Source organism: Caloenas nicobarica, chromosome 16 (genome assembly GCF_036013445.1).
Source record: "Caloenas nicobarica isolate bCalNic1 chromosome 16, bCalNic1.hap1, whole genome shotgun sequence".
Taxonomy (NCBI): Eukaryota; Metazoa; Chordata; class Aves; order Columbiformes; family Columbidae; genus Caloenas; species Caloenas nicobarica.
Genome location: NC_088260.1, coordinates 1,598,422 through 1,670,510, shown reverse-complemented (window position 1 = coordinate 1,670,510; position 72,089 = coordinate 1,598,422). Strand labels below are relative to the sequence as shown.

The 72,089-nt window shown below is 40.9% G+C and overlaps 1 protein-coding gene across 3 annotated transcripts; it reads left to right on the top strand.

Moving 5' to 3' along the window:
* The first annotated feature begins 26,084 nt into the window (after positions 1-26,084).
* SFSWAP (splicing factor SWAP) lies at positions 26,085-67,904 on the top strand. Of its 3 annotated transcripts, none has more exons than XM_065646536.1 (19): positions 26,085-26,458; positions 28,921-29,090; positions 29,614-29,751; positions 32,107-32,192; positions 35,653-35,878; positions 36,333-36,448; positions 37,323-37,458; positions 38,064-38,301; positions 38,638-38,769; positions 39,113-39,206; positions 41,499-41,673; positions 43,689-43,922; positions 45,375-45,562; positions 54,056-54,321; positions 59,753-59,908; positions 61,197-61,322; positions 64,872-65,042; positions 65,204-65,276; positions 67,515-67,904. In XM_065646536.1, the coding sequence occupies exons 1-19, from the start codon at positions 26,199-26,201 to the stop codon at positions 67,578-67,580; spliced, it is 3,051 nt and encodes a 1,016-aa protein (XP_065502608.1). In that variant the 5' UTR covers positions 26,085-26,198; the 3' UTR covers positions 67,581-67,904. The 3 variants fall into 3 exon arrangements, with proteins under 3 accessions (XP_065502608.1, XP_065502606.1, XP_065502607.1); XM_065646535.1 differs by lacking the exon at positions 59,753-59,908 and adding an exon at positions 28,401-28,537 and having other exon boundaries at positions 26,385-26,458; positions 28,921-29,043; XM_065646534.1 differs by lacking the exon at positions 59,753-59,908.
* Positions 67,905-72,089: the final 4,185 nt, after the last annotated feature.

Sequence of the window (72,089 nt, the reverse complement as noted above, 5' to 3'; positions counted from 1 at the left end):
ATTCTGCTGTCTTTTTAAAGCAAGGTAGGTTAAAGCGATTCACCTTAGTTCAGAAAGACAATGCCCTTGGTGTCCTGCAAAGACGCCTGTCCTCCTTCAGCAGCGTGCGATGTTTGATGTGATTTCTTGTTACATCAGATTGCACTTCACTGACCGAAGGACCAACTCCATTCTAATCAAGACTCTGACAACATCTTGAGGGCAATCGCTTATGCAAGCAGTATCTCTTTTGCTCATGATTTAAAGCAAGGGAGACACGGCACAACGGTTTAAGAACACTTTGTTCATCCCATTCTTTGCCACAGTGTACAACATCCTCATCGTTCGGATCTCTGCCCTTTCAGAGCCGCATCAGTATAAACACTTTTTCAATGAGTAGTAGGGAACAGGGGAGTTGAACTTCATGCATGACAGCATCAAATTAACAGAGACAGGTCATGAATTATACAAACAGTTTGTCATTCATTTCCTTTAGACTGTGCAGCTAATTAAGAGCTGCACTTTTCATATGACTTCTGTAACTACTCTGACATATGCTAACCAAGCATCCCATCCCTGGCTTGCACTATGCGCTATTACTGAGTAAAAGTTAATGGTGGTCTGTGATCCTGACATTAGTCTGAACCATAAAAACTAATAGCTGAAACTCCTCGTTATTGGTGATACTCTTTTGTGACCTCTTGCTCACATCTGTTAAAAACACACATCCTCCTTCATGAGAATGAATGAGTCCATTTGAAAGATAGTTCCATCTTAGGGTTAGTTGGGAAGGCCATTTCACAAAGAAAAAATAATCTTTTTGCTTATTAAAAGATTTAAAAAATTATGCAGGGAAACTGCAAGAAACAAACCTACTGATCCGAGACCTTCCACAGCGCACCTCCGCCCACAGCTGAGCCTCTCACAGCCTCGTACGTGGGTCCAGTCCACTATAGACAAGAGGCACAGGGTAGTTACAAACACATAAACCAAAATACTTACATGGTGGCCCATTGCACCCTACAGTCATCAGCTATGTCAACAATTATTAATTAACCTACTGTTGCACAAACAAAAACATGCCTTTCAGACAGAAGACCGAAGGGTTAAGGTACAGATACAGTGTAGGGGAAGCAGGATTTAGGCTGGAGCACTTTTTTCTGAATATATGCCTTGCTCAACAAGGTTTTACTGGAAAGGTGCTGAATGTGGGACTGAAGGAGGAAGAGACCTTTAGGATAAGCAGCCAACTTTTACTGTGTTCATGCAAAATTTTCTACAGTGTAATTCAAACTGATACTTAAATCTCCAGTCTTTGCTATAATGCAAGCAGCAGCCCATCATGATCACTAGCAGTGAGAGAAAGCACCTTGGCTGCGTGTTTACGACACCGACAATCGGCTCTCCTTGATGCTACGCAGAGCTGGTTCTCTTGCCCGCAAGGTGGTAGAGCAGAAATGAGCACTAACGAGTCATGAAGTTACATTAATTAAGGACCATGCCCAAACTCAGGAGACTCGTACTCCGTGTGACCTTAAACAAATCACCTCATGCTCTCACCTCTCTGTGCCTTAGTTCCCAAATACAACATGGAGATAAAACTCATTCCAGTTCATAGGAACGCTGTGCAAATTAACCTTTCCAAAACACAGCAAAAGCTTCTGATATACTGCTAGGTTTCTTTAGAAATACAGCCTCATAGCTATTGCTGTTCAGGAATTGGTGGGCTTTTTTGGCTATTTGCTTGCTAATAAGGAAAAAGCTGAGAGAAATCAGAAACACTTTGCTATCCACCCCACTTATTGTTTTCTATTGCTTTTTCTGTTGGCTGCTTCTCATTACTCAACTTCCATCAGTGAACGTGAGCACCTATCATTGCTCCTTTGCGCTGTGATGAGTCATCTCCCCCTTTAATCCGTTCTTGGAGACTGTCAGTTTTGATTTCCTGCCTCAAAATGTCATCTTCATCTTTGGTGTTCTGTCAATTCACAGTGAACTTAAATACATCGTTCTGGAAAGCATGCTTCAATTTTAAAATAAGCAACCATTACCGTATGTTAGACTCACTCCCACAGGACGACTGATTAATCCAGGCTCCCAGTTAAGAAATCTTCATGGTGAACATCTAACAGCTCATGACAACGACCAGAACCAACCCACAAGGCAGGCAGTATGATGTACGTAGGGCTGGAAACAAAGCTGGCATAACATGTTTATTGCCTGAGAACCCACAGGCTTCGCAGTTTCACAGGACCGTGCAAATTGCTCTCTTAGTTGATTTGACATACATCTAGAAGCCTGACTGCCAAAGTAGAAGAAAGGCGGTTTAATCGAAACACTGGTCATGAGCACATCCCAGGATTCTGCAGGAGAATTTCCTTCCCCAAAGCATTTCTTCTGCGAATCTAAGAATGAAGCAGATCAGACATATGGACGGAGAACCACTGAAGATGGAAAACCAGCTATTGTAACATCCAGCCCCATGTGAAGAGGAATCAGCAGCTTGGGGGACCAATATGGTCTCCTAATTGGCAAAAGCAGCTGCAAAAAGCTCGAGGAACTTGTGATGCAGCAGCAACGTGTTCGTGATTCATGTGGCTGCGATAAGACAGGCAAGGTGGCTGATGGCCTGACCTTCCTCCATGGAGAGCTGACAGACACTGTCTGCGTTTGAAACAATTCCCTGGAAAGGCAGAAGTTACGGCACATCTTTAACTAGAGATTGCTTCTTATCAAGGAGCTGCACCTTTCACTCTAACAGAGATTACAAACACAAAGGACATACTATTTCAGTAATGAGAACAGAAAACTCTTCAGGTGTCTACATTCCCTCTTTTCCCCATTAATAAAAGCTTTAGTTAATAACTCAGACTATCTGTTGTTTCAAGGGCAAAACAGCAGTCACATTTTCAGGTGTGTAGACAGTGATGAATATTGGAGAGTTCCTATGAATAAACTTCTTCAGCCTTTGCCATATTTTCCTTTTTAGATTTTCTTAGTATCCTTTCTAGACTGTCTTTTTAAGATAAAAGCCTTTGCTAGAAAACAGGAAAGTACAGTGACTTTTAGAGTCTGTCCAATTCTAGATACCAACTTATAGACAGCACAGAAAGACAATTCTTCGGAGATTAGAAGGCCTGTGCTTTCAAAGCATCTGAATTGAAGTACCCCAGAGTCAGCAGTCACACTTGAAAGCCTTGTCTGAAGTACCTTATCTCCTACTGCTTGGTCTCTTTAGGTCACCATTTAGTCCTCTGCAGATGACACTATGCATGACATGATATTGAAATATCCATAGCTTGGAATAGTCCAGCATGTCAGGGTACATAATTCAAAGTGTAACAGAGAAACTTGTGCATGAAATTAAGTAAAGGAGAAAGCAAAGCAGCGGAGGATGCCTGTTTCAGCACAGCCCTAATAACAGTTCCCAGGAGACAGATGCTTTCCTTGGAACGGAGCAGCTGTGCCGAGGCTTTACTTGGAATAATTGTTTTTCACACAAGATTCCTACAATATATTCCTCTTACCTACCGCATAGAACTGACATCACGGCTCAAAGATTAGCCTTCTTGCTCAAAGAAATGAACACAGAAAACCATTGCAGTTTTAACCTTCTTTTTCCTCCTTGCGCCCTTCAGAAGGGGAAGCCAAATAAGAGAGTACTGAGTACAAAAAGGATAAAACCTCAAAAATTGTGCCTTTGTTCTACTATAACACAGGAGTGTAGGGCGACAATTGCAAGGTTATTTTCTGAGCACGCAGTTAAGGAATAAAAAGTCCCGGATAAAAGAGCTGTGTCCTTTTGGCAGGTAACAGTTACTCTCCAACGTTTCAGAAGTGGCCACTGACATGAAAGGTACATTCTGTAAAACTACCGACAAACCAAAACAGAGTTTCCAAGAGAGCCTAGAAGTCATTACATGTTCTTGTTTCCACAAATGTCGGCAATCCATCATCAGGTTTTGTACCACAGGATATACAGGATGAAGACTAAACAAACAGCACTTCTCAGCCGGCAGTTAACGCTGCAGAGAGGTGACTATTGCATCAATAAGAAAGGTTTCAGCTGGTATATTCTAAATGATCTCTGTAGAAAACTTTCTTACAGGTTTTCGCAGACATACATCAACATTAATTTTCTCCTCCATAATCCATCCAGCCCTCAGTCACAGGTAAATTAACCTATTTGCAAGAAATCCTGTGTTCCCAACATATCCCCATCACATGTTGATGGCCAAATGAGAACCAGAACTCCTTCCTGCGGCAGACCTGTACGTTATTTATCATTCCTCTCACGGCAAGCTGATCTACAAACCTCAGGTTTAACAAGTTGATGAGGCTCGCTAGCCCCAGGGAGACCTGAGCTCCCATGGAAGAGCAGACGCATCTGGTAGCACTCCAGATGCACTCCACGGTTCCTTGGTGCATCTTTGGAGGATGACACACCGTTTGTCAGAGTCAGTTAGGAGGGTGTTACCAAAGACTAATTCTTTCACTGCATTTTGGAAACGTCGTCTTGTGATGTGAGCAAACTGTTGACATAGAAGAAGCCAGGTGGGATACTGAGTTATTCAATTCCTGAAATGTATGATCTGTGTAGTTAAAAAAAAAAAATTATACACAGCAGCTGTATATTTATGGCATGCAGTTTCTCAGATACTTTTATCCTATCAGTGCAGCATCAAACCATTTCCAAACTATGAAATTCAAAGGACTTGCTCACAGCTTCTGCTTCCAGTGTGTTGGGTATAAGAAAACAGGTGGGAGGAGACTTTTGCAGAGATTTTTGCATGACCGTTCCAGGGAAATTTTGGATTTGGAACTGGTTTATGGTCAAGTAGATATTTCACAGATGGTTAAATTAATTCCATTTTTCTCTCTTACTGATCACCTGGATTTAAAAGGTTTTGCCTGGTTAGATCATGTGATGGGCTATATCTAGACCTAGAGCTCTCAATGCGATGCCAACACAGCATAAATACATCCTTTTAAAGTGACAGCAGAAAGGGCCCCTTCCTGGAAGAGGGAAAAAAACTCTTTCGCAGGGCATGTGTTAACTTCAGGCAGAAGGGAAAACTCATACAGGGGAAATGAAAAAGAGAGATACAAACGCTAACCAAAATCAGACTGGTTTTACTGACCTTCAGCAGGGGAGGAACAAGTTGGTTCTTATACAGAAATACATGCAAAGGAGCTTGCAAGAGTGTTAGTAAAAGTAAAAAAGCCAAGCATTCATGCACTGGGAAATGCCAGAACCAATGCTATTTGTACAGCCTTAGTTACACCGTCTTGTACAAATGCATTATGCCAGTGCCTTTAGTTATGTGACCACGCACTGGCTTTGCACAGGACTTCAGCCTCCTTCAGCGCACAGAACGGGCAGCAGCGTTCAGTCTGGGTTTTATTGCCTAGCATTTGACCCTTCTTCCTGCACTATGGGTAAATCCTCGTTTGAAAAGAAAATTGTGTTTCCTTGCCAGCTTTTCAGTAGCAATTCTTACAGGACTTTTGTGAAGCTAAATCTACAGTGCTGACAGGAGGTAAGAGCTATTCCCATTGCACAGACGGGGAATACCAGCACAGAGGCAATGCTAAATTTAGGAAAATGTGAGTCACTTAAGACACAGGCCTTTTCTAGTATATGTATTATTCACACACCACTTAACTATGCATAAAGACTAAGGCATCACATTGAAGTTTCTGCAATTTACAGAAGTTTGCTTCGAATGACTTCCCATTAAATGTTTCAAAACTGCAAGTTTCTGATGGAAAACTGTGCCTGGTTTCCCACAGGAAATGAAACACACACAGTTGTGCCATCTGCCTATTCATGTGCTCTTAATACTCCTTCCACCTCATTTCTGAACCCATTGCCTGGTTTCGAACAAAATTGGCAGAGGAAAAGGTCTTTAAGTGAATGCCTCGAAGCCTAAGAAAAACTGGCAGCTAAGAGGGAGTAAGACCCGAATTACAGGCTGCACTGACGGAACGGAGGCTCCAGCAGGCAGAGGCAGAGCCCCCGCGCAGCACACGCGGCTTCCAGCCAGCTGCTTGTTGGGGACGGCGGGCGCAAACGCGGGGAGCTTACGTCCACGTTCCCCTCCGAGAGGCCGTGTTCTCGTCTGGTGATACAAAACAGCGAAGCAAAAGAGAGTAAAATCATTTCCGAGCTACGTGGTAATGAGCACATCTCTGCAACGATCGCTCACCGCAGGGCTGGGCTGCGCTGCCAGCCGATCGTCGCCCTCTCCTATCACTGCCAGCAGAGGCACTTGGATCCAGCACAGTTCGCACTTCCAGAGCTGCCAGCTCGTGTTCCAAAGGACGCTCCGGTGCTCATCTGACAGGACACGAGCATAAAGGTTCGGCATCACTTCGCCAAGAATAAAAATGGGCCTGTCTCGAAAGAGAAATCATATCCCAGTCCTTTCCAAAAGCCAACCAAATACACCGCAGCTCAGCAGAGGTGGAAGGAACAGTTTTGGGAAAGCAGCTGTGGAGCACGGCGCAGCTTTCAAACAAACAGAAGGCTATGCCGCTCCGTGCAGCCAACACTTACTTGAAAAGCTGGTACTCGCCATTATTCCCTTCCCAGCTGTTTTGTTTCCTGATGTTAGTGGAGTTCTTGAAATAAAAACATAAGTCATGTTAAATTCACAACACCAACAGTTAGTGAGAAATTCAAGAAGATCACAGAGCAGAATTTGGCCAGTGAACTGTCTGTCGCCGTTAGGTACCTGCAATAGGTAACTCAGAGTGACTGTCTAGTCCTAAGGTCAATGTTGGAAGACATGCAATCAGAAAAAAAAGGAGTAGTTCTAGCTGGTTCAATTGTAAGCTGATCCCTGGGCACAGCAGCATTTGAGACACCTGCTAGAAACAGCCAGCAAAATACTCTCCAGTCTCCTGTTCACACCTGCAAAAATATCCAATGACAAAAACAGTCTGTCACGTAACCAACCCGTACACGCAAATGCTAAAGGCTGGACATACTGCATTTTCCTTTACAGAGCAAGGCCTCCGCTGGTTAAAGTGGAGGGGGACAGAAATCTATTTTCTCCTACCCACAGTGATTAAAAATTATTTTCTACTACTTTAAATGCACAAAGTAGATCAAGGCAAGCAGCATGAATCAGTAAATGTAATTCTTCCTGCCCTTATCACAAGTGGCTTTCCTTAGAAACATTTCTGCTTCTCCCTAGGAAAGTCCTTTCATTATGCGCAAGGAGAAACATCTGCTTCTAACAGCAGATAAACAGGGACGTTTGTGTCTCTGATGGCTCAAGGCTAATAAGAGCAAACCTGATTTGGCTCAGAGCATTATCAGTGCCAGGAAAACTGATGTCTGTGCAAGCTGCTCTGGCCGGCGCACCCAGCGCCCGGCGGCCCGCGGGCGGGCAGACAGCGGCTCCCGCCGGTTGGCATCGCCGCGCTGGCGGGTTTGTGTTTTACAGCACACCCTGCGTGCAAAGCTTTCCACACGGAGTCAAAGAAACCGAATCTCGGCGAACACTACAAAAAGCAGGGTTTTGCTTTGAACACAAAGGAAAAGCATAATGAATGTTCACAGCAGTCTCCCTCACCATCGTTATTCGCCAACACGACAAAATGCAGACCTTGGTCAAGAATATTTGCCCATTGTTTTCTTTTTTCAGTCATACCATATATGTTTCGGGATCTTGGATAAACTCCATCTGGCTTTAACATTAAATATATTGCCTCATAAGGTCAACCTTCTCTCCTTCCCCGGGGTCTGGGGAGGGTTTGCTCTTTTGCTCTCGCTCAGACCTCTATTTCAGGGACATTTCCAGGTTTGCTGGAGGTGCTGGGGAAGAGGATGCAGGCGACACCAGCCACGTGGGCAAACTGCAGAGAGTTAGTATTGTTGCCCTTTGGGCCCGCAAGATGGTGTAAGAACAAAACTGGAAAAGCTCAATGGAGCAATATTCAGTGCTGCAATGCAACAAACACAGTTTGTTCCTTCTGTACTCAGCCTAAGGGGAGGAGTTGACCCTTGATGCTGTAGGAAGAAAGCACTAACTACTCTGAAAGTAGAAAGAACTTGTCCTTTAGGTTACATAACCTGCGTTAACTGCTGTCCTACATAACTACAGGAGACTAAACAACACGTAACTGAGTGAAAGCTGCAACATTGGGCTGGGAAAATTTGCTGAAGTAATTAATACCAGCAGACGATGGTCTTGATTTACACATTGAGTATTCCAGGCAGAGCTGGCCACTGTGGCTTGTTATTCACAGGAGTCAATGTATTCAACCGCCATGCAAAAACAAGGGGAAAAAGTCAAAGAATATAATTCGTAGCATTTGCAGATGAAAAAACAGGAGATACTGACTGCATAGTGTGCACTGCATAAGGAAAAGTCATGCTGAAAAATGAACAGAGAAAGAGAAGCAGACGGGAAGGATTGCTTAGCATACAGCCAAAAGTATAATGCAATACTAACTCCTTGAATAGGTTGTTACTTGCACAGTCCTTTCATTTTGCCTCTCTGGTAGCATTCAAAATCTGAAGGCAGAGTTTCAGCTGTGTATCACCGTGTAGATACATATAAAAACACACACGCGTGTACACACATAAAACAACTTTATGAGAATGACTATTGGGTCTCGGAGGACTTTAGAGTACGAAGCAATACGATTTCTACCTGTATGTAAAGTTATCATGGTTATGATATTGTCAGTTAAGGATAAAATAACAATTTGCATTATTATCCACTATAATGCAAATTGTGATTTTTGCCCGCAAATATATGGCTGGCTTTAGCCTCAGTGGCAAGATGAATGTTAAATCAGGGCTGATGAATAATTCATAGATCTTATATAATGCAATGGCTCATTCCGGGATCCGTGTTTGAAGAATGACTTCTCCTGGTTTAGATGCTGTTTAGATTCTGGGCCAGTGACACCCTGGCATGACCCGCCTGCAATGAGATAACGATCTGCTGATGAAAGGGTTGGCTTGTTTTCTGAGGGTTTTTTAAACCATTAAAATTTTATTGAGTTTGCATTACACAGACGTATCTACAGAAAACTGAAATAAGCAAATACACAAATCCAGCAAGCGCGTTCCACTTACTAAGTTGATTGCTGAGTTAACGACTGTGCAGAGCAGACTAAAGGCCCGTTCGCATCACGCACTGTGCAAAACGGCGAGAACGCTGCGGTTGGCCTTCGGAAATCCGGGAGCCTTCCCAGCTCTGCCAACTGCCCGGGACACGACGGGAGCACAGGGAAGGGATTTCCCTCAGTGCCCTGGGATGGAAAAGCCAGGAAAGGAGTAACGGCTGGAACCTTCAGAGGACAGGGACTGAGTCTGGGGGTGTTACAACTAGACCAGATACTTGCCTGAAATGTCCTCTCCAAGGCAGCTGAAATAAAGATAACCAGCATTTATCAAAGTTGGGGAGGATAAAGGGTCTGTGGCTCTTCACCTACACTGTTCCAGCATGATGAGAAAGTGTTATTCACAAATATAAAAGCAGCAGGAATCCCAAAGCTTTGGGAAATTTAGCATAACTGATTAGACATTTTTTGATATGTCATGGGAGGGGATTTTTTTAATGGGGGTGGTGGTAGTTTGTTTTGGTTTTTTACACTCCTGTCCCAAATGTTATAAATAACTATACTGACTAGAAAGGTCAAAAAAGAAAAAAAAAAAAAAGAAAAAAAAAAAAAAAAGAGGAAGAAAAGCTCAGCAGGATTGTAAAAGGCTGCTCTGGATGTTCTTGTAACTAAATGTATGCTCAGACAACATCACACATTACAAAACAGATAACAAAATTAAACCTCTCTCTTCTTCAAAGGCATTTTGGAGGGAGAATTAGTTCATATGCCTCAGGGTGAACAAAATCAAATCATAACAAATCATAATTGCTACAGCTGAAGGGCTGTATACTACTTGACCTCGCTCATTCCATGCTGAGCTGCTCCACTCAGTGCCTTGTACCTTTCTTCCAGACCGTCTGCTAACACACCCGGTATTGATCCAGAGCTCTACACAACACGACAGTTCCAGCAGCCTTATTTCTGTACGGGATGTGTCTATCCGTGGGCTGGACGGGCAGAAGGAACAGGGCCCGGCAGCCCGCAGCTCCGGTGCAGCTCCGAGCCCCGGCTCCAGCTTCGCACGGGCTCTGCCAGGGCCCCCGCAGCCCTTTGCTCCTGTCCACAAACCAGCGCGTTTCCCATCTCTGTTCCACACCGCATGGCTTAAGGGGCGAGTATTGAAACAACCGGGTTTCTCATTTGAAGAGATTACTCATAACAGGGGGAGAAGTAATTTCTTTCTAATCTTCTTGATGACCATGAAAATATATATAATTCCTCAGAGTTCCTGCATTTCTCCGACTCAAAAGTATTAGAAAAGAGATACACATGGCAGGGAGCTAATTTACACATACCTCACACCTTCGGGAACTGATTTATAACTGCCACCGACTTTAATAAATTTTGCCTCACTGGAGTTGTTAGTTTCCAAGAGAACTTGACAAAAGCCAAAGCGTCAAACACCTTACTGCCCATATCACTCCAGCTGCTCCTGGAAATGAGTTTACAGGAGCTGCTGCGCTCCTGCTCTGAGCGGGGTCCTCCAGCACCTCTGCAGCAGACCACGCACCCTTCAGACACGCGAGCACCAGGCTAGAAGGCTGAGCAAGGAGTGTTACAGGATCGTCACAGTCATCAGCTGGCTCAAACACCAGCACCACCACTCAGGTATTTCAGGTCGATGCCACAACAGGTGCAGACAGCACACACACCAGTGCAAGCTTGTGCCTGGAATTATTCCTACAATATCTTCACTTTATCTTGCCTAGGCTAGCTAAATTATACTCAGACCAGGTACATTACGTGAGTTGTTGCTGCAGTTTGATCAATGCTCTGTGAGATCAGAGCTGTGACAATTCAGACCAGAACGGGGACTAAGCATTTCTACTTTGGCTCCTAACTTATTCTATTTGATGAAAGTCCTTTAGATATTAAGTCTGTGCTTGGAAGCCTTGTAGATTTCCAAGGAATTACATTTATTTGATGGCATGTTTTTGTTCAGGTATGCCATGTAAGGATAAATAGGGCATGAATGCAAAATAACTACTCATAGAAAAAATAAATCCAGCCTAAACTTACTAGCGATGCTGTGCTGTCTCCAGCTACGCAAGGGCCTGCTGGGTACCTACAGCCCAAGGAAGCCTTTGCTTTGTAAGCAGCTAGTCATGATTCAAACACAAGTCAGATGCTTTACACTCTGCTCTCCACGCGCGAGCAAAGCAGCTGCTCTGCTGCTGCCGCGCCAGGGACAGGGCAGGGAAAGGAAGATCGCAGATGGGTATGGTTCTGAGATGAAAAGCACATTGTTTAGGTCCAGCAATACCGAAACACACACAGTGCTGTCATTTGTATACAGCACTCTTTTCAATTTAACCACAGCGACCAAATGATAATTGTCTAGCTATGAACATTTCCATTTAAAGAGGTTTATAAACTGACAACCAGGGAAAAAACCCCATATATATATATACACACATATCTATTCCTCTCTAAAAATCAGAGACCAATTTGTCTAGAGCATGCAGTCTGCTATGGAAGTCAGCAAATCACCCAGACCTCCCCACCAAGCAGATTTAGACAACACCACTGTGTAGGTAGGAGACCCCTACGATACACCTATGGCACTTTATGGAACTCACAACTCACCACAGCTGGTAAAATTACTTGACATCTAAGCCTGGTTATTCTGTACATTGTGCTGACGATGCTGTTTCCCATTGAACAGGGCACTTGTGATGCCCACTAAGGATCTCAAATTACTGTTACCAAGAGCAGATCCATCAAGGCAAGTACTCCATGAAGAGGTTTCTACAGATGCATGCAGCAGCTCAGGCGGTGACATTGAAGTTCATCATCATGTACAATTTCCTCCTAGCACAATCTTAAATTTCTAATTAAGAAATTGGCCTGCAACTCATCTGTCCACTTTGGTACGTAAGCAGCTGGGCCAGCTGCTGTATGGCACTTTTATAGCACTGCTAATAAGTAGCTGTCAAGCTTTGCTTGACAAGTGACAGCAGTTTGGTAGCAAAGTCATCACCTCTATATTCTCAAAGTGCAGAAAGTGTTTTGAGAACCCTTAAAAAGAAAGCAGGCTAGTATAAACTATGGAAAAAAAAATCTGTGAACATCATTTATTGTTTTGTTTGTGGGTTTCCTTTGGTTGGGCTTTTTTGACTCAGATAAATTTCATTATGTTGCACTCAACATATGATGTCCGTCCTTTTGCTGTTGAAAAATCACTCCATACCTTGCACGAGAACAAGTTATGAAGCTAAAGGGTAGCAGGGTAGGAAAAATCACTTCACAGAAACAGAGCTACAAAAGTTAATGCTAAAAAATTAATTTTTTTATGCCACTTTTCAGGGTCTTTTTCATTTGAGTACTATGCACAGATATGAACAGCTCAGCTGATAATTACTCTGTACATAATATAGGCACCTAAAAATAGAGCAGGTCTAGCACCGACCCTGGGAGAGCTATGAAGTTTAAGTGCCTTAATGAAATTCCAGTTCTGTTCGTATTTGTGTTAGTCTGTGACACTCCGTGCGCCTGTTCAATAGCTCTCCCCTCCGCAGCCAGTAATAAGCCTCGTTCAAATCTAGCTAAATCAAGTTACTATGAGACAGGGAAATTAATAGTTTTAAAATTCCATCCATTTCTGTCTATATTTTAAAATTTTGCTGCCAGGTTTTAACACATTTGCTTCCTGAATGCTGAGAAGCAGAACAACTTGTATTGATTCGTAGTATTCACCGTCCGTATGAGATCACTGACAGCTTCATTACGTGGGATGCTAATTTTTTCTTCTGTGTGGTCACCCTTAGTGAGATTAAATATACTTTGTATTTTAAAGTCATTTATTTGGAAGGAATTGTGATTGGATTGTCATCACATCAAGGTTATTTAACCTAATACACAGCAGGAGAAGAAGAAAAAAAAGCAAGCACTTCTGAAAGAGAAGTAATCAACCATCAACTGATGTTATTTAGAAGGTACACTACTCAAATACTTTTTGTGAGATATTAAAGAGGTATTTTATTTGCAATCCTATGCTGTTTGGGCTATCCAGAGGTGCTTTGCATATTTATAGTACCTGCACTTAAGACAACTCAGGTCCCACGTAAGTCAATGGGAATTTTGCCATCAACTTCAATGAAATCAGGATTTGGTTCGTAGCTATATAACTCAGCTTCAAAATTCTCCAAAATACTGGCACAAATTATCACCAATTTCTGCCCCTGTTGTGGAATCGTTAACACAATAAGCAGGCTGGAGGTGTAAAAGAGATGACAATTGTGAAAGAGGGTTAAAGTAGCACAATGTGAACGCTGCATCATAAATGTTATGGGGTGAATCTGCCTGAGTCTGCGGATTAATGTCTTGCCTAGTTTAAGTAATTTAATATGTAACCTTCAGGCATAGAATATTTTGTTGCACCTCAGCTGGTACTTCAAACAACAAAATATTTTCCTGATCCGCTGCATAAAACAATTATGCTAATTTCTACTAGTTCTCCGTTTCTGTAATGCTTATGACTGAGAGTTCGACAGGATCATAATTTGGCTGACTGTAAAAGAGGCACAAATAAAGTATCATGCCAAAGAAACAAACAAACAAATCCATAGCCAGTAAGGAGGACAACATTCATTAATAGCTTCTGCCTCTCGCAGGACTCCCACCAGCCAGCAGAGAATCTCAGTCTCGTTTCCAAGGGCTGTGTGTGGTTGATGCAGACACAAACTCACTCTCTCGGTTAATTCTGTTTCACATAACTCAAGCATTTCAATGGTGATTATTTGCTAGCTAATCTCCTTCAGCTCATCCTCTCGCAGGCATGGAATATCGACCAAGGAAGCATTTATCAAGTGCCTCTAACAAAGACCATGCAGACGAACCCAGCAGATGTTGTCGGCCGAAGCCAGAAAGCACATCCCAGTCCGTGTGCAGCGATTTCCACCCACACCCCGCGGTGCACGTAGAGCAGGGCGGTCACAAACAGCAGCCGTGGCACAGGCGGGTGAAGCCACCACACCTCTGACCTCCAGCCCTGTCATTTAGTCACCCATTACGCTTTCCTTTTATTATTGTTGCAATATGCAAGCATCTATACAGCTCCATAGCAGCACAGACTAGTGGAAGTGGCTGTGTGCACCTGTGTTCACGGCTAGAGAGATTGTGTATTATTGTGTCCCACAGAAGAGCCTCGCTCCTACAAATCACTGAGTTTAATGTGTGCTTCATTTTAAGTAAACTCACAATAATGCCAAGCAAGCCTAATGCTCACAGGTGTATGTTGCAGGACGAAGGAGAGTAAGGTGTGTATATCAGCTTTTAGATTTGTTTTGGGTGTATTCCAAACTAGATCATTTAAAGAGAAAGTAGGTAGGTTCTCAATAGATTTGCAAGGTTCACACCTGTTATTAGAAGCAGCATTACCCTGCTCAGCAGAGAACTCTCCTGCCCTTTGAAGATTAAGTGGAAATTCTCTCACAGGCTCTGGTGTGTCTGCTCCGCCACTGGTGCACTGAAAGCAAAGCACAGAAATGAACTGATGGCTTTTCATTTATTTCTCTAATTACTAATCACAGCAGCTGCTTGGTGGAAGAATAACAAGCTTCCTTTTCTTTTTTTTGCTTCATTTGAGAAAAATCCTAGGCTAGTTGGGGCATAATTTTGTGATTTCCCCCCCCCCCGCCACTTACAACACTACTACTTGCTGCTGTCAAGAGCTGGTTTTGTTTTATTGTTTTAGCTAAGGACACTAAGGCAATACAGTAAATAGGAGATAATTGGATACATCTGTCCTACATTTATTAGTTACTGCTGACATACCTAAGAACAGGCCTGGACCCCGGGCTGTTAGGCTGGAACTTGTACAGCATCTCACTCTTTTGACCTGAAGACCTGCAGAGATGCTCTTCCTCAGTATATACTGCCTGAGGAAGCCTCTAAGGCAGGAATATATCCCATAAGACTTATCCCTAACTTACTGTCTAAGCAAAATAATGACTAGATGAATTAATGACTGCTGGAGGCAAGACTCAAGCGAACACAGCAATCTGTTCCTCACAAGTAACCATCACTTACTTGGTAAAGTTGTAATAACTGATCTGCCTCTCAGCAGGTGAGCTGGAGAGCCCTTAACTCACAGGTGTTCCTGTGAGGAATTCCACTGGCATGCAAAATAATCCAAGACACCACTATGGCTTGAACTAGGAGCGATGACTAAGCCCAAGATTTACACGAGGGAGGACACCCAGGTCCAGCCCTGTCCAGCTTGTGACTCACCGTTCACTGCATGAAAGGATCAGGCCAAAATGAGCTCAAAACCCTTTGAGGTTTAATTCTGCTTTGCCCAGGATCCAAGTTCTATCACTCGGCTTCAGCTCACAGTTGCATTCATACTTTTTGTGGGCTTTCAGCAGAAAATTAGGTATTTGGCATATTCTTAAACTCGGTAGTAAGCCATGTAGCTCAGTTTCAAAAACTTCCTGGGGCAAAACCTTTATATGGACTCCACTGAGGGACAACTACCTTTTAATAGCTTAAAAATTTGGGGCTGGGCTCAATATACTGGACTAGGACTGAAAGTTTGCAGCTGTTCCTCAGTTTTGCTGCACTCTTCGTGCATTGCCAAACATCATCTTCTGACAAAGGAAAATAACAAAATCTCCTTTCTCCCGGCTAGACCTGGCCTTGTTTCTGCAGAACAGAACTATCTTCAGTTGGTGCATCACTAATGGTAAGTAGGTGGGCCTTCTCCAAGAAAATGTATTTGCTTTTTTGTATTTTCACAGTACAACCAGATTTCTCTGTACAAAGCATCAGTACATTTTTACAAGGGCTTAATTCCCACAAGTTGTGCAGTAGCAATGAAATAAATCTTGAAAGAAATTACATGCAGCAACTATTGGGAAATTTGGCTTTTATAGAAGATTAGAACACATTCATAAGTGCCTAAACCATACATTATTCCTATATGAAGAACAAACTAGCACGCGACCAAAGCTGCATCTGGCCATGCAGTAAGGCTGCTGCTATCTCTCACTTAAATAGATGAGAAAAGTTGCCAGTAAGTCCTGCCAGCTACTGCTCTAATAAACAATCTTTCTCTCAACAGAAAGCCAGCACCATGTGCTGATTTATAGTAAATGTGCCATTCTTCCCCTGTGCTATCAGCACTGAAGACAATAACAAGTAGTTCAGAGCCCAAGAATACATTTCTATAAAAACAAAACAACGGGTGTTGGCACAGCACCTTATCTGCTGTATGTGAGCACAGAAGCATTTGAATTGCCCCAGCAGACACCCTAAGATCCTTTATTACATTTATTTTGTTGATTTCTTGAGCACAGCTTTGAGAACGAAGACCCATAAATTGTCAGTGAATAGTGTTTAGCAATATATTTGACACATTTGGACCTATGGACACGTAAGTCAAACCAAAGGCTGTGAAGAGGTGGCAGAGGTTATGCCCTATTGCGGAGGTGAGTCGTACATAGACACTGAATCAGCCTGAACACATAACCAGTGGAAGTTAAGAGTTGAGTAGATGCTCTGGTTCACAGATAAATCTGTAAAAATTCCTTATGTGTCTTCCAAATGCCTGCTGTTCAATTACCAGCACTCGTAAAGGGAAAAGGAGTCTCTAGAACAGTACGATCCCTCTTCATCATTAACGGCTGATGGGGAAACATCCTGTTTTGGAGACTGCATTAGCTTACACAAGTGTGAAGCTGCAACGTTCGCATCTCCTGTCATGTTCAAGATGTTTTCACAGTAGGTTATTAGCCTGGTAGCTGTACTAACACTATTTCTGCGTGGTGTGCAACGTGTACATTGCTCAGCCTCCCCCAAACGCTCTTCGATTAGCTATTTCCACATACACAGTACCATCTCGGGGCCCATTACTATGTTCCATTCACGTTTTACTCAAATCTAATACGAAACAGGCTCTTCATTCAGAATCGCGCGTCTACCCAACGCCACCACCCCTTCGCTCCCCCGGCCCCTCGGAGCAGCCGCGCTCCATCCCGAGCCACCCGCCCCAAAGGTCTCATCAAACAGCTTTACGGAAAAGCATCGCTCCTAGACCTGGTGCAATTATTTACATTTGAGTAAAGCTTAATGCATATTTTGCTAAAGTTAATCTTCCAAAAAGATACTTAAGCTTAAATCAAAGACATTTCAGGGCACAGAGGTATGGATTTATTGCAGCAGTTGTGATGAATGTCTAATCTTTTTTAATTGGCATATGTCTGCCTTCAGTTTCCATCTGCTGATTCTTACAGAACCAATATTTAGGACTCCACACTTATTCTCCCACGAAAATACTACTTCACTGCAATTGAAACCTCTATCAATCTCTTTAATAACTACATCCACTAAAAATTGAAAACTCAGCCTACTTCCAGCTACACTGGCAATCTCAGCTCCGCACACTTCCAAACCCTCCTCCTGCCCCAGACCGGGAACACACAAATACATTCCGTTTCGCTTCAGTTTCCCCAAACAAGAAGGTTCCAGCTGGCGCTCAGCAGCATTCACCGCAACGTTCCAACAGCTGCTCTCTGACCGGCCACGAGCGGGCACCCACCGGGAAGCGTCCGGCCGCCCCGCTCCCGGCTCCGGCCCGCGGTCCTCCCTGCGGATCGCGACAGGGCTGACGCTGCTCGGCACCGCTGGCCGCTCTGACAGACACCGGTGGAAATTTCAGGGAAACGTTCAATTCTTTTTGTATGTTTAAAGCTGCCCGAAGACCAAGAGTGGTTTCAAAATAAGTACTGACGAGTCCACCCTTTTACATTGACAAACTGAACACCAGCCCGTATGTGGTCAGGTCCCAGTGCTGGGGCACATAAACCCACCGATTTCTCAAAGTTCTGTATTGTGGGCTTGTGCTGAATCTCTGTGCAAGGTCAGTGCTTCCCCAGGCAGCTGATGCTAAAAAGGCGGCTTTAAAAAGACAAGGAAGAGGGATTTTCACGTGTTGCATTTAGAAGGGAGCGTTCCTCAACAACACGGGCTTTTTACATCACATTGTCAAGAGGCGAGTTCTGCCTTTTCCGTTAAGGCTTTTATATTGCTCAAACAAGCAAGCATTTAATTACAGGACAGTTCCAAAGTAACACATTAACAATAAACTTAAATGAAATTCAGTTTTATTAATTGAAAATCAGAAGAGGCCATGACCAGCTAATAAATGACTCCTTCTTCCAACTTGGCAACTTTTACCTGGTGTTTTAAGATTTTTTTTAAGCAGAAAATCGACTCTACAATATGCATATATTAAAGTATAATCATGCAAATACTTGCCATACAAATGCTAATTTGTTTGAAAACACAGTTGGTTCTATACTTAAATTTACATTTAATGGAAAACACATCAAAGAATGAAGTAACTAATTACAGGGAAACATACTTGGGACTTACCCAAATCACTAACAGATCTGGGCAGAGAAACACAGGATCCTTTAAGTGAACAGTAAAATGCTGTAAATTAAGCTACTTTCCTGGTATATTCTGTGCATTTCTTGGGTTGTGCTGGTTTTGGTTGTGGTTTGTTGGGTTTTTTGTGGTTGTTGGGTTTTTCGTTTGGTTTTTTAAGCTTTCAGTGCAATCCTGACCAACGCAATCCATCATCTTACAGAGCTGATTGCACAAAAGGTTTTTAAAACAGCTGCATGCGACAGGGACATGGAAGTTGGACCTGACTGGCACTTTTTCTGCCCTCTTAGACTTCAATGACCTGTCAACAGTCAAGGCAGACTAATTTAACCAATTAAGTTAGTAGCTTTCTCCACGTCTGAAAAAAAGAGCTGGTGATTTCAGAAGAAAAAGAGTTTGGACATTTCTAAATACCTAAGGGCTGGAGAAGAGCATATAAAGAGCCTACACAGCACAGAAATCAAGCAGACTACTCAAAACTCCACTAAAATAGAAAAACAATGGCAAGATCTTACTTAACACCTTGTGACACAGAGAAAATGTTTCTTTACTAGCTTTCCTCCTTCTGCAGTAAAAGTTATGATCACATTCTAGAAAGGTAAAAGGGGGCTATTCAAGAGCTTTATTTTTTTTAAAACAGTTGAAAAGAAATCTTAGTACTGACCAATTCCTTGACACAGGCAAAACACTCTGTTAGCAGGATTTTCTTCATACTGAAGACTACAATAACATTACCCTTTGTTACACAGAAACTGTGGCTCTTGTAAAAGTTGAATAACTTTCACCTGGAAAACAAAGAAAGAAACATCCAAAAATAGGAGAAAGCAGCTGTGGGAAACTACATCAATAGAGGAAGATAGCAGGACAGGCACAACTTCGGGGAAAAAAAAAAAAGAATTTGAGAGTAAAAAAATTCTAATATAGGATGTCTCTTTCATCACTTAATTAGCATTTTTTACTTTGATATGCCTCAGATTGAAGTATTTGAAATAAATCATTGCATCCAAGTACATGCCTTTCAGTACAGGTGTATTTTCCAACTTCGCCCACCTTGATTAGCGGTCGTTATCTCAATCACATACAGCAGAGGCGGAGGGGTCGAGGCGCACTGCAGTGAACAGTGCCACTGAGCGGGGGCTTGTATGTGGGGCTTGGGGGTCGTTTGTGCTTTGGTTTTTGTTGTTGTGAGTTTTGGGGGTTGGTTTGTGGGGTTTGTTTGTTTGCTTTTTGGGGTTTTTGTGTTGTTGTTTTGTTTTGTTGGTGGCGGTTTTGTTTGGTTTGGGTTTTTTTAAACTTTAGATTCAAATCTCAGATACTGCCATCATGGGAGCACTAACAATTTATACCCAGCAGATCAGTCGTGAGGGTACAACAGCTCCATTGGGTTCCCATGTTCCTCACTTGATCCCAGCCAAAGTGCGAATGGGAAAGACAAGAGGCTTGCAAGGGATGATGCCAAGTTGCACTAGAGAAAAACCACATAAAGCGGAAAATTCCGTGTGGCTTTAGGCTGACTGGAAGCGACAGGCTGTAGCACACGCCGAAAGCACCAGCTGTTCAGCACAAAACACTTGACACTGCTGAGACATTTGAAAGACAAACATCGAACACCGAAAGAGAAACTTAAGGATTTTTCATCCAAGAAAATTTGAAGCCTTGGAGGGAAGAATTAAAGGGATTTGATTACTGAGACTGATGATATCAATACAAAGGAACTTCAGCCTTATGTGGCATCTCTGTGAGTCAGGCAGCCCTACAAAAGCCAGCGTTGCTGAAAGTCTTTGCACAACAGTCGGTGTCGAAACACAGAGAGCCATAAGCAACAGCACACAGTCTATTGTGCCACTTTAATTTTCCATCAAACCTAAGCAAATCATAATTGTATTCAAGGCTCACATCCTACAATACCGACTGAACGTTCTGCTTTCCATGACGGATCGACAAACCCCCGTGACGTGAACGGCACTCCGCAAGCAGGTGACTCGCTGCACAGATGGACTAATAGACTTAGGAAATTGCAATTCGTGAATATTCACAGGAATTAGAAAGTCATTGTGAGGAAAACAACTAAAAATAAAATGAAAATCTTCAAAAAATACTTTGTAGAACAGAAGATCACAGAACATTAAGGAAACTAGTAAACAATACAAACTGCTGCTGCTCCCCCTTTTTCCTTAGGAATGAGCAGCAGCCTACCCAGCCCAAAGCTTTAGTGATTATTTCCACCCAGGAGTGCAGTATTGATTTCTCTACAGCACATAGAGCGCCAGAGCTGCTTTAGCATCATCTGAGGAGCCTCAAAAAAGCTGTGGCTGTTGATGAACAGCATTTACTTCATTTGCAAAAACAATGGATTGCCAGAGCCAGGAAGTTTTCAAGTAAGCCTTTCCCCAGCTTCTATGTTCATTTTATCATATAACAGCCATTAATAACCTGTATTTCTCTGGTTTTATTAGTAATATAGCCTCCCAATTCATTAAAGCTAATGAATCTGTCTTAGGTTCTTTAAGCATGCTACTGTTATAAATAGATGACAGCAGCTTTAATATGGGGTTACTCAAGGGCAGACTCTGAGCTTTTGATATCTGTGTATTCCCCATGATGTAACAGAAAACCAACAAAAGCATAAAGCATTTCTTTCTTTGTGCATCAAGCCAGGTCCTCTTCAGGCAGCAGATCAATGCTAGCTAGGAATGCTATCACACTGTTAGACAAACGATACCACTCACAGGAAAAATAAGTTTATTTTCTGCATGGAATAAACACGCTCACCTCTGACCTCCGCCTGCAGAGAGGATTCCTCTAATGGCCAAGAGGTGATTAAATACAGTTGGCCAGACTGTAACACAGTTTAGTGTAAAATGTCCCTGCCATCAAACAGATACACTGTCAACTTTGAATGTTGCTCTTAAACACATCAGTGCTGTCTACAGAGTAGCAGTTCATTTTGATTGCTTTATCTGCAAGACAGAACATTCCTTAAACCACCAGCAATGTGCATCGCTATCCAGTGATGCTCTGCAGACACCACCACAACATGCTCCTTTTGGAGCCTGTGTTACGCGTTTCCACGGGAACGACAGCGCAAAACCATGATGAAAGCTGAATGTAAAGAATTTGGTTAATTAGAAACTGATTATATTGTAAGACTACGTCATTTTCTTTACAGATCTCTGTACAGTAACAGAAATTGCTTGTTGCACACTTCAACTGAAAATGTCTCGTACACAAGCATATTTTTGGGGGGAGAACTGTAAGAAAATGAAGCTACTACTACAAGAGAATTCAAAAAGCAAACCCAACATTGATTTGTAGCACTACTCATAAGCTTTAACTCACCCTTTTCAAACACACAGTAATAAAACACCTTATAAAATACAACAGGGAAGATGGGTTTGAATAAAGAAAAGAGAAAGCGAAGGGAAGAGGTACAAGCTTTGTATATTGTTTCCCGTTTATATTTAAGTACATCTTTACTTCTTACAACCACCCCCAAGAAAGGAGCCCTCTGGTTTAAAGACAGTAACCAAATAACTTAGTCATAGAAAGCAACAGGCTGTGAAATACACACATACAAAACCAAAACAAAATTTAAAAAAAACAACCTTCCAAAGGCTGGCACATGTGTGCAACTTACAGAATAAGAAAGGCTGCCAATAGATAAAAACGCTGTGCTAAAGAGAACGGGTTTTACCTCTTTTTTTTTCAGAGGCAGGGGTAAATATTATATTTATACAGTTCATACAGGAGGTAAGGAACTCTCTGAATAGAAAGTGAGCAACTGAGCTATGAATTACAGCAAGTTTATAATTAAAAAGAGCTCGAAATCCTTAACCACTGCTCTGCGCCCAGTTACATCCTGCAGTCATTAACAGCCCCAGAAGTTGTTTACCTAGCTACTGTTGTACAGCAATTCTATCTTTGAAATGTGATTCCAATTCAATTGGATTGGAATTACCGTATGTTTTATATGTGGATGCTACAGTAACGGCAGAAGTAACAATACAATCTGCTCAAAGAGTCATGAAAATTTAGATAATATCTTATTTAAGAGAATAACTATGTATAATCCTGGGAAACCTCGCAGGTTCTGTGCATCCTTCCCTCAAGAACACAGCAGCTCTTCTGTTACAAGACATCACTGAGATAGAATAAAGAATTCGACGTCAGTGCAGGTTCATGCCAAGTTCCATAATGAACAAACACTGAGCAAAAAAACCCAAGCACAACAAACACCACTTAAGTCTTGGCTCCAGCCTGACTAACCAGAGCGTTTTCCACAAAAATAATGAATCTACTTCAACAGTTTAGGAGATCCAATGTCAAGATTAATAGAGTGATATGCAAGCTTCCTATTTTTACTATGAAACACATTAGGCTCGTGTTGATCGACAAAGCCCTTTATGACAGCTCTCTTGTATACAGTTCTGTCTCCAATAAGCAATATAGATTACAAGGCTGTTCTTTCAGTTTACACCAAATCTCATTCCCAAATTATAGCTTCTTAATTATTGAAAACTTACACGTGTTTCTGTAGGGAACTGCTTACCCATCCTGTGCTGTGTTTTCTGCAGGGTCTCTAACTCCAGAACTCCCATGTGCTTGGAAGCACAGTTGATGTGTTCTTTTAGAACACTGAAAATTCCTTTAAATTGCTGAAATGTGATACAAGCTGCATTTTTCTTAGAATCAGTACAGTGCACCTTTCTCTCAAACCTACTTCAGAACTGAAAAAAAAAAAAACTGCTACTCTATACTTTCAGCTAAACTGCAAAACAACACTAAATGACAACTACACTTCCATTAAGATAAAAAAAAGTATTGGCCTAGGAAAAAAAGGCTGGTTTTACCTGCTTTGTTCATGCTCTCCTGCCCATAGCCAAGTGAAAGAAAAAGTGAGAGGGAGCCTGATTTTGTAAATTTCTCCTGCTACAGATGGTTCTCGTTATCACAAACCAGGACAGCTGGGACCAATCAAGGAGCTGAATGAAATAACCTGGGCACCGTACCATATAAACACTTTAAAACAGAAGCCTATAGTAACTTGGGAGTGTTTTTTCCTATTAGTAGATATTAAAGTTGGATAGGTCTTTAAATGCAGTAAAAAAGCATACTCTGTATTATGATTAACACTAAGTTTCCTTTCTGATGATGATGTGCACTAAAAACAAGAAAAGGAAAAAGTCTACTTTTTTACACACACCAGGAAAAAAAGAATATTAACTATCCAAAGGGAGGGATTGATGCTTTTTTACTACAATGCAAATTTGTAATTCACTACAACAGACTTTCTTAAATACATTAAATATCACTGTATGTACTCTGCTTGTGATCCTACTTTTTTTTCCTCAGGTACTCAATAACCTGAAAATAACTGTTGTGCTGTGTTCCTGTCCTTCCAGAAACCTCTCTTAATTTCTCTTCTGTTTACAGGTTACTTATCTGTGAACAAATAGCCCAGAACATCAAGGCTGAAATAAACAGCAAGATGCTGCCCCAGGCCGCAGGTTTCTTTTCCTCCCCTTTCTCAAATTTACATGTGGTTCCCCTTTTCCATTTCTTTATATTTTCAAACCACCAAACTAACATAAAATAGTTTTTGTAGTCTTATCCCCTCCTGTTCTTAATAATTCAGTGGGAACATTATCAGCACCTGGTGCTTTATTGTTCCTGGGTGTTCTGGTGGCCTCTTGGCTCAGCTGGCTGGAAAATTGCTGTTTGTTTGCCTCTACCCCATTTCACCAGTGAGAGAATCAGTAAAATACTCCCCCCATATTTCTGTAATTGTGTTCTTTGTAACTAAGCTTTCTGGGTTTGTCCTTTATCTGACTCATGCCCAGTTCATATCCTTGTCTCAAACATCCCAATAAAACGCTCTGAGGTTACCTCCTTACACTGCCACCAACCACATCGAGCCATTTTTGTGCCATACTATCTTTTTGCTGAATCGTTTGCATGACCAGACTTATGGATGTCACAAAATCCCCACCACATCTCAACATTCAATTGCTTTCTTATATTCCCCATCAGAAACTGTTTATTTTTTTCTTGGAGTTCTTGCTTTTGTTTTCTCTTGCTAATTTCTTTACTCCAAACGTTTCCCAGCTGGTATAGAATAGTTGCACAACATTCAAGTGTCTTTCCTCTCTCCTTGGCTGTTCACATTTGTATTTTGTTTCTCAAAGGCAAGTGTTACACTTAGAACTTCTCTCTTCATTAAAACAACTTAAGAACTTCTCCATTAAAACATCTCAGTCATTATTTTTATGAAACAGTCAGATATGTCTGTAGCATCTACTGTTAGCAGATTTGTTCACTGATAGCTTTGAAGTTATCAGATAATTACTGAGAACTTCCACATATTCATTGTGAAGGACACAGACATTGACTTCAGCAGCTTTTTAACTGTCTTTTCTAGGACACGGAGCAGCAGCTGGAACTGTATACGCGTCACAATTACCTAAAAGCAGCATTACACAGCTTACCCAGATTTTTGCAGTTCACTTTGAAAGATTCTGTGGAAACCCCATGTATAATATCGTTTTCAATTTCCTGGTTCTAATTGAATAAAGGAGCATCCAAGGAAGTTTCTAGACTCATCACTGGGTAAGCTTACACGGTAGCAGGTATTTCTAAGTGCTGACACCAGCCACCCATCTTTTCTAGTGCACGTGTGTTGCTTTGTCACACTATTTTCTGTATTTCACTCCAGTACAATGATGCCAGTAAGCTGCTCACAGAGGAAAATCCCAGAAATTCTGCCTGTGCTCTGGGCACCCGGAATCTCTCACAACAAAGGCTGCAGATTAACTCCCGCTGTGAACTCCAAAACACAATGTGCTTCATTACGAAATTTTATTGTAACATACACAAACCAGCACGTTTCTTCAGACGTCTTAAACAGTGACAAAAACAATAATCCTGAGGCAAACAATATCGAAAATTTTGGCCCGGATTATACACCTTTAGCAAAAATAGTCTAACATTTTCTAAAAATTCCCCCTCAGCAGCGCAGCCTTTCCCCGCTCGGCCCCAGGCCCCGCCGCGCCCTCGAAGTCCCCATGAGGTGCCTCTCCCGCACCTGCCCCTGCTCAGCCCCGCACCGGACACGTTTTCCCGCCCCCGCCGTTCCCTCCCATCGCCGCCGTGTCCCCCGTGCCCCGCAGGTGACAGACGCGGCCCCTCGCCGCTCCCACAGGGCCCAGCCGCCTCCCTCATCCTTTTATGAAGCTCTAAACACGATTTCGGCTGTGCCGTGCACGAAAGCGGCCCAAGCTCCCCGCGCGGCCCCAGCACCGGGCCTCCCCTCACCCCCCAGCGCCCCACGAGGCCGCCGCCCCACCCCGTTCCGCACTTTCGTCACGCCCCTGGCGTCACTGTCGCCCTGCCCGCACGGCAACCGGCTGTTGTCGCCGAACCGCCGCGCTGCCCCACCCGGAGCGCGGAGCCTCCCGAGCCGTTTTCTGCGGCCATTGCCCCCTCGGGCCGCCCAAACCCGCGGCGAATCTGCTGCCCCCGCCGGAAGCCGGTCCGGCCGCGGCTCCGCCAGCGGAAGCGGAAGAGTCGCCATTTTGTTTCGGGTGATGGCGACTGTGGTGCTCTGGAGCTGGGGAGTGTAGTGCGGGCCCGGCCTTCGGGGGGACTCGCTTCTCGGACAGTTGTTGTTCCTGTGAGTTTCCTCCTCCTGGCTGCATCCCCTGGTGATGTACGGAGGGGCCGGAGGTTCTCGCCGGACCGCAGAAGAAGCAGGCCCGCCGACCTTAATGTTGTTGTCAGGCGGGGGAGCGGCCCCCGGGCCCCCCGGAGGAGGTGGAGGAGGAGGTGGAGGTGGGAATAGCCGTGTGGAGCTGCTGGTGTTCGGCTATGCCTGCAAGCTGTTTCGAGATGATGAGAAGGCTCAGTACCAGGAGCAGGGGCGACACCTTATTCCTTGGATGGGAGACCCCAAGATCATGATCGATAGGTCGGTGTAACACAACCCCAGACTCTGCTGCGAGATCTCCTGTTATAGCCTCTTTCTGTTCCCCCCCTTATGTTGTGGGCAGGTGAGGGCGGGGGATGAGCCCCGGGCTGGCTCTGGCAGGTGTGTGCGGATCTTCTTCCCTGGCAGCGCTGGAGGCTGCTCCTCCTGGCACAGTGGTTGGGGTGCTGCTCTGGTGACGCTGCAGGACCGTCCCCCGGCAGCGGGAACTCTGGGTTCCCTGCTCGGGCGGTGCTGGGAGGTTCCCCTCCTGACCCCCGTGTGCGTTGGGTCTTTCTGCTCCGCTTGGGTAGGGTAGGGCTGGCAGGGGGGACTGGAGAGCCGGAGCGATCTGTTCCTTTTCAGTGCAAACCACAAACATCATCTTTTCTCACTTGGAGCCAAGGGAGCCTTATTGCATGGGAATGCTTATTAGGCACTTTATGTGTTCTCTAAGCGAGAAGGGTGCAGTGTGAGGAGTGGAAAGGTGTTTATCCACCTCAGGGAGAATGAGGTTTTCTTATTTTTACTGTGTAATCTGGCTGCAGGCTGTTGGTGTGATACCCCAAGAGCAATTCTTGGCCTAATTGCTTTTTATTGTACCATCATTCACTGTATTAGGCAAAATGGCTTTGATTTTGGATGCTCACTTTTCAAATTTCATATCAGGTGGCTTTTTTTGGTTGTTCCGCATTAGGTACAAGTTCATGGCCAGAGAGAGTAACAGAATCTGCTTTGATGTTTCTTCTGGTCTTTAAGTTGTTCTGCAGTGCAGGGTGGGATTTGGAAATCAATTCATTCAGAATGAATTTTCTGAGTGTTTTCCTGGAGAGAGCGAAAAGTCAGGTTGACTGTTTTGGAGCGGAGCACAGAAAGTACAATTTGAGAGTTGTGGCTGACCCTGAAAACCTCAGTGGGGAAGATGGAAGGATTTTGGTGTGAAAAGGATCACATGACATACTACAGATATTTGTTCCCTCAATTTCATCGTTGCTTTGGTGCTATACGTGATTTTTCTTGTTTCGATTTAACAGCTGCATTTGACTTGGAAAGATATCAGTAAGGGAAGATCTTTTCATTCCCTTCTATAAGACTGGAAAAAAAGAAAAGCCCTTGCGCTATGTTGGGGTTTACACCATTAATGATTTTTATGATTGAAAATAATTTGTTGAATTGGAATAAACAAAAGGACATGAAAAAACAACGATAAATGTTTGTAGCTATGTTGCATTTCTGACTTACAAGAGAACAGAAGTGTCACAATGCGCACTTCTAATCCGCGTCACTTTGGGGACAGGTTTCCTTAGTGGGCAGAGGCCATTTTTGTGGTCCTGTGCAACAATAACCCAATTTGCTGTTGTTACAGAAATTGTTGGGAACAAAAACTGAGTATGTGCATGTATGTGCATACCGAAAAGTCTAAATAACCTACATTCATGAATTAAGGTAGCTTGCGATTACTAATCTTATAGGCTCCTTTGGAAGCTTAGGTTCCTTCTTATCCCCAGCAGCAGGAAGTCTTCATATTCACCATTTTGAGAAAATCACATTGCTATGAGAAGACTTGGGTTGAAGTTTGCCTGTGGACAGAGCTTGATTAACCAGACCTACGTGTTTCATTAACTTTTTACTATAAGAATATTTACTTTCTTTGTTTTTGGTCTAGCAAGTTGGCACAAGTCAAGAGTTGTGTGTGGGAAGACACCTCAGCGGAGTCGAGTTTACTGTCACTTTACTTTTCAATCAGTTTCTCTCCCTGATGCGTACACATTATCCCAATGCAGTGCTTTTCCTGCAAAGAAAATTATTTCTGCTTAGTAGAAAGGAACTGTACGTCATTGATCTTTGCCGTTTTTACGGTGAACCTCCTTAAATTGCATGTATATGTTACTGTTCCTATGTATGTGTGTCTCTCTATCACATAACCCAGAACTTATTTCCTCAGCCAAATGGCTAGGGGCCGAGCCTAGCCATGATTTTACCTCCAATGGACGCAAGTTTCTATGGTGAAGATATCTCCTGAGAGTTCGGGACTAGCAGAAAGAAGCGAGGAAATTTCGACCGTTTGGTTCTTACGGATAGGTATTTATGTATTCGGGTTTGTGTGAATGTAAGCTATTTGACTTTCCAGAAAAACGTATTTTGCAAGTGACATTGATTGGTTGGTTGAAGCACGTACGGTAAGAGCTGTTAAGGAAATGGATCCCACTTAAACTATTAAAGGATACCTTTGCCTTTAATTCTAATAATTTATTAGTTTCTTTGAGAGGAATTTAGACTATTAAACAAATTTTCGATAGTTGGTGACAAATGATTAGCAAAATTAAACGTAACTTCTAAAAGGAAAAATGCTTTAACATATAAGTACTTTTTTTTTTTTTTCGTTTTTAATGGGTAAGTATTTAAGTAGTCACATAAACCCAAGCCCTAAGTTTTTTGCATTGACCAGCTGTTTCGTCTTGCAGGTATGATGGACGTGGTCACCTACATGACCTTTCTGAATATGATGCTGAATATTCCACGTGGAACAGAGATTATCAGTTGTCTGAAGAGGAGGCTAGAATAGAAGCCCTCTGTGATGAAGAGAGGTATTTAGCCTTGCATACGGACTTGCTTGAGGAGGAGGCGAGGCAAGGTATTGCTCAAGGAAACTTCCTGAGTTTAGCACATGTTTAAATAAATAATTATGAAATTAAATTTACTCCTAATTTTATACTCTCTTTTTTCTGATGTTATCTTGACAGTACCCAGTGGATTCGAAAAACGGGAGTCTTTGCGTATGTGAGAGGACCTCGGGATAGTTTAAATATAGAGCCACACAGAAATTGCCCAGATTCTGAGGGCAGACTGGGATTTCAGACCCAAAACCCCCAAAATAAACACATTCTGCTTTTGTAGTGTTGTATAAATGAAATTTTATGCTCTGGTATGCCTAATTACGTTAGAGTGTTTTAATCCGCAGCCTTTATCTCTTCAGGAAGAAATAAATGGTCAGCATATGTACATGCTGTGTTTTTCTATTCAATTTTTAATGACAGTTAAAATGATTAGGTGAAAACTTCTCATTTAAAACCTAAAGTAAGAAATACTTTTTTTTTTTTTTAACAAATTAGCTTTTAAATATGTTCTAATGATTGGTAATTGCATTTATGTTCAAGAGGAGGAATATAAAAGACTGAGTGAAGCTCTGGCAGAGGATGGTACCTATAATGCAGTGGGATTCCGTTATGGCAGTGATTATTATGACCCTTCAGAACCCACTGAGGAGGAGGAGCATCAACCTGCGAAACAAAGAGGTGAGGAGTAAAAATAGCAAGGGTTAATTGAGAGGAAGAGCATAGCACCTCTGTCGAAGGTTGAAAATGTGTGTTTCATTAAAATGCAAGTAAAAAAAGTCTCAAAGCATTTCAGCAAAGTCTCTATGGAACTGTGTTACTGAGTTTTTGCGAACTTTGCTCTTGATGTGCTTAGATGTTTTCCTGCTGCGGCACAGTCAATACTGCAGTAGAAAGCATAGGAAGTTTAATTCTGCTGTCTTGCAAATTCTTGTTTGGAAAAAAAGTAGTAATTCATCACATGGCTGGCTGTTAACACTGTGTTTCTGGTCAAGAAGGAAAAGATCACAAACATAAAAAATAGATGTTCTTGTTAATTACTGTTCTAAGTTTAGATTTTTGTCATGTTACTAGCTATAAACGAGTCTGTCTTCAACATAGTGCGCCCCTCTCTGTGATCTTAAAAAATGCAGAATTCAGGTTCTCATGTTCCCATCTTTAATTACGATAACTTTGCATTTTTAATATGAAGTCTTAAGGAAGGTCTCAAGCGGTGTGTCAGGGCAGCGTCCATGCCACTTGCATTCTGCCAGGGTTTCTCCTGTACTCTTCAGTACTGACACTGAATTGCGTTGTCTTTCCTGGGGTTTGTTTCGTTTGATTTATTCCCATTTGTCTGGTAGGTTCTATAATCAACAACCAAATAGTTTCTAAGTTCTCTTTACACGTGGTTTGTAATGTTTCTTGTCACAGGGGTGTTTTTCATGTTGTGTGGATCTGTGTATATGTAGGGATAAGCCTACTTAAAAAGTGGGGATGATAGAGAAGAACATGTCTGCAGTTTTGCTCCCACATATTTTTCTACTGCATAGAGATTGAAAAGGTGAATGTCCCCTCTCCGTTGGACACTAAAAAGGGAATCTGATGAACCTTATAGGGTGTCTGTATTGTAAGGAGACCTTTGCAAAACTGTGGGAAAATGTCCCCTAATGTAACAGAATCTCCCTTTGATCAGGTGTGTAAGGAATAAATAAAAATTCCAGTCTTGTTTGCTAAGAGAGCTGTTGTGAGGTCAAGTTGTGTCTGGGCTGCTCCACATTGTTTTTCTTTCCTAGAATGATGAAATATCTTGAATGATGTATTTCAGCCTTAATGAAGTCATTTTTAGGAAAAACGCTAAAGTGTGGTGACTTAGTCATTGGCAAAGAGAGATATTAACTACCCAGCCTTCCAACGAGTTGCTATGTAGTTAGTTAATGTTTGATGCAGCATGGAAGTGTCATGCTAAGCTGTTACAAAATCTTGTGGTGTAATGTGAGAATTATCAGTGCTGCCGAGGGGAGGCAGAGTCCTTACAGCAGGTCATTGGAACAATATCTCAGTTGTGAGCTTTCTTACCAAACTCCGCCTTCCAGAAAATTTTTAGTAAAGGTGGATAACAGGGACGTTTTCTAGTAATACCTGGTTGTACTTGGGGCAAAGTGGGATAGAAAAGTCAGTATTATGTTTTGCTGTAATTGAACTATACAGACTTTTAGTAGATTGCTGTATAGCAACAATTTCCAATAATACAGGACTATAAATACTTGAAATGCATTTTTGTAAGTCATAGTAGAGTAAAATCCTCTACTGGAAGATGTAGATAACAGTAATGTGAATTACAGGCTATAGTTCTTTGAACACTTCCAAGTGTCCTTGATGCTAAAATCTCTGTGTGCCTTTGCAGAGTTAAACTACTTGAGTTCATTTAAAAACAAATGAACAAACAAACCCCACAAAACAGAAAAAAAAATTAACACTCTCTCTTGCACGGCTAAGAGCTTGTGTGCAGTAACTGCTGTGATATGTCATGCGTGATGAGGCTGTTCTGTCTGTGTCCGGAGTTCCCACAGTCAGGTTTCCACGCAGTTTGTGCTCTCTAATTTGTTTGGATGAAACTTGAATACATTTTCTCTTAAGGCTAGTAGAATAGATAATACTGAAAGGGATTCACCCAGTCCATTGAAAATGGTTCCCCTTAATTTTGCATGGGTTTTCTTGTAAAAACAAAAAAATAATATTCTTGAAAATGAATGTTTTCTATTTGATTTGACACTTATTTGTCTTCAGTACTGTAGTTGGAGCTAAGGTTTATATGGTTTTATTCTTCCTAATACCTCTATTAAGACATAATTCTGCATTCTTAAATAAACTACACATATCAGGGATAGGAACTGTATTTAAATGTCTTCATTGCAAATGCTGGCTATAGATTCATTTGAGAAATTCCTTGGTTGCACCTGCTTTTCATATACTTTATTTTAATATTTTATAGTTAACATTTGGGTACTTCGATGCGTTTTGTCCTATAGTATTTTATTCTGTCATTTTCTGTAGAAACAGCTCAGACAGAAAATGTAGAAGAAAATGAAGAACCTTTTGTGGCCCCTCCGGGACTGAACGTACCTTCTGATGTGGAACTGGTATGTGTGTACATTTAAGTCAACCTACATTTCTGTCAATTTTCAAGGAGTTTATGGTGCTTTACTGATTTTTTTTTTTTTTTTTTTTCCCCCCTACTAAGTTTTGTGTGGTGTTTTAAATGATTCTAAAATAGTAGCTTAATTTCAAATGTTCTTTCTTGAATTCTTGAGTTCTCTCAACTCTCTTGAATCTTTATTTTCTCACTGAAATTATTCCAGTGCTTATGCTAAGTGCCTTTAATATCACTTGTGATACTATTCTAGATAATGTAGAAAAAAGGCAGTTGTTCTTGGAATGGGGACTTACTGAGATGTCAAGGTTGACATTCCAAATGTGAAGGACCATTATGCCAAAAGGTTGCTTCTGTTCAGGAGTTTTTTCTGAATTCTTTCCGAGTCCCAATATGAAGGGGTTAGGAAATGATCAAATATACCAGCTGTGTTTAAGACTAGCCTAGGAGAAAAGCAGTGGTTCATTTCTAGCAAACTCTGAAATAACTTGGAAGTCTTAGCGTACAGAAGTGCTTTCCTTCCTGTGATGTCACCAGAATTTACTATATAATAAGCCATAAACTTACTTGCAACTTGTCTGCTGTTCCTGGAGGGATCTGAACAGTCACCTGCTTGAGTACAGTTGTAACCATGAGGATTTTCAATTTGTTTCAAGTGTCTTAAAAAGATACTGGGAAGTCAGATATTATTATTTTTCCTATACTATTAAAGTGTTAATTTATATTTGGGCTGCTTTCTCAACTTGATAGCCTTGGCCAGTAAATATTCAAAGCACTCTGTTAGAATAACTAACAGTGAGCACAGGGTATTTGTGTAAGAGTGTTTTTCTACTTCATTTGCTTTTAATTGAAAATTTTTACCCTGTTCTTTTTTTTTTTATATATGATATAAGAGCTATTTAACCAATCAAATGTGCAACTTGTTCTAATTTTATTTCCTCTACTTTTCGTTACTATCTTGTAAAACATTTCATTAGTGGAGTGCTTACAAACTGCTGCTCACTTCATGGAAGATTTTTGTGTTATTGCCTTTAAATTATGAGTTATACTTTAGTCTTAGAATAAGAACATTGAGTTCTCACTGAGAAGCTGCTTATTTAGTATTTGGATGCTGTTTCCAAAAAGTAACTGCTGGTAAAAGGATGTTTGCTGGTTTAGATAGCTGCTTTGCTTGAATTTTATTCTGAAACTTAATATATATTTTACATGTAAGTTGCAGACTGCAGTGTGGGGCTTACTGAAGTTATTTCTCAGTAAGTTGCTGATCTCTAGTATATTCCAGTGAACAGAAAGCAAATACGGGCATATTTGGTTTTGATTTAAACAACAACAAAAAAGTCTAGATAGCAGCTCAAAAAAGAATGTATACTTGACCTTGGACTGGGAATTGTGAGAATTTTTCCTTGTAAGCCTTGATTATTGTTGTTCTATTCAAGTCATTCAGTTTTACCATTTCATTTATTTATTCTGTAGTTTTTAATTCAATTGCCGTGAGGGATAGAAGCCTGGTAAAATATTGGTGGGGTTTTACAGGCATGTTTAAAAATACCTCTCCATCCCCTTCCCATTAAAAAAACAAAAGAGAGAACTACATCATAAATTCTTTTGCCATTCCATCAACCCACAAGCAACTGGAAAAGGTGTACAGATACGTCGCTCGTTTGTGGAAATGACACAGTGGTGTTCTAGTCCTTTCCTTGCAGTAAGGGAGACTCATTCATGAAAAATTTTGAATTACAATACTAATTAAAGATTGGAACAGAATGTCTGACTAGATTATAGCATTTATGTCACTGGAGTATTTTTTCAGAAGGGTTTTTTCGGTGCTCTTTCAGAATTTTTAACAGCTCTTCTCTGTTTAAATGTTTAGTGTTTTTATTAAATCACAGAATCATGGAATGGTTTGGGTTGGAAGGCACCTCAAAGATCATGTAGTTCCAACTCCCCTGTAGTGAGGGACTAGAATAAGTCTCTGTCTGCATCCCTGTTTGCCATTTAATGTTTTTTGCTTTGTGAAGTTTCTAAAGTTTTATAGTTCAGTGATGTCAGCAAACTTAGAAGTCAATTAAAAGCATATTAATATTCATAGTGCCTGTTTTCCTGATCTTATGGTTTCAAATTCAAGACCAGATATTTCAGATACAATCTTTTTTGAGCTTCCTTGCTGATTTGCAGCCTTGTTTATGAATCTCTTGGCTTTAAGTGTATTTTGTATTTCTGCATAACTGTAGAAACGGAGAAACTTGGTGTATGGTTAGATAGTGAAATGGGCTATGCACAAAATGGTATCAGTTTGTTGAGAACTTCATGGCCTCTACTTAATCTTTGGTAGTGTTTTAGAGGGGCAAGTAAAAGTTGAAACAAGTAATTATTTTCCATCTTGAACATGTTGTTCTAATAAAGGATCCAATCAGCTGAAAACAGTTTCTAAAATTGTGCTGTTTGATCACATTCAGATTTTTTTTCCCTAAATAGAGCACCACTGTCTCATGCACTTCCAGTCTGCTGAAAAAGATTTTGTGAGGCTTGCAACATCTTTTTGTATCTGGACCAATAAAAATGCAAAGCTAAAACGAATTATTAATTTGACACTTCGGTCTTTATAGGCACACAGAGTACGTGTTTCTCCAGTTTATTGAGCGCAAGACAAAACAGAACTATCTGAGTATGAAATTTAAAACAGTGAATCGTGGAGTTCATTCATTCCTTCTTATTGTTCTTTTCACTTCTTGGGTGTGATACAGCAGTGCTCCTTACATGGCATTTCAGGAGTGGAAATGCATGGATGCTGCTTAACTTCATTAATCTTCTTTTTTCTTTTGCTCCTAAAGTGTTCAATGATTCTTTATGGGAATATGACAGCAATAGGAATTGTGATTATTACGTTGACCTTGAGATGCAATGTGTTCCTTCCAAGAAATGTGTAGTAACAAGCTTTTCTAGTCAGGGAGCAATATTTGCACATTCAGTTATTACAGAATAAAAGCTGTGGGGAACAAGACTACACATGTTGAGTCTTCAGAGCACCTTGAGGTGTTGGAAGGCAGGGCTGCTTAGTTGGCACAGCTGTGTCAAGAACTACATCTGTCTGGTGCCAGCAGAGGTGTCTGTACAGCTTTGGAATGCACCTGCCTTAAAATAATAGTTTTGCTACATCAGACTCAAGCAGGTTTTGTTCCCCTCTTCAGTTTGGTGTGCAGTGGCAAAAATGCTGATGTGAGACGATCTTGCAAAAGGAAATTAATGCACAGCTAGAGAGGATTGGGACTGATTTGATTTTTCAGTGCTGATACGCTTTCACTAGTTGAAACTGATCATGAAACGGAGTTGCTAGAGAAAGCAGAGCAGAGGGGCAGGGAACTACTGCTCTTTTGCATTCCCTCTGGGGCTTTAACACACTTTACAAGCTGCTTAGGAAAATACAAATATATGTTGTTTTACTCCCACAGCCACCAACAGCAAAAATGCACGCGATTATCGAGCGAACTGCCAACTTTGTCTGCAAGCAGGGAGCACAGTTTGAGATCATGCTGAAAGCCAAGCAAGCGCGCAACTCCCAGTTTGACTTCTTGCGATTTGATCACTACCTCAATCCCTACTACAAATTCATTCAGAAGGCCATGAAAGAGGGACGATACGCTGCTCCTTCTGAAAATAAAGCGGACGAGAAAAAACGTGAGTTGCTGCTTGTCAAATGGATGGCTTCAGGATGTGTATCATTAAAACACCCACCGATCTTTTTTTGGTAAAACAGCCACGTCTTTGTGTTGTGTTGCAATGGCAGTACTGTTATCCTACAACTGAGATTGATGTGATGATTCAAAATTTTGGTTAAACTGGAGAAGATTCTTGAAAGAAAATATTGTTTTGAGAAACTGTCAGGTACAAGAGCTGCTATGATCTTGGAGTTTTTGGAAACATTTGAATGGCTCCAATGGAAAGCTGGTCTGAGCACTTAGGTTTTAGTTTTATTGCTGGCTAGCAATACCTTGTGTCTTTGTTTTTGTGAATAAGCAGATGTATTAAAACAGTAGTTTCTTAAGAACACATGCTTGTCCTGTACTGTCTGTCTCTCCTAATACAAATGCATAGCAAACCCAAATAAAATTCAGACACTGCTTTTATTTAGACTCAAGAGTCAAATCTGAGGAAGAAGAGGAAGATGATGATGATGATGATGGAAATTATCTGCATCCGAGTCTCTTTGCGTCTAAAAAGTGCAGTAGGCTTGAGGAGCTCGTGAAGGTACTTGATTTACTGAAATTAATTTCTACCTTGTAAAACAACTGATTTATGGGCACAAAAATTATAATATGCAGGTGTTACGATCTTTTGTTGTCAACGATTTTTTTTTTTCCGGATTCTGTGTTAGTAATTTTAATCTGTTTTGGTAAACTTTCAAGTTACCTTTCCTCTAGTACATAAATTGTTATTTTTCCATTTGTAAGGAATTATATTTCTATTTTTGATGCCCTGTGGTATTGAGGGCATCACTCAAGGCTTTATCCCACAGAACCTGTATTGAAGCTGAAAAGATTAAGATATTTAATGCCTTCTGTATATAAGCTGAGAGGGAATGTTTTCTTTTTAGATTTTAGCAGATAAAGTGTTGACATAAAGTAATAGTTCCAGCAAATAATATTTCAGCAGAATTAATACTACTCATGAAGTGTAAATTTTATTGTATGTGGGAGTTATTTTTATGTTCTGAGTTTGATCAGTTTTGGGATAAAGGGAATGATAGATGCTTGTACACGTTTGAGGCTTTCAGAGAAATGGTTCTGTTGCTGTCTGATATTTAGTCAGGTTCTGTGTCTTACTCATTTATTGCCAAGGCTGGAATAAGAGCAATAGCCACCTTCTTGAAATATGTATCATGGATTTCTGTTTACATTAAAGTATTTTTGTTTAGTTTTGGGGGTTTTTTTCTACAAATTTTCAGAAAATAAGTGGGTTCTGATGTGAGAGCTACAACAGTAACTTCAGTGTTTGTACAATATTATTGATGTCTATTAACTTAGATAAATTCGCTTTCCGAATTAGGTTGATACTAACATGCTTTAAATATGTACTTCAAATTTTAACCTTTTTTTTTTTTCTATTCTCAAAACTTTTTCAGCCTTTGAAGGTAGTAGACCCTGACCATCCGCTTGCAGCGCTGGTGCGCAAAGCACAATCAGATAATAGCTCATCCACCTCCCAGTCAACAGATGGGGCAGCTGTGCAGGCGTCCCAGGCAGAATATTCCTCTGATTGTAAGTGCTTGTGATGGGGCAGCTGGTGTGTCTGTGTGGATTGTATGGGGATGCTGGTGGGAAGAAAATAACGTTCGCTTCATACTTGATCACTCCTAACTGATACTTATTCTTTTTCAATGTCCTGAATCTTTGAAGGTGTGTTTTTCCCGAGTCTGTTGAATTGTTAGCTGCGTAGGAAAAACAGCAATGGGTGGAGAGTGGGCAGGTGGAGGGCAAGTCTCGGTCTGTGCAATGATGAGCACTGTACCCTTCGTGGTTTTCGATAATTTCTATCAGTTTCTACTAACGAAGCCTAATGAATGCCTTCACTGCTGAATGTCAAACTGTCCTGTAAAGTAATGTGCTATAAAGTCCCTTCTGATTCTGTCTCTTAATTTACATATTTCTTATTCATTCGAAGTGTGTTAATAAGAGCATTTTTTTCTTTTCTTTCCGTTTCTTTTTTTTTTCTTTTTTTTTTACACAAGGAATTAGATACCATTTCTTAATGTGTGGTGTGAATCTGGATTCTCAGTGTGTTTGTACTGATGCAATAACTGGTGGTTTTTATTGTGTGTTTTTCTGCTAATTAGAAAATTGTTCTGAAATTTCTCTTTTCTTAGCAACTGTGGCAGCCATGTATTATAGTTACTATATGCTGCCTGATGGAACCTATTGCCTCGCGCCTCCACCTCCAGGAATAGACGTTGCCACCTACTACAGCGCGTTGCCCGCAGGGGTGACAGTATCGAGCACTCCGGGGGTGGCGACCGTTCCCCCGCCCCCCGGCACCACCCCCCCGCCTCCCCCCGACTCCACCGACAGCAGCACCGGCCTGACTCCTACCACCACCTCTACAAGGTACCACAGACAGATTTGCTTGTTGGTTTGAAGGGGTCTCGCTCCTGCACTTCAATATGAAATATTTAGTAAGGGTTTTATTATTGGGGATTCCTCAGGAACATCTGCCAGTGTTTATACAATATGGCTTGGATCGCCTTCACTTTGATCTTTGATATTGTACGTGGTTATTATTACTCAGCTACTATGAAGTTTTTGCGTGATGGAGAATAAAGTTACTTTAACTGCATAATGCATCCAGAGAGCAAAGCTCTATGTGATGTTTTTTGTTAAAACAAGAGTCTGAAAGATACTTATGATCTATTTATAAAAATGTTGTACTTTTGATGTTTTCAGCACAATTACGCCGGTGGTTGCCATTATACCTCCACCCCCAGATATCCAACCTGTCATTGATAAGCTGGCTGAGTACGTTGCTAGGAATGGGATAAAATTTGAAACCAGCGTTCGTGCCAAGAACGATCTCAGGTAAGAGGAAATGTTATTTTAACTTCTATTGTACAAGTTGAAGTTTTCATTTTTAAGTATATTAGTGGGACATGTCTCAAGAAGAGATGTACTATCATTTTTTTAATTGGAATTCAGGGGCCTTCTTAAAGGTAATGCCAGAGCGTTATTGCCCAAATCCTCAAAGCAACCAGCCTAACAAAAACATGATCTGAATGTGTATCCTCTGGAAGGTTAGACATAAGTTACAGTGCTTCCAAACATCAAATAGTGTTCCATCTGCTAGAGAAATTCCGATGGCAAAGCATTGCTGGTATTTACTGTGTTCATGCGCATTTTCAAATATTGAGTTTTCTTTTAACAGATTTGAGTTCCTGCAACCGTGGCACCAGTATAATGCTTATTATGAATTTAAAAAACAGTTCTTCCTTCAAAAAGAGAGCAATGACAACTGTCAGGTACGTGTGTGGTCGTATATACTTATATTAAAAATGCCATGTGAGAAAAGGACTTGCTTATCTGTTGTGTTTCCATGAGATGTTTTAAAAATAGAACTCTGATTTACGGAGAAGCTGTTCAGCAAAGGATATGAATGCTTTTTTTTGTTGCTTTATAATGTTGTGTAGCATTTATGGAAGGATATGTGAGGTGGTGCGATATTTAGTTCTTGCTTTTTAGTATAAGCAGACACTCAGTGTGGTTGTAATATAAAATAGCAACCTGAGAATCCTTTGGCTTTCTATACAAGGGCATATATGCTTTGTGGAGGTTTAGAGTTGTGTAGGATTGGGATTAGTGTTCTGTTGTCAGAAACGGTAGATGTAGCTTTTGAACAGCCAGACCTTCCTGTCTGCCTTATAGTTCTTTGTAGAACAGTAACACAGTAAGTGAACTACTTTTCTGACGTGCTTTTTACTGCGGGAGGTTTTGTTAAAGGAGGGTCCTGTTGTAAGTGACTGAAACAATATTGGAGCTTCAAAATCTCCCAGCAGCTTCCTATGTGCTTTGCTTCTTCTAGTCCATGTTATTAGAAGATGATACTGACTTGCATCCTTGTTTTTAACTATTCTTGTGTGAGCTGATCTCATTAGATTGTTCTCTTACTGAAAAGAAAATTGCAAATAGTGTCAGAAATATATTATCTGATGTTAACTTTTCATGGGAAAGAGCTATTTTTTTTTTAGGCCCTATGTCATTTGTCATCTCAAGGCTTAGATTGGGGAGCCTTAAACTGAAGAAGGTAGGCCTGTGGGTAAACTCCTCAAAATCGCTTCGTGGAAAATGAAGAAATTCAATACTAGTTGCTGTTTGAAAAGCTTGTGTCTAATATTTCGTTTCAATAGTGAAAAATTTTTTTAAAACAGTATTTGTAAAGATAAGCCGTGGTAAATATGATCTTACCCAGTTGATAAATTGTCCTGTACCACAATGCTGACTGTTATTCTAGAATGTCTTAATTGCAAGCCAGTTGTTTGAATTCATAATACTTACATAATTAATAAGGCCTTGTTAATATTTATTTTGGGGGGAAATTGCACACTAAGCAAAGTGTAATAATAAGGGATACATTTTAAGCATTTGGATGAGATGCAGCTAAGAAGCAAGCAGAAACTGGTTTGAGTCCTTTGAGGTCATGTATAGCAATACAGATTTTCCTACTGCATGGTTTTGTAGGTAATCCCATTCTCTCACTTTTTAGAATAATGATTTCAATATTATCTTTATGCTTTAGTAATGTACATATAGGCAACTAATGCAATTGATTGTTCTCCTTTTAGCAATTAAAGTTAATAAGAAATTGTACTACTGGCTTCAGTAAATACAGGATGAAGTCCTTGATTTCCATGTGTTTTTCCTCTCTGAGGTTTTTCAGAAATGAGTTTTTTTGGTCAGGGAATGGCTGCGGGCGGCAGTGAAAGGATCTCTTCGATACCTGGTATTTCAACATCAAGAGTACTTAACAGCAGCCAGTGGAAAGCAACCAAACCATTTATTGAGAGAGGCTCATTTAAATGTTAAATTACTTAATGTCATCCTCTGACTCACTATGTAAATATTTTTAATGTTTTACAATATCCATCTTAATTATTTTTTTTATACTGTGAGTTTAGAGGCTGTCTTGAATGGTTCGGTCATGTAATACTAGACCAGTAATTCTTTACTCTTTTGAAAATCTCAGCACATCTGTACTGTATCAATTTAATGCCGCAAAAAGCATTGATAGACCCAATGTTCTTCGACAGAATGTTGGAACAAATCAAACACCTTAACCTCTGTTGATCCCTGTAAAACTTGATTTTGTAAAGAAGGTATCATGCAATTGTACATTATGAAAAAATGTCATAAGCTTTAATTCTGTCACTGTGAATTAACTTTAATGGGTTTTGTCCTGGACCCTGGAGATCAAGGCCTAGAAGAATAAATGCTTTTAGGGTCTAATTTTAAAAACATAATTTTTAAAACAGCTGTTGGCAAAAGTGTACCAGCTGAAGAATTTCTTTGCTGTAAAATAACAACACATTCTTACTGTAGATCTGTAGTTTTTGCAGCCTGTGGGGTTACATGAAGCAGTTCATTGTAAGAAGCAGACTTTTGGTCAGGAGTGCTTATTGATGTCAAATTAGCTGTTACGTGCTTAGCTGATAATGTGATTTTTTTAAAATGGCTGGGAAAATTGCAGCTCCACAGATACTACATTAATTCTTTCCTGAACTACCCAGTTAGTAAGCCTACACATTTCTTTTGAAAAGGGAGTATCTTCATCTGAAGATGTTCCAGCAGAAGCTGCCGGGGATACATCAAGTGAGCCTCAATTTACAGGTGAACATGCACCTGAAGATGCATCTGAGCCAAGTGCTAAGGGACTCCCAGGAACTAAAAAAGACGTCCCTCCTAAAGCTGTCAGTGATGGTAAATTGGTGAAAGGTATGTTAGCGTGATTTGGTGGGTGGGAAAGTATTTGTTGGCCTATATGTAAAAAATAAAAAAAAAGGCAGAGAGAGAGGCAGGGGGAGAGTAAGGAAATGAATTTCATGATGCAGAAAATATTTTCACTGGAAGCATCAAAAAAGGACTGAACTAGGTAATTTGATTGCTTTCATATTTCTTACCAGACTATCAAGTACTTATGGTCTGACAGAATAAACTGGTTTGTGCAAAGTTGAAGGCTTTCAACAGTGACCCCAGTAGAATCTTATTTGTGTCATTTTAAACTCGACAGTTAGAAGCTCTGTGCAGGAAAGGAGTTATTCCTTCAGAATGAAATCAGTGGTCTTGTTTGAGACCATACATGTGGAGGAAGTACCCCAGGCTTATTACTTAATTGCTCAGCCTGTTCCTGTTGGACATTGGTCATGCTGGAAAGAAAGACCCTTGTCATGTCATGCTGCAATGGATGGGCACTGCCTCCCAGCCGCTGCACTGGCTCTGTTGCTGATGAGTCTGGGGTTTCTCTGTTCTGCTCCGCTCTGCCGTCTCCTCCCCTCAGGGGCTGCAGGCCCAAGCTCTTGGCTGTGGTTGTCTGTCTGTCCTTACCGTGCGGTTTCTTCTCTGGGCAGGCTGAGCAGCTTCCCCAGGGATGGAACAAAATTCCCTGTCTTCAAAGATGCCCTATGAAGACAATGTAGTATACAACAGAAAACTCTATCGTTTCCTGTTATGTCGTTAACAAATGGCAAACTGGAGCCCGTGCTTTAATAATAATAAACTGCTCACATTTAGATGATGGAATGTAACCAGTGAGTCATTTCATGACAAACTTATTCCTGTAAACTTATTTTCATTTCCTGTAATATGGTACATATCCCACTTTCTTGTAACCTAAATAGAGTAGTTGTCTACAAGACAGACATAACATCCATGCTAGATTTTTCTTCTGCCTGTGAGGGAGTAAAATCCCATTGAAATCTTATATATATGCAAAAGACATTCTGAGAAAGACAAATATTGCAGCAGACCATATGGAAGTAGGTTGCTTTGCTTGAGATGTCTGAGAAATTCCATTCTTTATTCTTAGAAGATGCATTTTGGCTAAATGGTTTAGAAATTAATTCTATATTTTTTTTCAGACTACGTTCCAAGGAAAATTCCATGAGGCAAAAAGACTAGTTTAGGCTTATAGTTAGATATCAGCTGTGTTTAATATAAGATCCATTAATACAGCCTAACTTGAAATGATGCACAATTTCCTTTTTATTATGGTATTCCATGGTTTTTAGAGGCATTCTTTGTCCTTGGCGTGTGCCATGTGAGTGTGTTGTGCTGCCCTTCTGTTAGAGTAGCAGGGGCTGCTTAACAGGAATCGTTGACCACCAGTCTTGTTACAGCAAGACTAGCTGAGACATTTGGGGAAAAGTACTTAGCTATTGCATTTCTATCTCCTGTAATGAAATGTTGTTAACTCCCCAAAGTAATTAATTTTCATATAGTTGGAAATAAGTCTTTAAATACTGTTCTGTGAGCCTGCCAAGTGCTATTGATGTGCAAAGCGTTGATTTAGTGTGAAGGAAACATAAGGGACCGTATCACGCTGTAGTGTGTCAGATAGGAGCCTGAGCACAGAGCATTTCTATCTTAAGCCTGGAAGAGTAGATTGGTCATTTGGGAAAATAAGAAGTACTGAAACTAAAATTTATTTGGGGCAGAATATGATATTATTTATCTCATCTCAGGAAATGTAATTCCTGAGATGGTTTAGAGTACTTTTCTTTTTCCTTGCTGCTGGAGTATAAAAGACTTTGAGATAGATCTTTAGAGGAAAATGAAATTTCCAACATTTGCTTAAAAAATTTTTTTTAAAAAAAGGTTGTGTTGTCCTTTTTCCCAAAAGAAGATTAGCGTAATGTGGTGTAGTCTGCATCAGTAATGGATAAAGTCAAGAAGTTCAACCTACTTGCTACTGTAGTCTAATGATGTGTAAAATCTTACCCATTCATTCCCAGCATCATTTGCTCCAATAAGCTTTGCAATCAAGGCCAAAGAAAATGACCTTCTTCCTTTGGAGAAAAACCGTGTCAAATTAGATGATGACAGTGATGACGAGGAAGAAGAGGGCAAGGAAAGCCAAGAGAATGCTCACAGTGCTTCAAACCACACTCCAGCTGTGCCCGCTCCTTGTGCTGCTGCTGAGGAGAAGAAACCTCAGCTGACCCAGGAGGAGCTGGAAGCCAAACAAGGTATCCCGTGTTATCCTGAAAACAGAATGAAAGATGCGGTCCTTCCGGCAAACTGCAGAACTGGCATGTGAATAAGTGTGGCATGTTAGGTATTTTGAGTCTTCACTATGTCATGGTAACAGGTACCAGAATTCTTTTCCTTTCCCACAGTTTCCTGCTTGTTGTTAAGAATTAAATCTTCATAGTTTGCTCAGCTCAAATCCAACTTGTGGCACACTGGAGCTGGGTACTTTACCCTAATGCATCATCTTTCTGAATTTTATTTTGTTTTTCCATTACAATCTCCGAGTAAAACATTAAACTTTTAGTTTCTAGATTGCATTAACAGAGGCCAGAAAAAGGCATGGCCGTTTCTTATTTTCTTCAGAGAATACTGAAAATGCTTCAAGCCATTTTTCATTTCTATAGCACTCTCCTATAGACTGCCATCACCTTGTTGATGTTTCGTTACTCTTCTAATGCAAGGCTATTAAGTCTTTGTGTGGGTTTTTCTGGTGGCCGTGTTTAGGTATGTAAGGCCAGAAGGGTCTGCTGCGTGAATTTGAATGAAATGATCTTTTCAAGGGATCGCGTTTCCTCCATTCCTCCCCCAGGCCATTTCACAGCAGAGATTGTTTAATAAAGTGGAGATGCTGTCAGTATTTACCAGCTTAAAAACTTACAACTATGAGTATGCCACAGTAATTTAATTTCTCATTTTCAAAATGTTTTTTTCACTCCTAGTAGCAGTTCTTCTCTAAACTTTAGTAGCACAAAGTATGCTTTGGTGATACATATCTAAAGCAAATAAGAAATATTTGGTATGATAAAAAAAATGAAGTGCAAAATACATTTGGATAAATCTGTGTATTGGAAGAACTGCAATTGAACAAAAAACCCAGTCACCTTGTACATGCACAGAATACAAAGGTGGAAGTGGAAGGTGAAAAGAAAGGGTTAGACAAAATATCCAGTAGGTGTATAGTTAAATCAATTGACTTGTTCTCTTTCTGTGATCACATAACAATAACTGTTGGTTCTAACAATATTTAAGGTAAAGATCAGACCTGTGGGAAGAGCAAAATGGAGAGTTTGCTTCATTGTAACAAGTATAAGAAAAAGCTTCTGAATTTACAGCGCTACTTCTTGAGGGAGCTTTTGTAAATGGAAAAGGACAAGGATTCTGAATTTTTGGGATTGGATTTTCATGTCATTTTCTTTAAGCTTACAAATTTTTACTTCACCTGTACTGCTCTTCATCAAGCAAATGATATCTCTATGAATTAAGATGCTTGGAGTTGCATAATTTCAAGCTGGTGTGTCCTTATTATGTTTTGGAATGGATGTATCTGAAAGGATTGAGAGTGGTTGGAGGGGCTGTGTGTTTGTTTGTGTTGGAGTGCGTGTTTGTTTGAAACACAGGTTCCCCAAGACCGACTCACTCTAAACTTTATGCTTAATTGTCTTTCTTAGCAAAGCAGAAGCTAGAGGACAGATTAGCAGCTGCAGCAAGAGAGAAGCTTGCACAGGCCTCCAAAGAATCAAAAGAAAAGCAGCTACAAGCAGAGCGCAAAAGGAAAGCTGCACTGTTCTTGCAGACTCTGAAAAACCCTTTGGCAGAGGCAGAAACAGAGAAAATTGAAGACAATTTCAATAACGAGGTAAGCAGGAAAGAAATTTCTCTTTACTATAAAGCTAGCAGAAAACTTACCTGTAGAGTGTGGATCTGACAGTATGTTATGAAGTTGACTGAAGAGAGAGATGAATTTTAAACACTGTTAGTCTTTATCAGTTATCTTACATATGTCCCTCATCTGTCGTTAAAGAACTGGTAGAGAAATCTGATGCATAATTCAGAGGTCAGTTAGCCAGTTACAGAAAGGAAAATGAGCTTGCAGGTTTAACTCTGCACTAGCCTAAGCATCATTTTATCATGAGCACATCCCAGCCCGGTGTGACCTGGTGCCCGCTTGCTGAAAGACGGAGGAGTCTGTGATTCAGCACCTGTACCGACACCTCCAACAAGTCCTGACAATCTCTTTTCTTAGTGGAAGAAAAATCGTCGAAACCCATTTTCAATAAAGTCACCTTAGATTTATGCCTTCACTGCAATAGCTGTAAACAGTTGTGGGGAAAAAGTAGGAATGGAATTTAGTGTAGACTATGGAGTTTCCTGGAATGTAATGTAAATTGGGCCAGAAATTTATGCAGCTTGGGGTGTTGTTGCAGGATCCTTCACAAGCCAGACTGAAGTTCCTGTGTTTGTATATACTGCTGTCAGACCTTTTGTGCACATTGCAAATACAAATATTGTTGGGAAGTAGAAGCTCAGTTTTCTAGTTTTGGAATTCTACTGCTTCCAGGAAAGACACTAGATCACTCTTGGTTGCACTGTTCAAGAAAACTTCATGTCTGGTTACCAATGGAAAATTCCAGGTATTGATTGTGACAGGCTGGTTACAAGAATGAATGACATGGTTTTCTATCTTTTTCCTTTCTGACAGAAAGATTCCCAGTACCTCACATGTAATTCATTGCCCAGTTCTTGATTTTTCCAAATAAATCATGGATTATACCTCAAAACACTTCCAACAGAACAGACAAGTGAAAGAGTCATACCTGCAGTGCAGGTAATCATATTAGTGGAGAGCAGCAGACATGTCGATTGAATGTGGTCACGTCCCAAAAGAGACTGGGATTCTCATTGCCACTGCTAACGTATTTTCCCTGGCTGGCACAAGTGTTCAGTACCTTTTTCCAGTTATATATTGAAAACTGAATGCAGAGAGACAGTGACAATGCAAAACTCCCCAGATTTGCAGTTCTGCTCCCCTTCTCAAGGGGATTTGTCAAGGACATAGATATTTCTAAGCAAAGGTTCTTTTGATATTTTTTCTTTAAGAGAATGTCTGAAATAACCAGTAACAGCTGACTCTCTTTCTGAAGAGCAGATGAATGTCCTCACTCACATCTGAACTTGCTGAAGTTCTAAGCTGAATTTACTAAAAAGCAAGTGAACAAAACCCGCACCCTAATCCCACTTCTCAGTAAACTTACTTGCTCAAAACTTCTCTTTCCTTCTCCCACATACGTACAGTTTCTGAGACAGCGTCTCTTTCTCACACAAAAAAAGTCCAGTGAATTTAAGAATTTTAAAGCAACCGGTTTCACTGCTCCTTTCCAATAGAAATGTTTTGGAGATGCTCCCTTTAAAAAAGGGTTTGTTTAGAATTGGAAGTGTATATTTGTTACTGATGTGACCTTGCTTTTTGAAATCAAATCAACTTTTGTGTTGGGACTGTTGGTACTGTGTTAATGAGCAGTCTAAAATGCCGTAATGTTTTTGGAAATAATATTCTTCCTATGTGTAGTTTGCTTACTTGAAATGCTTAAATATGTTTATATAATACACATTTTAAGATTGTAACATATAAAAGTTTATTTTGAAACATGAATGTCTTCAAGCTGTTGTCTTTCCATTGGCCATATTTGAAAAAGCAGCCATGTACATTCATTCTAATGTGTAATCTGCCTTTGGCTCTTCTTGCCTGGTTTGCCTATACAGAAATTTTATTGGGAAGAGATAAGTGAAATCATTTTGTGGATTTGTTAACCCCTATTGTATATACACTGAGAATCCAGTAAGCTGCATCATGATGTCTAAATCAGTTTATAAATAAATACATAGCACAGGGATTTTTTTTTTAAGCCTTTTTAGTAATTTTTTTTTTTAAAGGCATATAAAAAAGTTTTAAGTCCACTGAAAATGTCACTTAATGTATTTCATCTCCTTTTTGAGGGGAAGGAGCATCCAATGAGGAATCCAGGAAAGATTAATATGCTGTGGTCATAGTCAGTGTAGTGGAATGATTTTGGTAGCTTAAAATGTGTCTCAGAAAGCAGAGTAATGACTGAGATGTATAATAAAGCATGGAGTTGAGAATGTCTGTAGGAGATGGGTAATTCCTGTGAGATTGCCCCTGCCTAATAACTGTGTAAAAACTAGTAATGCTATTTATGTGTATACAGTGTACACTGGTGCTGAAAACCTGCTTATCACACTGTGTAGAAATGCATTAAATGGGCAAAGCTTTCTTGACCTCTGTTAGATTTTCCTGATATCTAGTATTTCTTGAAAGAAATGCTGGTGCTGAATATATTATACCCTTGAACAAAATTGATTCCACTAACTGCATGTAAAGGACAGTCAATACCACAGGCCGTAGCGCTTTTAAGCTTTTTTTGGCCTCAGCTGAATCTTAAAAATAGTCAGATGTACTTTATTCATAGCTGAATTGTTTGTTTTATACTGTTTCCTGTTTTTCCTGAGAGTGAAATCAAGCAAGAGGAACAAAAGGCTGAAAAATGGGCTTGAGCAGTGAAGCAGCGCAGCTTTGCCCGAGCAGCTCCTCGCCGTTCTCGCATGCGTTACAACAGCACAGTTCCGCAGAATATTGCCTCAGACCAGGCCAGAAAACATGTGGCTTTAGCTCCCTCTCCAATACTGAGCAGCTTCCAGTAACATTGGTGCAGCACACTTGGTATCGTAGGCCTGTAACATTTCTGCCACCTTTTTCAGGGGTTAAAATGTTGTTTGTCTGCAGGTGTGCCAATTCCCTAACCCTGTCCATCAGAGTAGGGTTGTTCCAAGGTGCGTCTGGGAACAAGAGGTTGAAAAAGTTAAAGGAAAAGGATCTGTAGGGAGCTGTGGTTCTCCGTGTGCTGCCAAGGGAACTGGTGTGGTTCAGGTCTGGCTGGTGAACATGTGTTTAATGTTTGTGTTAGCTGTGGTTGATAATGGTACCAGCTTAGAGGAGTCTTGCAGAGGGAAAATCTGAGCTGCCAAATCACTGCTTCCAGCAAAATGTGTCGATAAATATAATCGTGTAGGTAAAGTCCCCTCCCTGCTGTCCCTGGCAAAGGAAGGCCTGCAGACCTGCACTCTGTCAAAGAAAATGGTCATAAGTGACCATTAAATCATTTAATTGATGTGTCCCAGAATCTACTGGTGCTGGTAAGACCTGACAAGAACAGGAGCAGGCACCAGCACTGGTGGCTGGCCGGACAAGGCACAGAGTGTTTGACGTCTTCGAAGAAGTTACTCGGTGTAGTGACAGGTGTTTTGCAGGTGTAGTACAGTCCGGTTTTCATTTACAGGGCATAAAGTAACTAAAATTGTGTCTGATGGGTTTGTAATACAGATTATTCTGCTAATCTCTCTTATTGTATCCTATGTCAGGAGTGTTTTGGGGGTGATAGTACTTTGCTATGCATGTAAAAGATGGTTGTACCCAAACTGTTACCTGTATAAGCTGCAGTATCCAATTTAAAGGTGAGAAATCCACAGTCATAATGCTGCAAAACCAGACAAACACGTGATTTGAAAGTAACTCTGTTTTAATGGCTTGTCCCAAATGTCATCTGCTGTTGTGCCTGTGAATATAAAGATTCTATAACACAAAGCAAAACTTCACTTCTTTTGGCCCTTTCATCTGTTTTGAAGCCCTGTTTGATGGTTTGTTTCTTTAGATGGCTTGTCCTTACTTTTGTCCTGTATGTAACCATTTTTTTTTTCCTGTGGAAAGTAGTCTGTTTACGAGAGAAATGGAAATGTGCCATGATTAAAAATAAGGTGCTGTTCAAGTTTTGCCAAGGATAACAGGGTTATCAACAACTGTAGATGGTGTCTGTCTGTCACACTCACTGCTATAGTTGATCCTGCTTTCTGTAGCAGTGGACTGTACGTATTACTGCATGCCTCTTTGGAATAATAATTGAACAGCATTTTTTGTTTGCATATTTTCTTACTTTTTATTTGTAAGCAAAATGTGATTGTCTAATGAAAAGCATCCAATAAGTTTTTAAAGAAAAAGATACTTCAGAATATTTCAGGGCCATTCATTTCTTACTTCAGTTTTTTTTCAGAATACAGGTATTTGTATCTTCTGTTTAGCGGGGGGGTGTTTGTAAATGTCCCTTTTTCAAAAGGACAAAAAAAGGCATAAAACAGAATGTCACAAACTAATGTGACATTGCGGGGTGGATAGCTTGCTGGCGTTTGGAACTTTTTTTACTGCAAGAACCCTGCTGTCAAAAACTACATGAGAGTTGTAGTTCCTCGTGCTGTAGATTCTTCAATTAATATTTAATAGGGGAGAAAATGTAAATATCAGGAACTGCCATCTTAATTAAGATCGGCGAGAGAGCTAAGAGTGTTCGGTGCCTTGATTTTTACTCTTCAGAGTACTCAAAGTACAAAGGCGTATTGATCCATACAGCAAACAGATCTACAGCCACTAATGTCTTTACAGTTGGTCCTTCAAAATGAGAATGAGCAGTTTGGTTCTGGAGGGCCGGTCGCGGTCAGTGTGCTGCTGGGGCTGTGCTTCGCTGCCGCAGCTCAGCCCCAATCACACTGCTGGGTCTTGGACTGTTGAGGACTTAGTTTGTTTTACAGGAACTTACTCTAAAGGAAATGTGTTTATCACTTCTGTTTGATCATTTTGGGGCAATTTATTGAGGCTAGGACTGAGAAACTCTTCTAAAAGCAGTAAGTGCCTGTTTGGATGCACAGAGCAATTGTCCACTTCCATTGCTGTAGACAGTTCGTTGGTAATTCTCAGCCAGGGAATCCTTCACCCTGAGCTTGGGGAGCCTGCGGTCAGAAACCTATCGTGGGAGAAAAGAATAGGGACTGGTTTCAGATTTTAATGAAGTAAAAGAGTTGTTGACTAACTTCACAGTTCTGGCATTCTTCACTTTTTCCAATTTGGATCTAAGATAGGATTCACGTTACTACAAAATTCAGCTGTTCAGAACAGAATAAATATTAGCCAGTTGTAAAAGCGGTAGTAACATTATTGATAATGTTCTTTACCAGCTGATTTTGTTTGTACCAGGAACAACCTCAGCGTTTTGTTCTGTTGCAATAAGCACCTTATGGTTCACTTCTAATGTGGCTTTGTGTGTTGATGAAGTAGTGTAACCCCAGAATAACTCGTGTGTGTTCTGGTCTTATGAATACTGCAAATATGCAAATGTCTTGTAGTGAACTGAAGTGCTGATTTGTGTTCTCGTACAGCTATCAGTTCTTCCTGATCCAGAGCTCTTTCCTAACACATTCCTGCTCAACAGGAGTTGTTGAATCATCTTTGTTTTCCAAAAAGGTATCTCTGAAACATTTTTTTATGCCAAGTGTTTACTGTAGGAAGCATTACTTTCATCCGATTTGTTTCAGTCATGCAAATAAAACACTGAAGAACAACCATGTCAGTGAGATTGTCTGACACAGCATTTAATAAGGGCCAAAAAAATGTGCTGTTACCCAAAATGGACAAAGCAGAGAGGTTCAGTGAATGTTATCTGAATGTTTGCAGTGGAAGAGCTCTGATCTCTCACCCCTTGAGAGATGCATAGTAAAACTCGTCAGGTAGCCAGTCTGCTGCCGTGCTTTCCAGAACAGTGTTCAACTGGCCTGTAGGTCTGCAGAGCCTGCTCGGTAAAACAAAATGTTTCTGCCTTTTGGAAACGTGTAACAATGTCCCAGTATCTGTGTTTGCTTTGGGTTTCGGGGTTTTTTTGTTTGTGTTTTTTTGCTGTTGTTTTTTGTTTGGTTTGGAGTGGGTTCAGTTTGGGTTTTTTCCGCATTTGTGCCTCGAATTTAAGTTCCCATTGCCTTGGATTGCCTGGATCAGCCTTCACTAGTAATAGCACAAATCACCGACAGCTTCTATTTGCCAGACACTAAGACAATTTTGTTGGTTGGTTTTTTTTTTCAAAATATTTGGATTCAGCAGCATTATTTGTACACGTAGAAATTCTCTTTGTGGCCTGGCAACTTGCTGGCGGTATGTTCTTTCACTGAGCTCTGCGTTCTGGTCTGATGGTGAATCTTGTCATTTTGCGGGTGTGTTTTTTTTCTTGAAGGCAACCAGGGAATCAGCACGTTTGTTCACAGCTGACCTGACCAGCGTCACCCGAGCTCCTGGTCGCAGTGGGTGGGCTTGGCTGGCTCGGCAGCTTCTCCCCATGTTCAGCTGTTCTCTTGCACTCCAGCACCTGCAGATTCACCTGGGGGCAGCTACAGTTGCTGCTGTGAGCATTTCCAAACATGATTTATCTGTGACCTGAAGCAGCGGTTTCTCCAGGTGGTTCCTCAGTGCCCTGTGGCTGGCCAGCCCGCAGCTGCGCTTCCTCCGAGATCCCTGGGCAGGGCTGTTCCTCTGCAGTGCGAGCAGCCAGAAAGTCAAGGAGAGCCCCGGGTGCAGCGCTTTGGTGGATGCATAGGGGTGCTTAGCGTTGTGGGGTGCTTAGTGTTGTGGGGTTCTTCGTTCTGATTGCTGAGAGAACCTCTGTGTGTGAGCTAATAGTCAGCTTGTTACTCATTTATTAACTTCCTTTTTGGTCGTGATACGGTAGCTTGTGGTTTATGCGGCCAGATGAACTTGGGCACTGAAAACAGTTGTTTTTTTCTTCCCTGTCTTATTTTCCTCTCAACTCTACTTTGCCTACAGCTATTTTGTTTCAAGCTATTAGAAGTGTCTACTTCAAGGCAAACTGGCCTGTTACATATTCAGTAGTGTTCAAAGTGAAGACTAAGATACTGCGAAAAGAGATGAATAGCGTTGTCAAGGAACAGAAGTGAGCTGCGCTGGTCTCTTAGGAAACTTTTAGGTTTGGAGATGAGGTGTCTGCAATTACATGTGGATTGTAAAGTTAGTGAAATTGGAAATGGGCCTCTGGTAAACCAGTCACTCAAATGATCATGCTGTAAAATGTTTACAATTCTTGAAGCAAACTACTTTAGTACTGCTTTATTGCTATTTTTGTAAATATTGTGATAGCAGTTATCAGTTCAAGCTCAGAGAAGTGTCATGCGTCTCTTGAAGCAAAGGTGGGTTTCTGGTTATTCAGATGTGGTCAGCTACTGCCTTCACATGTTCACAGGAGGAGAAGGATAAAAAGAAAGGAAAAGATCACCTGTGTCTAATTTGGGTATTTCAGGTTTTAATGTATTACTTTTTATTCCGATCACGGCAAGCATCCCTGTATCAAACACTGAAAGTGTCAGACCAGGTGGAGCAGAAATTATGACAGAGGGAAAGTGATTTCTCCAGTTGCCTTGAAATGGCAGCTGGGGGAATGCCAGGCTTTGAAATGAGGAGCATCTCTGTGGCGCCTGACTTGAATTGTTCTAAACAAGGTATTGAGCAGAATTCTCTCAGGTACAAGGTGATAATTTGAAAATTTCTTGGAGCGTGGTATGTTTCGTTTAACTGACTGCAGTCGGAATTACTCACTGAGCATGAATTGTGCATGGACCTCCTCTGTCTTTGAGATTAATAACTTGGGTGATCTTCCTAACCCTTTACATTTGTTTTGCAAAGTATAGAAATCATTTGTATCAGCACTAATTCATTTTGCTGGTTTTGAGGTTGTAATCTAAACAGCACAGTTTGGAGATGAAAGTGACACTGAAACTTGACTTTGAATGCCAGTAGTTCCTGATTGTATTTTCAAGTTTATCCCTTTTAAGTAAAAGGGATAAATAGATGAAAAGATATCTGCTAGTACCTGATTTTTAAAAACTAAAGATGAAAACTTCAGAACTATGTCCTAGTTAAGGTGACAGTCTTAGCATGCATATCCCAACTTGCATATGTGTCTGTGAGGAACGACAGAGGCCTCCAGTACATAGTCCTGACGCGTGGGTTTGAAGGCATCAGCCTTAGGTACGCACACTTTATGCAATATTGATGCAGCACTGGGAGCTTTTAAAGCGTTCATGGGAGGTTAGATTGTTATTGATTTTACAACTTCTTTCTTAAGACGGATGTATTTCTCACACAGTTTCACGAGTCAAAAAATGTAAGGTGATTGTTAGTTATTATTTTCCTTGCTGTTGTACTTGTTATCCAGCATTTCTCCAAAAACCTATATTGTATATCGGCAAGACTATTGAGCAAGATGTTTTAAGTTTCTTTGCCAGAATGTGCAATGTATGTGGCATACACAGGAGTAGATGTAGCTCTCTATTTAGGGTAAAGGACTGGAGATGCTTATGTGTTGTCTACACTTGTAGGACTTTCTCAAATTAAAAATTCACGTGCAACTTTGAAAACTGACCACTGTTCCTTGTTTGCCTTTGATTTCAGAGTGTCAATAGTATACCATGTCCTGTGGCTGCAGTCAGAACTCTGCCCACCTTAGAAGTTAAACAAGCAGAAAGGCCTTCAAGCAAAAGCAGAGATCCTCCTAGGGATGAAGAAAAAGAAAAGAAAAGAAAAAAACACAAGAAAAGATCTCGGTCAAGATCTCGATCACCATTCAAGTATCATTCGTCGTCTAAATCCAGATCTAGATCCCATTCAAAAGCAAAGCACTCACTTCCCACTGCCTATAGAACTGTCAGGCATTCAAGGTGGGTTTGGAAACCAAACATATTCTTTAGAGTTCTGTGTGGGCTAACGCTTAAAGCATTTTTGCACTTCTTCCATTATAGAAACATCTTCGTACCCATTACAAGGGGTTATAGTCACCTTGAAGACAGTAAATAAATATCATCAAATGTGGAAGGTTTTTGAAAATAGTTTCAATGAAATAATGAATCTTTAATATCTAATTACATAGCGCAAGATTTGTATCAGCAAATGCTTTTTCACTCTGGTCTGTGAAATACTTGGCAATAATAAGTAGGAATGTGATTATAGCAGGAAGAGAACTTGGTAATAAGTCTGTGTCTGTTGCTGTAGTAATGTAACCAGACAGTATTAAGATAAGAAATAGAGGTAGAGAACTGCATGGTTGAACAGCAAAGCTCAGAAGGAAAACAAGCGGTTGGGTGGCATGTGAAAAAATCTGCTGGATGAATGGCAGGAGAGGAAGGAGAGGAATCCCAGAAGGATGAAAACAGAGTTGGTGAAGAAAGGAGACCTTAGAAGAATGTAGCCCAGTGCAGTTAACTCTGGTTTTAGTCACTAATGAGATTAAATTCACTATATTAACTATCCAGCTATAAGATTATATATAATTGTAGTTATATTGATACTGTTAATTACATCTAAGACATTTGGGTATACATGCCTTTAAAGTTTCCCGTGTGTAAAATGTGTCACATGAAGTGCCCTGTCCCGTGGGAGTCACTGTGCTCAGCAGGAAGGGCTTGTTCTTGGGGTTGCGTTCTCTGGGCCACGCTGCACAACACTCCTTAAGGAACTTGTAGTTCAAACAAACTGTGCATATTAATACTACCACAGCTGTACATGTGTGTCATGCATGCAGAATCATACATTTCCTTTATCTTTGTGGCCATGCCTGTGGCATGTGCTTCCTGAGAAACACCTTCTAGCCCTTTATGGTGGTGTGAAAAAACTTCTCATCTTACATTTTCCTTGTGCATTTTTTGGTTTGTTTAGTGAGGTGTCTAACTACACTAACATGAGGGTTTACACGTTACAACTTATTTTCTACTAGATTTTTAAGATTAAACACAATAGTGTACTGAAGACATCTCTGCTGTTCAGAGATGCAGGGAATTAAACGACCATAACTTGGCCTGAAACGATCAGGCTGACATGCAGCTTGTTTGACCACCTTTGATGTGGTGGTCGCAATGCACGTAAGGCACGTTCCGAAATACCGTGTGCTGTCCCTTTTCTGTGCTTACCACTGCGTAAAGGGAATGAGGCTGAATGAAACTTTCCTTGTTTAAGAAATCAATGCAAGTCTTCTCAGAGTTAAGGATATCTTGGGGAAAAGTTTCCTCAGGTGAATCACTCATCTTTTCAACTCCTTGTAATGCCAAATCTTCACTAGAGCCTCCCGTATCATTTCATCCAAGCTGTGTTGCATAAATTTATCCATGATTTTACTGATATATGGTGAAAACAAGCAGAAATGTCGTAGTAATGCTAAAAAAAAAAAATCTTCTGTAGTACCTTGAAAAGGACAAAGAATCATATGAGAAGATCCTTACCAGTGCTTGAGTACGCTGCTCAGTACGTAAAGATAACCCTGCGTATTGCATGAACTTGCATCAGACAGTAACCAGATTAAAGGGAACTTGCAAGTTCGGTGTGGTGTCTACTGAGAGGTCTTGGTGACTGCAGGGAGATGTCGGCTCCTTCTAGAGGGTTGAATACTTCTACCAACTACTCAACATTTGGTTCTGCTGGAGAAAAGACAACAGTTTACTGAAATCTACCACATACATAGTCTTATGTTTTGGGGTTTTTTTTATTGGCCATAGTTCAGCTAGTGGAGCTCTTTAATGTAACCGTAATGAATACCGTCCTCCTGCATCTAGTACTTAATATAGTGACTATATTGGGTTTACTTTAGTGTAGGCAGTAAAGAAAAGCAAGTCGTAAGCAGGATGCCTCCAGTGTCTCGTCGTCTGGGAGATGTTGTTCTGTGCAGCCACAGTCAGAGCGCTGTGGCCAGCTTCGTGTCAGCCTTCAGAAGGAATTAGACCAGCTGGAGGAAGTTCAGAGGGAACCATCAACAATTTTCAGAATTTTTAAAAAAAGAGAGTTGTAATGACTGTTTGGGAAGACTGAAGGGAGATAAGTGAGTCTTCACGTGTGCCAGAAAAGAGGGAATAGAACATTCTTCTTCAGTCCTTGGGGTCTGGACAGTAAGTCATGAATTTAAACTGATAACAGAGAGACTAGAAGGCTTTTGATAGCATCTCAGTGGTAAAGGGAGCTAAACCAGCTTGCCAGTGATCCATGGTGGGTAATTTCTGTATCAAGAACTACAGTTTGGAGAATATTGAATAGTCTTATTTCTTGAAGTCTTTTCTAGCTGTGCCTTTCTAATTATGGTTCCCGTGGTTTCACATTGCACAAGAAATGCTGATGATTGAAGATTTGTTTTATTGAAGGTGTTTGCTATGCCTTAATATACGCACTGTATTTCCAAAATGAAAGCTTTTGCTCCTGAAACCAAAAAATTTGTAGAGAATCAAGAGCGGGAGCTGATTCATAATACAGTCACTGATGTGTTTTGTCTCTCAAATGTTTAGGCAAAAATAATGCCTTGTCTTAGTAATTGCCAAAAAAAAGGCAAATGTTGTTGCCTAGCTAGAAGGTAGAACTGCTTTTCTTTCTTTTTTTAAATTTATTTATGTTTTTAGTGTTGATTCAGAGAAAGTTCCTTCCACGTGTTGTCTCATTCAGAACACGACACCTTTCACATCTCTTTGCTTTTCAGTTTTCCCAGCGCTTCACCTAGAACAAGCCTTTTTTCCTAGTTTCCCAAAGGCTGGATGCTCCAGCTCTCTGCTGAATGAATAGTTACGTAAAGAGCCAGAACCCGGGGATAAAGCTGTGAACTATTTGTAGAGGTTAATGTGTTCATCTTGGATCAAGTGGATGGTGCTTAGAGAGTCTGTATTGTGTGGATGTCGATGCTCAGTTATACTGGAACATCTCCATTTGGAGTAACCGCTTTACTTGAATGTCTCAGTCTAATGTTGTATGTTTGAGATTTTGTTGCTTTATTTTATTCTGTTCAAAATGTATATTGTAACCTACAAATCTCAATATAAAGTGATTATTGATGCCTTATTTTACTTCAAGAGTGAACTGAAAGCAGCTGGAATTTTCCATTTCTGTAGTAATCACTGCTCCAGTTCCTGTTAATCAAACAATGTGGAATAACAAACAAGATATTTTTCTTAATAAACTTTGGTAACTTAGTAGGTTCGAAGGGTCTGCACAGTGAAGATAAGTGTTTTGGATTTGAAGTTATTTAAACTATTATGTTTAAATTAACTGTGACAGCCAAAAGATGAGCTGTGCTTATTTCATAATTTTTCATTAGACTATATTGCATTCAGACAATAATGAATTGTGATCTCTAAATTGTAAAAATGACCCCACAACACATGCCCTGGATTTGGGGAACAGTCTTAAAGCCTTAGATTTGGTGAAGTTTCTGTATAGACATTAGTCGAGCTCCTGTTTAAAACCACTTGCAGTAGTTACCATTTAATGGTGTCAGTTGTTTCAAAAAGTAAGATTAAAAATCACATTTATGATATAACTTATTATGACAAGTTAATAGGCAATGAGATGTGGGAAGTGAAGCTGAACACGGAAATCTGCAGTAACTTTCTTTACTCTTTATTCAAGCAATGTTCAATATAGAGATGAACTTTGCAATTTACTTCTGTACCATTTTATATCACTTGTTATCATTTGGTGCTGCATTGTTGGAGGTCTAGAGGCTCTGCTTCATTTAAAAATAGTCTTTGGTGGTGAGATACAATTTGTACTGTTGCATTTTTTTATATTTTCTAATACATCTTCAGCGGTATTAAAGTAGAAAACTGCTGTTCAAATAGCATCAAGTTGATTCTAAGCATGTTTTGAACATTCATTTTTCTGGGTAGCACAACCAAATGTGTTTTACAGAAACGAGTTTAAAACAATTTAGCTATGTAAGGAGCCCAGATATATTGACTGAATTGTGGCATGTGGTGCGCTAACAGCAATTCTCTGCAGAAACGCTTGCTGTTTTCCAGATCAAAATTTCTGCACCGAAATGAGTCCCATAAAGCTTCTGGCATTGTAGGGGTTGAATTCCAGACCAACACAACAGATGAAAGTTAAACAGTCTGGACACCGTGATCATGTCCAGACGTGCTGGGAGGTGCTGCCATGTGTCTTGATTTGGAGCGATTAGCCCCAAAGAGACAATTAGTTGTTACAAATAAGTACTTAATGTCAAAGATGGGGCGCGTTTGTTAAATCTTTCTTGGAAAACAACCAGCCTTTGGTACCTTTCAGTAAATGCTTCATCAGTGTCTTTTTTTCTACTTGACTTCAGAGCACCACCAATAGAAGTGCTGCTCTGTGCCTGCAGCGGTGCAGGCGTCTGTCCCGGGAGGTCTGGCTGGCTGTCCTGCCTGCTCTGGGCTGTCCCAGCTGGTGACGGTAAATGTCAATAATGACCATGTTCATCTGAAAGTTTTCTACCAATAGGTCTTGGTAAACGTGATCTGGGGTCATGATGTGTTTGTGTGTGTGGGAGGAGGGATCAGTGGAACTCCTCCTGTGCTCGGTGATGTGTCGATGTGCCGGGATGAAATCTGGGTCTTCATTTTGAACTAGACATGGAAAGTCTAAACTTATTCATTTTTCTTTATACTGTCTAGTAATAGAGTAGCACTAAGCCACGTAATTTATCCAGTAAAGGAGTTATAAGCTGTAATTAGTAGTGGTGTACTACACTAAGAGGTCACTTTTTGATAAGTTTGAATAGGTTGCACCTGTGTGTGTGTTTGTGTGAGACTTTTTGCCTCTGTTAGAAATTTAAAGAGACTTGGAAGTAGCTGTTCTTTGTAAAAATGGTTGCTTAGGATTTTTTTCCTCCTTCCAAACTGATTTTATTATTACTGAGGCAGCGTCTACTGTAGTTTTAATTCCTATTTTGCAATGAGGCGTGCCAAGCTTCCCAACCCTTTGAACTTCTGGGACCCTACTAAACGCAGGTGCTACTGAGTGTAAAGGAATAGAAAGCCTTTTGAATAACAGTCTGATTAAAGTGATGAGTCATGTATTGCAGTAAAACTGTTAAGCTGTTTTTAATTGTTTGAAGCTAATGGCCAGAATTCTTAACATTGGGTGACTGGAAGAATGTTGTAGAACCACAAACATCAGTTCATAAAAATGAACCTAATGCCTTTTTCTTTCTGCTTGTTTGGGCTTTTTTTAGGCTGGTCCATATAGCGATGTTTGACTAAGGTTCAGCTTTTGCTTAAGGGACTGAGCCTTTTCAGGATTCTAGTTAATAGCCAAAGTAGCCCATTTGATTCTGACTGTGAAGTGTGTGCCTCCGTATCACAGCCTCACAGCGCCCGCGGGGACACTGAGCCTGGAGCCGAGGCTGAGCAGCTCCCCAGCGCCAGCAGCAGCCCAGCGGGAAGCTTACCAGGCAACTTGGACAAGGAAAAGATTTGACTGCCGGAGCTCTTTAGAGGGAAATCCTGGTAAAACATCAAGGTGTCTGACTGACCCCAAACTTTATCATCTGTTGGGTTTTTTCCTTTTTTTAATCCTTCTGAATGGCCTGGTAAAGATCAGATTTCTAAGTGACAGAGCAGTTAACTTGCAACGCTTCACTGCCATTGTGATTTCTTTTTTCATTTTCAGTTGAGCTCTTTTGTTGTAGGTGTAAGAGAAATGGCTCAGGAGTGTGTGTGTGTATATTATATAAATGCTGCAGGTGATTTCACAGCTTGTCTTTCAGTCTCTGCAAATTAGGTATTTTCAAGAAAATCAATGTTTGGTATACATGAAATGACATACCTATAGTAAATAAACAAGAAAGGCTTTAAAATAAATAAGCAAATAGAAGTAAAATTATTAGAGCTCTATATTTTAATGAGAAAAAAACTAACTTACTGTCAGGAATTTGGGGGGGATTTGGGGTTTTCCTTTCTCGTTTCCAAGCCAGGTCTCCGAGTTGCCCCTTTCTCCAGCTCCCCGCTCCCGTCCTCCTCACAGGACTTTTCTCATTCCATTTCTTTTGTTATTAAGAAATACTCAGGTTTTACTTGCACATCCACTTAATTCCAAATCATAGAGAAAAAGAGTTAAGCTCTTAAGTTGGTCTCTGATCTTAACTGGGCATGCTTTCTTTTTTCCCCTCTTGATCTCTTTCTCTCACTTTTCTAGGAAAAACTATCTCAAGTCAAAGTGCTCGTGCCAAACAACACCCACCACGGGTTGTTGGTCACTTGCACAGGTGGAAATATTGGCTCTGCTCGGATTATTCTGCAGTATCAGGGACCAAATTTCCTGGACTTGTCAGTGTTGGAGATGCACTGAAAGCAAAAACTTGTATTTATCTCTGTGATGCAGCTGTTCTAAAAACATAGCACTAATTTGAGAAGGCAAGGTCAGGCCTGACAGTCCCAGGCTCGGAGCCAAATTGGACTTCTGCATAGCATTGTTAGGAGCTCTGTCACCACAAAAGGTGACTGGACTAAAGTAAAACTTTCCTGCCTTCTAATACAGAAGTTGACATTAGCACACAATACCAAAAAAAAATTGCTTTTTTTTCCCCTCTGTTGGGAGTGAAAAGCCATGGATAACCACATCCTAAATGGCCTGGATGGGTAAGAAATTCTTACGCAGCTGACAAGTCTTGGAGGCTAAATACCCCATGTTGGTATAAAATAGTCATTTGAAAGGTGTTGTGTTTGCATTTGGTGACTGCACAATTCCACTGAAATTAATTAAATGAGTAACAAGAAGCAAACTTTTGGCTGGTTTTTTTCGTGCTCAGGTCTCGCTCGAGGTCACCCAGGAGGAGGGCGCACACCCCAGAGAGGCGGAGAGATGAACGGAGCGTTCCAACAGCTTACCGCATCAGTAACAGCCCCGGGAACAGCAGGAAGCGCCCGCGGTCCAAGTAAGTGCTCTCGGGGCTGGAGGAGGTTACACATTGCCGGATAGGTTGTACACTCCCGAGGCAGATGGACAAATACTTCTGTGCAGAAAAAAAATATCGGAAGCCCTCACTCTTCTTCTCCCATTCTTGCATATATTTGAACACTAAATGTACAAGGACATGAGTGAATGCTAACACACTACTGTCTCCCAGCTGTGAGAGTTCAGATTTTGCTTGGACTTCCGTATTTCCTTCTGGTTGGTCATTTTCTCCTGCTCAGCCTGTGTAAGGTTTGTGAGCTCTGCACAGAGGCCGTACACTGGTATGATGTTATTCCTGCTGGTGTTGCTTGAGGTCTCAATGCACAAATAAGGGCAAACTCCAGTTTAGCAAATAATGTGCTTTACATTAAGCAATTATTTTACTGGCGTGTGATATATGTGATATATGAATTGAGAGGTGCCCTTTCTGAGAGCACCTTTATATAGTCTCAGCCTATTAAAACAGCATACCAGCCATTATTTCAGCTCACCAGTTACAGAACAAAAACATCTGCAAAGTGTGTGCCCAGAAGGCTTTGAAATGTTCTGTGTCTCTAATGTTTTGTTGTGTGTTGTGTCTTCAACATGCAAGGAAGTGAAAATGTTTCATGCTGACGTATGTGCACCTAAAGTGTGCACAAAGCCCAAACCATTGAATGTATGCTCAGAATTTTTCTCATCAGTGAAAATTTAGTCTTTAACCTGTTTCTCCAATATCTCTTGTGGAATAAGAAGCTGAGAGATCACTTTCAACTTTATGATTATTAAAAAATGTTGATTGTTTCTTGAGATAACTTTCCATCTCTTGACAGCCTCTAATTACCTGATGTGTAGTCTGTATAATTGAGAACTTCATCAGTGTGCTTCAACTGAGTCAAATTTTCACATTCGGCAAATCATGATAATAGAAGCTTCTGTGGAATTCGGCTTGCAAATTTGGTTAAGCAGAAAAGATACGGGAGCTTAAAATATTTTTCTTCCTATAAGGACACATGAGAGTGTTTTTTTTTCCCAGCTGTGTGCTATTTTTAAGGCAGTGTTTGTGTGTCTGCTGCTTGGCTGTTCAGCATTTGAAGGTGTGAGTTGTTTTTAGAGTTACGCCACTCCAAGTGCTAAGTTATGATGACAATTGTGAAGGAGACTGGTTTCATCTTTAAACAATATTGTTTATATAGGTGGAAATGGAAAGCTTTTGTTAGGCCTCAAACTGGGAAACAAAACAACACAATAAAACACAGCAGTAAGTGCAAACAATGTAGACTGAAGAAAGAATATTGTGGTTAAACATAGATGAGGATATTTTGCAGCTCTGATTGCAGAAAGCCTGATGTTTCATGTTAAATTTGCAAGTCAAAATGTAGAAGCTGTGTTGTACCAGTTTTCAACTTCAGTTCTGGAGCAGATTCTTTGCAGTGGTTTAATGGAAGCGAAGTGGGGCTTCAGGGTCTGTTAAGAGCTGGTTAGTTCACTTGGGCTTCCTGTGGGTGAGTAAAGTGTATTTTGCTTGGGAGCCCAGAGCAGGTTTCAGTCTCACGTGGCAGCCGTCAGCTGAGGGCTTTTATTAACCATAGTTACACCAACAAGTAGGCAAGCTTTGGAATCCAGTGCTGTCAGAAGACTCACAGTTAGAATGAATAAATAGTGCAACGTTTTAAACTTGCTCAGGGCATCAATGTGATATCAGTTGTGATGCTGAATAGCTAGCGTTGCTTGTAAATTTTTTAAATACATCTCCAGAAGAAAATATGTAAGAACTAGGAAGCTGTGCTTTATTTTGTCTTGTTTGGGAATGAGGACTACTTCAGAATAAATGTTACAATTATCTTTTCTTCTGCTTATCCTGTACCTCAGCTGCCATCGTAGTCACTTTCCAAAGAAGTCTGCTGTACATTAGTGTGTTAATCTGACTGCAGTGAATTGCTTTCCATGGATAATGTGCATAGTTCTTTTGTGCTAGCTTCTGTACCTAGAAAAATATTAAAAAAAAGTCTAGTTTTAGCAAATGGACTGCTCTAAAAATAGAAAATGGATAGACACATTCATTCAGCTATTATGATGTTCATCATAATCTGAGATTAAAACACCAAAAAAGATTACTGTAAAATATTCTTCTTGCATGATGAATGTTTACTGAGATTTTCAAGAGTTGAGTATGAAATATGTTCACAGCCTGATTACATTATAATGTTTTAAGAAACTGAGCAATTACAGTACATAATTAGCTAATGTTTTCCGTATAGTCATGACAATGTTAGAGGCCAGTAGAGCTGTCATTCCTTTCATTGCTTCTGCCACTTAATGATGATTTATGCAAGAAAGGTATAAGGATGTTTTGCAATTTTAAATCTTGAATGTTAAATTCTATATAAAAATCAAATATATGTATTCTGAGCCTCAGAGGTGTGCAGTATTTCTATGGGAATTACATATGCTGTAGCATAGCTGCTTTTAAAGTAGCAAATTCCTAAGAAAATCAAAATAAGGAGCCAATATTGTGATACCTAAAAGATGGCTGAACGTTTTCCGCTGGTTTCAGATATTCTAGAAGCTTCAACACCGCTCTCGTGAATAGCCTTGTAGCAGCGCATGCTAGAGACAAATGCTTCCGATGAGCTATTGCCTGAGTCTGAGGCATTATCCCAGTAATTCTAATTACAGTAATATCAGTGCTGGTATGTAAATCATACATCCATAAATTCATAACCATGTACAAAGATTTTCATAGTTCCATCTCTAGTGTATTACTAATTGAATTATCTTTGAGCTTAATATTGTAATATATGAGGAGACTACCTCTGTTTTCCCCTTTCGTCAATAATGAGCACATCAGGTACCCGTAAGTCCTTTGTTCCAGCTCACATAGTGGCAAATATTTGTGTATCTATAATTTCCAAGTCATAAATAGTTTGCACTTAAAACATGTTGCTAGGTCTGGGTTCGTTTGAGTGGCACACAAGAGCTGCTTTGTAATTCTGAGCCTGTGGTTTGTTGCATTGTAGTTTGGCTCAGAAGGAAAGGGGGAACTTTCTTTTGAAAAGGAAACAACCAAACCATGAATTTGCCTTGCAGATCTTTTGCATAGCTATGATTCCATGGTTTGTTCATAAGCTAGGAAAATTGTAAGGGATCTAAACTCTTACATTTCTCATTACATTCTAAGGGTCTGATGTTGTTTGGGAAGGAAGTTCCCTCTAGCAAAGTGATTCTGAACATCTCCAGTGAAAGACTCGTTGTCATCTGTCAGGCTATCCAACGCTGGCCAGTAATTGCTGTGTACCCATGGAGCAGTGTCCCAAGGGAGAACCTCAGGGACTGGTAGTAGCCTGATGTAATATGTCAAAAAGAGCTTCTGAGAAAGTATTTTGCACAACCATAGAAGTGCAGCAGTGGGGTAAGACTAATTCTTGCTGAGGGCAGAAGTATCCCATGGAAGAGGGTACGTGGGCTTTTAGAAGTGTGAAAAGTAACTTCAACTGAGCCACAGTAATATTGCTTTAAATATCCCTCAATAAAATATTTTGTCTTGCAGAAGTCCCCATGAAAAGAAGAAGAAGAGGCGGTCTAGGTCACGTACCAAGTCCAAAGCTCGGTCTCCTTCACCATCCATGTCACCGGGCAAACCATCCACACACAAAAATTCTGTACATTCAACTAGTGTCTCTCCTGTGGAGAGCAGAGAATCCAGCCAGGAACGCTCCAGGTAACACACACGTGTACTGAACACTGCAGGGCTGATGGCTCCTGACTCTGTGTGGCTTTTGACCCGACTTGGATGGTGAGGAGCTCTGTGTGTGTGTAATGTGTGAAGTGCGTTTTTAAAACATGTACAATAATTTTCTACTTCTAATTCAACTTTTCTAGGGGAGTTTCTCAGGAAAAAGATGGCCAAATCTCTTCAGCAATTGTGTCTTCAGTGCAGAGTAAAATCACTCAGGTACAAATAAATTCAGATTGTGTTGCCTGATTGTGCCCGTCGTGCCACCTTCTTCTCTTCCTACCCTGTACCATTCTGAGCTTTCCATCCAATGTGAGCTTTACCTTTGCTGACCTGCCCCTGGCTGCTCGGCCAGTTTCTCTGCGTTCCTCCCCACTCGGGGCCTCCTTTGTGTGCAGGTGTCACTGAGAGCCCATCTCACCATGTGCTGCTCTTAACATGTTTCATGAAAGAAAGGAGGAGAAATACCTTGGCAAAGGCTGGGTTTGTAGTGTTGGCAGTAGAGGAAAACTACGTCCTCTTGCAAACTGAAGCATATGCTTTGCATTGAGCAGTACCTTCAACTCACTTGTCTTCCCCTTGTTGCTGTTTATGTCTCTGATCTTTCTCTGTTACGATTTCATTGATATATTCAAGTTTGCTGTGAATCATGGCATATTGAGTATGTGCCTCTATACGCTGTGCAATAATGTAAATGCATTCAGCTTCCCTAGCACAGTTTTAAGATACTCAATCTCTGTCGAAATAATTCCATTTCTGTTTTAAAAGCTGCTGCAAGGTATTGCTTTTCAAAATTTTTAATTTCAGTCATCCTCTTAGAGTCTTCATGCATATTTAAGTTTCCTTCAATTGAATATGCCAGGTTTAGAGGAGGAAAGCTCTTAATTATGCTTTGGCAAATTTACAATATAAAATCAGAGTTGCTTTTTATATTCTCATTTTTTTCAATGGATAGATGATTCTTTCTGTAAATTAATATTGTTCAAAGATTTAGTTCCACTAGGGAAATAGTGGCAGCTCAGAATTAATACTAGCAGACTAGTACTGTACATATTTGATCCATTTTTGATGAGAAACTCAAAACAGGGAATATTCAGGAAAATAGGAAATAGCAAGTAGAGGCACCGGAGAAAGAAAATGGAGCATTAATGCCCTAGCGCTGCTTAGGCTGCCAAACAAACACGTGGAAATTCCTGGTAGGAGAAATGCGATATGGACTATATCGTCTTGAAAGGAGAGTCAACATCCCTCCCTTTAAAAACATGCACCTTTCAGACAGAGGTGACAGGTTTGCGCGTTGCTGGGTTCAGTATTGCTCCTGGCCCAGCATTTGCTGGGTCGGGGTCCGTGTGCCTGCTCGAGCTGCAGCCGGAGGCCGAGGAGGTGTCGCTGGGTCTGGCCGCTGGCTCCCAGAGCAGCTCCTGGCGCCTCTGAGGAGCAGCCGCCAGCTGGATCAAAACACAGCCTTCAGTTCCTATTCGCAAAAAGTAAAAAAAAGAAGAAAACTTTTATGAATCTGCAAGATATTTCCCAACATAGATTAGTTTATCAGTTTTTTAAGAGCTCAAAAGAATGTAATTTACCTAATTATATTAGTAAGATTATTTTGCTGCCAATGTGCTGGCTGACCCTGACCAATTCAGCATCATTTCCCATTCACATCCTTCCCTCTGTAAAGTGTAATAATGATGCTGAATTCCCCTGTGAAGTGTTTTGAGAGCTTCAGATGAAAAATGCTTTAAAATAACTAAGGATTCTTCGTATTGCATTTGTGAATAATTTTTTTAAGTAACTTTAATTCATTACTGATACACACGTTTTGTGATGGTTTTTTGCCACCCAATTATTCGATGCCATTTACATGAAATTTCATTTTCTTTTATAAAGCTGTTCCCACTGGAGACTTGGACAAGATTGAGAGTGGCTGTTTGGTTTCACAACAGTCTTGATGTTTCACTCACTATGTCCGATGTGAATATACTGCTGCTATGTAAATTCTTCATTCGGGTTTACAAAGCAAACAAAAAAAGCTGTGTGTTATACAGTAATTGTTAGAGCTTTCTGCTTACCAGGTCTTTTTTTTTCTTTTTTTTTTTCTTAATTTTTTTAAGACTCCAGTGGTCAGTGGTTGTGTGTTCATGGCAGTTTTTGTGAAGATACAGTCGTGGTTTCTTTCCATTTCAGTTGCAGTGATTTCTGTGTGTTGCTGTATAAAAACTGCTCTAAATATTACGCAGAGCAGCACTTGGCAGCATTGTAGTAAAAACAGACTTTATTTGCTGTCATAGAAACTTCTGCAGATGATGTCACTCATTAGCCAAGGGCCTCTTCAATACCTGCCGCTCATGACCCAGGTACTGGGTGTGAGTGGCCCGAGCCAGCCCTTGCTGCGGGTTTTTGCTTCAGCTCTGCTCAAAGCCCAGACCCAGCTGACCATTTTCCTCTTATTTTCTACAGGATCTAATGGCCAAAGTGAGAGCAATGCTTGCAGCTTCCAAAAACATCCAAACTAGTGCCTCCTGAGACCCATTCAACTGCCCCCCAAGAAATTGTGTGAAAAAGAACAATTTTTTAAAAACTGCCTCATCTCACGCGTACAGCTGAGCTCAGCCCACTTGGTTCACAGCCCGTCTGACACGACCAGGACTGGAGGAGCTGAAACCTTTCTGTACAGAAGTGTCTCCTTGAAATTTCATTAAACTTTTTCAGCCAGAATATCTTTGGAAAGTTTTTGGTTTTTGTAAATTGATTTTTTGACTAATTCCTCAGTAACATTTTATGATCAGCGGTCTATATGTGTATATTTGTAAATATCATGTTTCTGTGAAAGAAGTATTACACAATAATAAAGAAGGAAACGTCTTTCATTAGCTAGAGTTTTTGTGGAGTCCTTAATTTTGCGGTTAACTTTTGTTACAAATTAATTTTCTTTTTCTCTAGCTCTTTCTGCTTTTTAAAATAACAGATGTCCAGCCTGCCTGCCCGCCCTAAGCTGAGAAATGTTTTCTCTTCCTTCATGCATGGGACGTTCTCAGAAGAATCGTTGTTTGCTGGGGTGTTGTAGTGGACAGGTCAGGAATGGTGATGCAGGATCGTGTATCCACCGCTTACCTGGTTCTTTCCAAGTTATTTGTAATGTTTTGACTAGAACAAAAATAATTCTCAACCAGCGCGAGAGGGGTAACATTTCTCTGTGCATGTTTATGAAACGGTACTAATAGAGACAGAGATATAAAAGGACATAAAGTAGATTTCGTAGGCAACTCTTGCAGATTGTTGCGCAGTGTTAAATTTACAGCAGCTTTATTTTTCCCTCGTAAATGGAGTTCAGCGGCTCTCTATGGTTAAATAATTGGCAGCTTGGATGCCAGTCGTTTGTCATGTAATAGCAAAAAAGCCCAACTGTGTGATGAAATACACTGGGCAGCTTGTTTTGCTGCTGCTTTGCAGATTTATTCTCTTTGCAAAGGTTGTTGCTTTAATGACTACTTAAAATATTTTAGCAATTCTTTTTCTGGTTTTGTGGGGTTTGAGTTTGGTTTTTTTTCTTCTTATTCTCTTTTGTCGTATGAAGTGAGATGGAGCGTTTAGCTCCAGGAAAATTTAGATTAATCTGCATTTTTATACACTATTGTCTACTGAGGCTTGTTTGCATTTAGCACTCGCAGGGATAGTTGTATTCTCCAGAATTTACAAAGTACTAGTACTTTACTGTGTTGTTTTTTTCTCTTTCCAACCAGAATGGGCATTTTCACCATATTAAAGGGGTTTGAACTGCTTTACCAGAAGAATTCCTCTGTATATATTCACATTTAGAAATGGGTGCTGGTTTTTTGGTCTGTCACAGGCACCAGCTGCGTTGTAACTGCTTGGAAATTGAGCGTGGAGCTTGTGATGCCATCACCGCAATGGCTGGTGTATCAGGAGAATGTGTAAGCAATATCAGGATAATGTCTTAAGAACTCGGAACCGGGAAATGTTGGGATTCGTGTTCGCCAGGTGCAGATTTTGGGTGCCAGCCCCGGAACAGGCGGCCCTGGGCTGGACCTGCACACGGGGAGCTCCTGGTGCCTGGGGTTTAACGCATTGTCCGTTACCTTTTCTGAAGAAATTTGGTTGGAAAATCCTATTTAATTAGATTTCTATTTAATTAAATTTTGTTTATCATCTATTCCTCTTCTCCCGTCCCTACTCAGCAACTAGTTATATGAAGCAAAGAAGTAAAAGACCTGTGGATTGAGGTTACTAATATGTTAAAGCATCTTCTTTACTCATTTTTCTTTTGCCTTATGATCTGAAAGCATGAAATACAGCACTGCACTGGTCTAACATCCTTATTTTCGTCTTGTAGGTTAACTTGGCTATAACTTTATGAAAATTCGTTTGAACTTCTAAATGCAGCTCTTGAAAGCTCAGTGTTTGATTTTTTTTTTCTGTTGTAATTTAGATGTTCTGAATATTTTGTTTTGCTTTTAGACAGATCCTTTCAGCACCAAACCTGTAGTTCAGTTAAGTATTACATATAAAAGGAAAAGCTTTAGTGGAGCAGTTGGTTGGAAACTAATACCTGCCTGCACGCTAATTAGGTTTCGATTTTTCTGGTGGCCAACTGTGTGGTGTTGCTTTGTTACTGTGCTTGAACCAGCGAAGGATTCTTGATAATTCTCCATGCTAAGCATGTCTTTGTTTTTTGCCTTAATTTTCGCCGCTCTGGATTCCCCAGGAGGTGAACAGAGGTGCGGTAATACCCCACTGGATTTTGGATAATCTTCAAGCAAGTCCTGACTGTTTATAACAAATCCACTTTTACCTTCCAGTGAACTTGAAACTTCCATGGTATTAATTTAATACCTTTAATTTGAACAAGGATGCTAATCTCTTGGCAACAATTAATCCTGAACATATAGCATGACAAACATGGAAAGCTCTGCCGGAGCAGTTTCAAAGCGCTGGTGCTGATCTGCGGGTTCTGGGTGGCTGCCATTCTCTGCCCGGGACACGGCGGGTTCTGATAAGGACAAACCGGCTGCTCATCTAGATGCACGCGGACAAGCTCCGTTTGCTCTTTAGACCGAGCGTTAAACTGTTGATCTCTAACTAGAAAGTGCGATGGTTTCTTGATGATATTTGTCAGTGTTGGAAATCCAGCTGCCTGCTGGGGTGAGGGGTTCCCAGTATGAGACCGAGGAAGGACAAACGCCGACTTCCCCAGACAGCGGGAGGGAGCGGCACGTACCGCTCGGTGCTTCGCGGGAACTGGCACAATTTGGGCAGCCAGGCTTTTTCTTGCCCTGTTTCTTGTAAAACCAATTCTAAGGATGTATCCTTCTAGGAGGAAGTCCTGTGTATGCTCATATTTCCTCTAGTAAAAAGTAGGAGGATTTGGGGTTTGTTGTTAAAATGCAATCCAAAGGTGTTTATCTGCAACTATTTGTTAGGACATGGTAGCCTTGGTGATTGTAGGACTGTCTGTTAAATCGTTACTCTTGCTTGTTATAACAGCTTTTTTTCCTTCAGAAATGCCAAAGCTTGGAGAGAAGGAAAAAAAAAACAACAAAAAAAACCAAAAAAAAACCAACCCGAAAACCACCAGCACCAACAGCCTAGCTTTAACTCTGATCAAGAAAGAGGTCCGAGGGTTTGGCATCACAAGGAAGGAAACAAAAGTTATCTGTAATCACTGCTCCTCCTTTCTGAAGCTGTAATAATCCATTTTCTAAAGAAAAATGGAAAGGAAAAATGCATTTTGTAAGGAGTGCTGGGAAGATGAGTATTTTCCACCTTGAGGAAGTGTGAGAAGATACTTCAGCCTCAAGCTGTTGTGCCAGTCGAACACGCGCTGTCCGCAGGCTCCCGCTGCCCCACCTCGTTCACAGTGAAGAACATAAATCATCAAGTACAACAATTAAAAGTTTTTATCAAAATCATAAGATGTTGCCTTACAAGATGGGAAGGGTGGAGCTGTTTCCAGTGGCGTTCTCAGTGTTCGTTTCCATCGAGCTGTCTGTGCTGCAAGAGAAGCCAGAAAGCTGTGTGACCTTGACCTCCCCGAGAAACCTCCCCATGGATACTCAACAGAGTGAAACGGCAACTGCTCCAGGGTGTATTTCTGATGGGGAAACCTCTTATTCCCTTGGATTTTTACAGTGAAATATGTGGGATTTAAGTGTGATGGTGTATACTGACAGAGGAATAAAGGTTCTTTAGATGGCCCGATCTATTGTTTAAATTCCCAGAACAAAACATTTCATGTATTTGCATAACAAGAAGCCACCAGTTTACTCAGTTGAATTGTGAATTGCAAAAGCCTTTGAGTTTGTAAGTTAATAGTTTTCTCAGAATTGCCATATCAAAGAGAGAACAGCTGATCATTATTCTTTTGTGCGGGTCCCTTATCTGTTTGGGTTCACACTGTCCCTGTGAGTTGTGCTGCCATTTGTCAGTGGGAAGATATTTCCAGCTCATTTGTGTTCTCTCTGGCAGGGCCCTGAACGCACTAATCGACCGTAATGGTCCCAACCGGCCTCGTTGGACCTTCACCGCAGCCCTTTGCTCCCCAGCGCTGATGGAGGTTTGTCCATCTGCAGGTCCATCGCAGCCTCTGCATGGATGGGGACGTTGTTCACCTGGACCGGGACCCACAGGTGACTCCTGGTGTCACCACGCACCTGTCTGGTGCCCTGGGGGTCCCAGCGCTGCCGCCGTGTGCTCGCTCCGCTCCCGTCCTTCGGGGAGCGGTTGGCGGCTCTGGCTCGGGTTGCTCAAGCCCGACTCACCGGCTGTTGTCGTTGTCCAAAAAGGTGGTGGAGCGTCCATCCCCGGAGACGGTCCAGCCTGGCTGCACGCGTCCGCCTTGGCTTGGAGCCGAGGGCTTGGGGACGACCATCTCCAGAGGTCTCTGCCAGCCTCTGCTGTTCGGGGCTGGTGTTTGCCGACACTCCAGGACTGCTCATCCCAACGCGGGTGGAAATGACGGGTTTGCTTCCACTCTGCGTGTTCCCGGTGGAGCTGTCCCGTGTCTCTGGAATAGCT

Excerpts from the sequence above, each read along its gene's own strand:
- SFSWAP (XM_065646536.1), top strand. The coding sequence starts at position 26,199 with ATGTACGGAGGGGCCGGAGGTTCTCGCCGGACCGCAGAAGAAGCAGGC. Across the intron at positions 29,091-29,613 it reads TGAGGAGGAGGCGAGGCAAG|AGGAGGAATATAAAAGACTG; the intron begins GTATTGCTCAAG and ends TTTATGTTCAAG. Across the intron at positions 45,563-54,055 it reads AAGACAATTTCAATAACGAG|AGTGTCAATAGTATACCATG; the intron begins GTAAGCAGGAAA and ends CTTTGATTTCAG.